The following is a 66,545-nucleotide window of genomic DNA, read 5'->3' as shown; positions in this document are numbered from 1 at the left end:
CAATATTTATAACCGATCTTAGACCAACAAAATGGAAAAACTTCCACCCGACTCGTACCAGAGAGCTTTCGCGCGTAAATATTTTTTTTTTAAGTTTTGCCGCCTATTTTTTTTTGCAAAGCAAGCAAGGGCTCGACTGGACTACTGGTAGTGACAAGTGTCCTTTATCTGCATTTTTTAATAACTTTAATATAAAATATGAAAAAATATTGTTCTAAATTTACATAATTAATAATTTTAAATAGTTGTTATAACAGCTTATAACTAGTTCGTTGACTTTTTTATTTTATTTTTATGTTAGGACGGCGTTTTAATTTTTTTTTTATTTAAATTCTTTAATAAAAATATTTAATCTATATTAATGATGGCTCTTTCACCAGATCACCAGATGAATGCTGATGTACATTGTACACCCTGGGTCGGGTTTGTTAGATAAATAAATAAATAAATTTGCACCTTTTAGCCGTTAATTTTCATGCAATCCATAAATTTTTCTTGGTGTTGTAGTTTGGCTCATTTATTTATTTATTGCTTAAATCTTAACATAACTTTAGGTTTGTTTAATTTATTATAATAATAGATTAGTATTTTATTTATTATCTGTCCATGTAGGTATTATGTAAAACAAGAAGCTTATAGTATGTAAAATAAAAACCCTACAAAGTGTAATTATTTTAACAGATATGCAAATACGTCATAATGTTTCAAAATACATATGGAATTAGAATCAATATTAGAATACTCTTTCCTAAAATCGGAACCAATCAATAAATTTAGATACAAACGCTTCAATCACTACCTTCATTGACTATGTTTTTAAGTAATTGAAAATAGAATAGAACCTAGGGCTTATAATATCAATTGATTTAATACAAATCAATACTTGCGCTATAACTACTATGCCAATTATTATTGAAATCCCAAATCAAAGACGACACTACACCTAAGATCCGCCGCCTAAATCTCATTGCGCATAATTTCGAGCTTGATTGATTAACATAGATGTATTAAACGTGTATTCTAATATCATTTATGTGCTATTAAAAATAAAATAGTAATTGTAAAATAATCATATCGTAGTATATATTATCTATGTCTATTTAGGCAATGTAAAATTATATATATAGATGTTTGCTTTTTTTTAATATCGGCTGTAATACTTATTCTATTTATTTGCATTTTTAATGTTACTACTTAGGTATTATGCTTATAAATTAAACTTACCGTTCACTCGAAGATAACTCCAAACTTTATTTTATGTAAATACTTCATGCTAAGTACTTGTTAATAGTCTTTAAAGATCGATAGTAAGCTCAACATTTCAAAACGCTTAGACACTTAATTAAATAGCACTCAGATTAGATTAATAGACAATACTTAAGAAACATCAACAATAGTATAGAAAAAGGATCAACATTAAAATTTCAACTATATTTACACTAGTCAAAAGCTGAGCGCCTGTTGAATATGTAAACGCAATACGCGATAATGCAAAACTAATTTTTGCTCACATATTATTTTAGGCGCTATAGATTGTGGGGAGGGTTTTTATGAGTGGAAGTTGTATTAACGCGTTAGTCTGTCATGACAGGGTGGGTTCCTTGAGCTCCAGGCTTCAGAGAGGGTTTGTAATGTTCCCCTGTCGCGGGCGACAGTTGGACTGCCGGGCTGGATACCTGTTAGCTGAATCGACCGTCGCGCGCTTGCGTCTCTCGTGACGTACGAAATATGCTGTAGACCTATTGAGATTAGACTTGTTGCATTAAAGCTTCAAATTGCTTTAGCGTGCGCTTGTAAGGATCTGAGTTTCAGTTTTATGGAGCGTTCTGGTGGAAATAAAACAAACATACACAATAAACACGTGTACACTATACCTACAGGCATTCTACACGTTAAAAATAATGTTTTATTGACATTACATTGGAGTAGATAGTTAAGAAAATTAAATCCATACTAATTAATTATAACAACATATTTACCTAGTATTCAATGAAAATGTATTCTAGTATCTTGCAGCTTAAAAATCTAATTGGTATCGATGTTTCAATTGTCAAAAATCAAAATAATAATATTTGCATATTTATTTTACAAGAAATTAAAGATCAAAACGAAACATAATAGGTTTAGAAATATATTCTACTAGCTTTCCGCCTGCGGCTTCGCCCGCGTTTTCAAAAAAAAACCCGCATAGTTCCCGTTCCCGTGGGATTTCCGGGATAAAACCTAGCCTATGTCACTCAGAAATGATGTAGCTTTCCAACAGTGAAAGAATTTTTCAAATCTGCCAAGTAGTTTCGGAGCCTATTCAATTCATACAAACAAACAAACAAACAAAAAATCAAACCTTTCCTCTTTATAATATTTGTATAGATGTATTGGCCTCTTGTATGATAAGGCTCAAAAATTGGTATATAACAAGTCAATAACTGCGTTAAAAACAACCGACTTCAAACTTGCACTTGCAACATTTACAAATACAGACAAAAATGCTCATAAAATAAAAACTACTGGGCCTATCCGAATAAAATTTTTATGGGACCAATTCGACACCATCCCGAATCGAACAAAAAAAGAATCACGTAAATCGGTTCAGAAACCACGGAGTAATCGGTGTACATACATAAAAAAAAAACATACCGGCCGAATTGATAACTTCCTCCTTTTTTTGAAGTCGGTTAAAAAGGAGCGTCTATTAGTTCGTAAGGCTTCTTATTTGAGCGGGACGCAGTTTCAGTGGCAATAAAAGCGGAGCTGTATCTTTCTTTAGTACCTAGCGCTGTAAGGGATTGTTTTCATTATACATTAATTTTTGTTATTGAATAAAGTAACAGCCCGCTTCTTGCACTGCAGAGGCGTTTGAATAAATTATACGTGGAAATTAAACCGCTTTTTTATATTTTCTCTGCTAGAACATAATATACTTCTTGCTATGGTTTTAGAGAAATGTTTTAATAAAAAGTTGTAATAATACAGACAGACGCAGTATGCATAGAGATGCAATACGCTAAATAGTGCTGTGATTTCCCTCTGTACTTTTTGCATTTATTAAAAGTCACGTTGTCAGTCAAGTAGTTATTATAAAAAAGGCGTGCCGAGCACACATGTCAGAAGTGAAACTTCTTTGGCAAGTTTCAAAATACCAAAATAACGTTATTGCCATGACATTGTCTCAACGCGCCTTTAGTTTCACTTAAAAAAATTCATATTTAAAGAAACAACAAAAATTTGGTACCTAATTATTGTAGGTATGGGTAAAAAGTGTATAAGAATAAATGCATTCACAACGTTATAAATAAAATAGAATGTGTCTCAAGTGAATCTGCTTTGTATTACGAAGGAAAAACTATTCCCCAATGAACAACTAGCCAAGCTAAAAAAGCAAGCTTGAATCTATGCAATTTTCTTCTCGATATATTTTTAAAATATAAGTTACTAGCTTTCCGCCCGCAGCTTCGCCCGCGTTTTCAAAGAAAAACCCGTTCCCGTAGGATTTCCGGGATAAAACCTATCCTATGTCCTTTCTCGGGTATCAAAATATCTCTATACCAAATTTCATGCAAATTGGTTCAGTAGTTAAGGCGTGATTGAGTAACAGACAGACAGACAGACAGAGTTACTTTCGCATTTATAATATTAGTATGGATTTCAGGGCTTAATGTTACTCAAACCAAAGTTTTTTTTTTTTTTTTTTTTTTTTTTTTTTTTTTTTTTTTTTTTTTTTTTATATATTTTATAAATAAATAAATAAATATTATAGGACATTATTACACAAATCGACCTAGTCCCACAGTAAGCTCAAAGGCTTGTGTTGTGGGTACTAGGCGACGATAAATATAATATTATAAATACATATATAGAAATAACACCCAGACCCAAGAACAAATAATTGAGTTCATCACACAAATATTTGCCCTGACCGGGGATCGAACCCGGGACCGTCGGCTCAGTAGGCAGTTGCTTTACCACTGCGCCAACCGCGTCGTCAAGTTATATTAAGTATAATCTGTCTGTCTATTCTAATTAGAGAGATTAATTTCCAGAGGCCGAAAAAGCTATGATAATATTATACCTACTAATGAAAAAAATATATTTCTTAACACGTCCACTAAACACTATTAACATTTAGTTCATGATTGTTATCGAATACTGAAAATCAAACAATCCTTGGCAATTTATTTAAGGCCTTTCCACTATACCACAGTCTTCAAATTGAAACTAAAACTCATTCTTTCTTATACAAATTCTAATCTCAATAACCATAAAACGTAATGTATACGCGGCTTAAACCTCCAGGCACAGAATACACGTGAAGATATCACGGAAACCCTGCTACTGAGTACGGCATTGTATCCCCAAGTGTTCATAGAAATATATCACTTATAGCTAAAGAAATAGAGCTTTAAATCCTATCTTATAATTCTCCAGTTGATAGCAGTATCACAGTATTACAATATTGCAGTATGTTAAACTGTATTTTACGAAGCATAAGTGAAGTATGTAGCGTCAGTAATTTCCCTTATTGCGATTCATTTAAGCTCCTTCAACCCTGAAAGGTGAAGTCTTTTATAAGTTTATACTTTTACAATATTATATCAATCAGCAGCTGTTTATCTACGATGCTTCTAAATAAACATTGTTTGAATTAAACCCATTATAAATAGCTATAGTCATATTTCCTATGATGTAGGAATGTAATAAGTACAACAAAACAACAAGAACAAAACAAAATGAGATACGAAAGTCATTTCAAAATTGCGTAGATAAATTATAATCTAATAAACATTTTTGTTTTTTAATTGAAGTGAAACTTCTTTATCGGGGTTGGAAAAAAATTTAGTGTAACATTTTTTCGTTACGCGTGACATGTTTCCGTTACGCGCCATCTTTTTCTTATCCCTACCACGCGTGATTCGACGTATTTCTGTAAAGTTGCATATAGTAAATTATTTTTTTAAAAATAAGGTCATAAACGTGTGTACACTAATTGTACATGCACACATTTTTTTTAAACCAAATCGTTTTTTTAATTTTAATTTTTTAATAAGAGAAGGGATATAATAGATGTTGTCTGATTCTCAGAATTAGGTACCCAATAGAAACACAAAATATCACGAGAATCGGTCCATCCGATTCGGAGGAATCGCAGGAGTATAATATTATGGTAACTAGAATTTTATATTTTAGACATATAATAGAGAAGAGAGAGAAGATAAGAAAGAGAACATAATGCATACAACATAATACTATACGCAGGTCTGAGGTGGTAAATAATAATTTACCAATTTACTACTCACGCTAAAAGGAATGATAAAAAATCGTCATAATATATACCTAATCGATTTAACCAGTATAAACTTTTACGCAGTTATAATGCTAACGCAGCTAACCCCCTTGTATTGATATGCATGGTAAAAATATTCTGAAACGTAACAAATTTTATGAATTATTCATTTACTGTATTAAAATATCAAGTAAAATTTTGAAAGTGGTAAGTAAAGTTAATCAAATGCAATAACGAGAAACGATTTTCATACTGTTAAGGACGCTGTCACAAATCTGCGTTACTCAAATTTAGGTATCTAACGACGTAACTTTGTTCGCGGCAATATCACGCTCACGTAAACATAGCGCATTCCATTTTATAGACCATCTTCATACTTGATATTATTTTTAATTTTTGATATTATGTATTTTTATTGAAATTGATTCCAGAAGATTACTAGGAACTTTAAAAATTCATTTTGTTACTTTTATTAGTAGGTACGATCCTAATAAGTATGTTTGTATATTCAAACAACTTAAAAAAGTGTGACTATTTTACATCATTATTTCATTGAATAATAATCTATGAATTGTATACAATATCAAAGCTTTATAAGAAATGTAGAATTATTATCATACATAATTATGATGTTACCGGCACTGTATTAAATCCGGCATTGTATACAATTCTTAGTAAATGTATGTTATTCCGAAAAATAGTCGGAATGAAATAAATTATAGGTATTCGTCACATAACACATTACCTAGGATACTCTTAAATCTGAACTTTTCCTACGTAGCAAACACATTTGCAAGTGTGGGTAGTTTTTGGGGTAGCTATTAACCAATATGAGGTCAAAACTAAAATCCAAGATGGCGCCGACGAAAATTTTACATCTTTTCGTCATGGGTGTCATTTTCAAGGTTTTGGAGTAGCTCTTAACAAATATGAGGTCAAAACTAAAATCCAAGATGGCGCCGACGAAAATTTGACTTTTTTCGTGATGGGTGTCATTTTCATGGTTTTTGGGGTAGCTATTAACGAATATGAGGTTAAAACCAAAATCCAAGATGGCGCCGACGAAAATTTGACTTTTTTCGTGATGGGTGTCATTTTCATGGTTTTTGGGGTAGCTATTAACGAATATGGGGTTAAAAACAAAATCCAAGATGGCGCCGACGAAAATTTGACATCTTTTCGTCATAGGTGTAATTTAGGTTTAGGTTTAAAGAATCATTTATTCTCATTTAAAGACTTAAAGCTAATTACATGAGAATAACATAACAAAGTAAATAAATAATCTAACAGTCGTCCGGGCACAGCTATTCCAAAGGTAGGTGTTTTATTCCAGAAGTGATTGGTCATTAAGTATGTGATCAGCTAGGCGCTTTTTAAATGTATAAATCGATTCAGCTGTTTTTATATCATTGTTTAGTTTATTATAGAATTTGGCACCTTCAAAAGTAATACATTTCTGTCCATAGCCGGTCCTGACCTTCGGTATGTCTAGATCCTTTGTGTTACGTTTAGAATAAGCTGGTTTATTTTTCGTGAAAGTTAGTGCTGTATGTATGTTCTTGTCTAAAATTTTCTTAATAAGAATACATGTTGTATATTTATATAATTGTTTGATGTTCATCAGTTTTGTGTCTTTATAAATTTTGATTGACGGTGTTAGGTAATGGTAGTGATATAATATTTTAATTATTTTATTCTGAATTATTTGTAACTCTTTTAGTTTGTATTTGGGAGCACTTCCCCATACCTCGATTAAATACATAAGATGTGATTTTACTAAGGAATTATAAATATTTATGCGGACCTGTTTAGGAAGGCATCCTACAACCCTACGAAGTGAGCCAGCAATGGATGAGAGTTTAGATTTAACATGGTCTATTTGAATGTTCCAGGACAAGCCACTATCTATTCTTAAACCAAGATATTTTTCATTACTTTTTTGTTGAAGTGGAATTCCATTCAAAGTAATTGGCACATGAGGTGGAATTTTTTTATTTTTTGCTTTAAAAATAACATAGGATGTTTTTAATACGTTAATAGTTAAGAGGTTGTACTGAAACCATTCAAATAAGTGGTTGAGGTCTTCCTGAGCTTGTGAAATAATATTATTTATACAGGATCCGAAATAAAATAGACATGTATCATCTGCGTATTGGGTAATTTCGCCATGTAGGCCTATGTCATGGATATTATTCACATAAATTAAGAACAACAGTGGTCCTAACACCGATCCCTGTGGTATTCCACAGGTCATTGGTAAGGGATCGCTTTGCGTATTGCCAATTTTGACAAGTTGTGTTCGGTTATTTAGATATGAAATAAACATTTTTAGTGCAATACCAGTGATTCCAATAGCCTCGAGTTTTTTTATTAATAATGAGTGACTAACTGTGTCAAATGCTTTTTTTAAATCAATGAATACTCCTAAAGCAATATTTTTACGATCAAAGTTATGTTTAATATTTGTGACTAAATCTATTGTAGCTGATAATGTATTAGACTGTGGCCGAAATCCGTATTGTTTGTTAGATATAAATTTTATTAAATTCAAATGATCATTTAAGCGGTTATAAATAATTTTCTCGAGAATTTTGGAAATCACTGGTAGTACAGAGATGGGACGATAATTGTTTACTTCCATTTTATCTCCCGATTTGTAGATGGGACTAACCTTAGCTATTTTTAGTGAGTCCGGGAATTCTCCGTTTGATAATAGATTATTAAAACTAATTGTAAGTTTGTCTAAAATTAATTTACTAATGGATTTTATGGCTTTAGTGGTCACACCATCTATACCTGTACTACAATTAGGGTCAAGATTTTTAATTATATTATTTATTTCTTTTTCGTTACACGGTAAAAATGCAGATAATGAGTGGCTATGATGATGTATGATTGGTAGTGTATGAACTGTGTTATTGTGGTATCTGATTGGAATATGTTTTGCAAGGTTAGGACCAACTGTGGAGAAAAACTCATTCACTCATATAATTTTCTTAATAATAAAGAAGTAAACTAAAATAAAATAACAGATTTTCGTCGGCGCCATCTTGGATTTTATTTTTGACCTCATATTGGTTAATAGCTACCCCAAAAACCATGAAAATGACACCCATGACGAAAAGATGTAAAATTTTCGTCGGCGCCATCTTGGATTTTATTTTTGACCTCATATTGGTTAATAGCTACCCCAAAAACCATGAAAATGACACCCATGACGAAAAGATGTCAAATTTTCGTCGGCGCCATCTTGGATTTTAGTTTTGACCTCATATTAGTTAATAGCTACCCCAAAAACCATGAAAATGACACCCATGACGAAAAGATGTTAAATTTTCACCGGCGCCATCTTGGATTTTAGTTCTGACCTCATATTGCGTAATATCCACCCCAAAAACCATGAAAATGACACCCATCACGGAAAGATGTAAAATTTTCGTCGGCGCCATCTTGGATTTTATTTTTGACCTCATATTGGTTAATAGCTACCCCAAAAACCATGAAAATGACACCCATGATGAAAAGATGTAAAATTTTCGTCGGCGCCATCTTGGATTTTATTTTTGACCTCATATTGGTTAATAGCTACCCCAAAAACCATGAAAATGACACCCATGACGAAAAGATGGCAAATTTTCGTCGGCGCCATTTTGGATTTAAGTTTTGTCAAATTGCTTTACCCCACCAATCCGTTCAACAACCCATAAAAAAAGAGGATCTCAGTCAACATAATTTTTAAAACATAATTTTAAATTACAAATAACTGGAATATGAAACTTATACAGTTTACTCTTATAAAGTATCAAATATTTCAAATCACGAAAACGACAGTATACGCACAATAATCTTTTTCTAATTCGTTTTTATTTTTGGGACGAGGAGCGATACACCCGTCCTTCCAAGAGCGCTTCTGAGCGCGGTCTGACGACCCGCGAGAGCAAAATGTATGAAGAAATCGACAAGTATTTTTAATTTAGCTTATAATTGAATTAAAATTTTGATTTAGATACAAAAAAATTATCACAATCTATAAAGGACTATATATCCCTCAATAATTTATAGGTAAGAAGATAGATTAGGCTTTTAATTTTCTTAAAAGTGTACCGGTTTAGACCCCATTTTTTTGCATTTTATGCGATCATTGTGCTGGGAAAATCGTATTTCAGTGACAATTTTGTATGACGTCGTACAATTTTTATAAGATGATCGTAGAACTGAATATATTATCTTTAAATTAAGATATTACTTTGTTCTCACGTGTAAGTGCTTTGAGTTAAAAATGTACCGTAAAATAGCGGTTTTTGTTAAAAAACTGTTATAGCACCCTTAATGAATACGTCTTTCAGTGTGGATTATGCATTTTATGTAATGGAATAATCAGTACAGCGAGTAGTAGTAGGCAGTGTGCAATAAAAGGATAAATACCTAAAGGCTAAATAATGCGTTTTGTATTGTTTGTTTACCTGTCTATTTGCCTGTAACGTTTAAACGCAGCTATCAGCTAGCAGCATATCTTTGAAAGGATCTTTGATTGATCATTTCTCAGGGTTCCTGAACCCAGGGAAATGATCAATGAAATAAGAGTAGAGTAGTGAAGTGAATAGTGAAGTGAGTAGTAGTTACGTATTTTTAAGGTACCTACATACTTTACTTACCTATTGCATTCATTCAAAACTAGTGTTTGATATTATTATCTTCGATACTTAGTATTAAAAAATAACTCAATACGTTTGTCATTCTTAGAATAAATATAAAACTATCAATAATTTAAATTTTTATCTATTTAAGGAAGGTTTTTTATTATATTTACGAGACATATTATAAATAGATAAGCATCATTTAAGTTATTGAAGATAATTTAAAAAATATCGTCAAAGTGGAATTTGAGTGGAATATTGCCCGTTGTCTCGGAGCAATTAACAAGCCTGGAGAAGTAACAATTAATTGAACGTTTCTTATATAGTGGCTCTCTTTTATTCAATACCCTAATTAATGCGATAGAAAGAGACAACACACTGGTATCTGCTTGGCATTCAAATCCACATGTAGCCACTTTTTGTTCTAAAAAGGTAGTGCTTGCCACTTTATCGAATACTAAAATATCGATAAATAAAAAAAATAAGTTATAAAATTGCTTGAAGATAATTTAAGATTCGTTTAATTTTGGATTATGGATAGGTAATTCCAAATTTTAAGATTCGTTTAATTTGGAATTATTCATTTGCGATGCTTATTGACTGCCTTGCATTGTATGGTAGTGGTATTTATAAAAAAATATTATTAGGTATTTCGGTTTAGGTTATTTTTATGGTTTCGTAAAAAGGTACGTATTTTTTCCTGTTTTCATAGATTCATTCATAGAATTATACGGAACCCTTCGTGCGCAAATCTGACTTCCACCTGGTTGATCTTTTTACAACTCAATTGTCGTATCCTACTAATATTATAAAAGTAAAAATATATAAGAATGGACATTTGATACTCTTTCACGTAAAAACTACTGAATGAGTTTTTATGGAACTTTACAATTATATAGTTTAAACATCAGAATAACATATAGGCTTATTTACCGCGGGAAAATAACTCATTCCTCCGTTTAAAATAAATTGCTTCAAATAAAACAAATAAACATTAATTTTTTGTACAACATTTTATTTCGATACTAAATTACCAAATTACAATATTTATTATTTAAAATAGATGCCACCTTAAACTTGTGGCACAGCATCTCTGCAAAGCACTTTACTTTTCTTCCCGTCTGATTCGAAATGATTTGAACAAGGCCGAGAATGTTTTGAAGGCTTCCAATTTTCCCTGTGCTATAGCTTTAACCCAAAACATCTTTTAATTGTTCTCAAGCCAGAAACCTGCAAATAACAATAAAATCCATACTTAAATACCTTTTTTTTTTCCCCTAACCTAAAGCAGTCATTATCAATGAAGTACTTCGTTCCTACTCAAGTATCGATAATTGCACAACACTATGGAAGTAATATTTTGCATTTTCTCTCAAAAATAAGCTAATTATGATTTCATTTCAATGTTCAAGGGTAGATAAAACATAGATGATTTAGAAAATAACTTAAATTCACTGATTTATAATACAATTAGCCAAAAATTGATCAAAATCACTAACCTGTGAAATGACAAATTTCTATCTTCGTCCGATTTCACATTACTACGGCTTTTACAGCCGTAAGCAACACAAGCCATGTTATCTTTAGTCAATTGTATTTTCATCAAATAACAAATTAAACTAAAACACTCGTTTTTCACTTCAAAAAAAATAATTAAAATAACCAAGCGATGATCACCAGACTGGTGATCAAAACAAATTGAAATGGGCCATGTCATTTCAAACTGTCGAACTGACATATATCTGTCCTCTTTTTTCGCATGACATTTTGCCATAAGCTAAAAAGGCCAAACTAGTGCGTTATTGTTCAATTAATTGTTACTTCTCCAGGCTAGTTAATTGCTCCGAGCCCGTTGTAAATGCTCTTCGACTTTAATTGACAGATTTCCTTAGGGCTAATGCCAATTTGACAAATGACATTTGTGACTGCTTGTCAAAAACAGAATATTTTGTCGAAAATCGTCACAATGCATTAAACATTCTAAATAGTAATTAAACTCCCAAATTAATTCCTAATCGTTACAGTCATTTTCTCGTAGTGTCAAAACATATCAATTTTTAAATCTCAGTGCGCGAATCAACCGGCGTTTCGTCCCATGTTTGATAACTATGGCTTCTGGGTCTAAGAATGAAATTGTCAATAGATTGTTGAATGTGAGGGTAGAAGAGGCTGGGGGAGAAGATTTACCCCCTCAAAACATGCTACCTTCAAACCAGCAAGCAAGGCAAAGTGGTAGATCTGAGGAAGAGATGGGGCACGCGAGTGAGCCCACACCTTCATCATCAGCTATAGAAAATTTGCCTATACACAACACCGGAGGGCGTTTACACAATTGGCAGGCGACGAAAACCACAGTAAAGGAACGCTTATCATTTCTATTCAATAATGAAATATTGTCCGACGTACATTTTATCGTGGGCAAGGACGCAAATCAGCAAGTGATACCCGCGCACAAATTCGTGTTATCGGTAGGCAGTGCAGTGTTCGACGCGATGTTCAACGGCGTGCTGGCCACGAAGTCGGATGAGGTGGAACTGCCAGACGTGGAGCCTGCTGCTTTCCTTCATTTACTCAAGTTCCTATATTCAGATGAGGTTCGTATTGGACCGGAGAGCGTCATGACGACGTTGTATACGGCTAAGAAGTATGCGGTTGCAGCTCTTGAGGAGCATTGTGTGGATTTTTTAAAGAGCAACTTAGGTACAGACAATGCATTCCTTCTCTTAACTCAAGCAAGGCTGTTCGATGAGCCGCAGCTGGCTGCTCTGTGCTTGGAAATGATTGATAAAAATACAGCAGATGCGGTTAATGCTGAGGGATTTACGGATATTGATCAGGATACTTTGAATGCTGTTCTGGAAAGGTACTTTTATATGTCAATTTTTTATATGAATATGCTTAGACAAAATATATCTACTTCATTTAATGTACAAATAATTAACAAAAACAATATTTAAAATATAAGATATATTTCATTGAAAAATGTTGAAACATAAAATTTAATGATTGATTTTTCAAGATGTACCTATTATCTATTTTTATAAATTTAATATTATTTGTAATTAAATTAATATTCTGATTTTCATGTTTTTGTATTGCTAATAGTAGAAGCTAAACATTTATTAAAATGTGAAACTACATAATAAATCATTAACAAAGTAACTAAAACATAAATTTTCTATACTCCAGAGATACACTCCGTATTAGAGAAGCGAAAATCTTTGCCGCAGTCCTCCGATGGTCAGAAGCTGAATGCATTCGACGTCAACTGCCCGTCACTCCGAACAACCAAAGAATGGTCCTCGGCAGAGCGTTCCACGCAATACGCTTTCCACTAATGTCGGTAGAAGAATTCGCAATGGGCCCTGCACAGAGTGGTTTACTCGACGACAGAGAGATAGTGCAACTCTTTCTATACTTTACAGTCAATCCGAAACCGAACGTAGGCTTTCTGGATACACCAAGGTGTTGTATGACTGGTAAAGAGCTGACAGTAAATAGGTTTTCCCAAACAGAGTCACGCTGGGGCTATAGTGGAACTACGGATAGAATTAGGTTTACAGTCGATCAGAGGATTTTTGTTGTCGGTTTTGGATTGTACGGCAGTTACTTTGGGCCAAGCGAATATGAAGTGCATTTGCAGGTTGGTTGAAGTTTTTCTATATTAGATTAGAATTTTTGTGTAACGAAACAAATAAACGATTTATGAATCACTATATCACAAAATACAAAAATGTAGCTACTTACTGTTGCTTTAGTATGACAAATATTATCCTCATGTAAACAGGATACAAGATTAACTAGAACTTTGAATTAATTAATATATGAATTATTGTAGTCTTGTATGAACAAGTGTATTTGTAATATTTTGTGTAGTCATTTTTGCAAATTGAAACAAAGCAGAATACAATCCATACTTAATATTATAAATGCGAAAGTAACTCTGTCTGTCTGTCTGTTACTCAATCACACCTTAACTACTGAACCAATTTGCATGTTTGGTATAGAAATATTTTGATACTCGAGAAAGGACATAGGATAGGTTTTATCCCGGAAACGGGTTTTTCTTTGAAAACGGGGGCGAAGCCGCGGGCTGAAAGCTAGTATCCTATAATTTAATAATAATAAAGCTTATTGTAACTAAAAATTATGATAATTGTAAAAATTCTGTTGTTTATGAATATCAGTTTAAAAAGCATTTAATATTACAGATAATACATCTAGCAACAAAGAAAGTTTGTGGTTCGAACACAACAACTTTCTGCTGCGACGGCACAGATGACACCTTTAGAGCAATGTTCAAGGAGCCTGTGGAGATACTGCCCAATACCTCTTATATTGCCAGTGCTAAATTAAAGGTAATTTTATACTGAACTAACTTGTATGTCGATTATAATTTCCTAGTTAGGGGTGCCACATCAAAAACTCAGAATTAAATACATATTATAATCTTAGTTTTGCACGCCTCATAAGCGAAGCGTTGAGGTGGGTACTACTGTCACTTCGCGCAAAACATCTGATTTTTCAAACTTAAAATATCTTTATGTATACATTGCACTTGTAAGATAATACATACACACACATATTAAGAAAAAACACTATTTTTAACGTTCATGATATTTTTGATGTCATTTTTGTTATTTATACTAGTTAAAAAACAGTTTAAAAAAGTTCTGTCTTGGACGTCCGTGTGTCTGTATGTGCGGATCCTTTTTCTTGTTAACACGATAGCGACCGAAATACTTTACTAATCGAGTCTTTTTTTTTTCTCTTACGCTTGAGTATGCTCAGGAATAGAACCCTTTCATTTTTCAGGGTCTGATTCGATGTGGTTTAATTGTTATTAAATAAACAAAAATAAAAAATTTGTGCGTGTACACTAGTACACACGTAAGAAGTGAAACTTCTTTATGACCTTATTTTTCAAAAAATAATTTACTATATGCAACTTTACAGAAATTGGTTAAATAAAATAAAATTAGATAAAGTTTAATAAAAGGCGTTTATTATCATAGACATGAATACAAATTCTACAATTATTTCATTTTAGCTAATTACTACTATGATTATTATGAAATTTCATTAATTGTAATAGAATTATTACTATCATTGATGTCGTTAGTATATATTTGTGTTATTAATGGCTTATGGTAACTGAAATACGAAATATATTGTTTACATTCCACTAAATTTAGTAACCGAGTGAAAACTCCATCAATTGTAGTGCCGGATCTTGTTGTCGACGTTTGAGGATTGTTTTTCATGGATAAATTCAGTTTATCTTTCAAAAATTCAATTAGTTTCAAGGATTTTTCTGATGCAAAATTGATATTAAAATCTCCACTTAATATCATCGGTATTTTATCATTATTGTTACCGAGTAAAGAGGCACCGCCACTTGTGTATGATAACAATGAATGGTGAAGAAAATTAATGATATCGTCCACGATCTGATTAGGAGATATATATATTGCAACAATCAAAATGTTTATCCCATTTTCCATTTTGCATTGAGCCATACATAAATCACCAACTGCTGAAGCTAGTGACCCATGAAAGTCAGGAGACAGAACAGAAAAATCTATCGATGCAGTTACAATGTTAACAACATCATTATAATTTTGAGTATCCCTTTTTTTCCGAGCTCTATACTCTCGCATTCGCTCTGCAGCTGTTTTTGGATTACCAGGGTGGATTGAAGAAAGATCACTCGTTGCTTGAGTTTCATCCACACAGACATGGCTTGTGGTAGCAACTGATGCACTGAGTTGTGAACAATGCCGATGATGGACATCGACTTGAACAGTAACTGCATTTGAAGATTCCTCAGGACTTGTCGATATTTCCATCGTTGAATCTAAAAAAAATTAATTTATCAATTTACAAAAAAATATATACATATATGTAATATACAGTAGAACCTCTATAAGTCAACTTTCTGTATTTGAAAATTGTGTGTATGAAATAAATATATTTTTCATTTTCATTTTCATTTCATTTTCAAGTCGAATACCAAGGGAGACGCCAAAAAATTCGAGTTATAGAGTTTTAATTTTATAAAGGATTTCGACTCGACAAACACGTGTTTACGTGAGTCATAGATTTATTATCGTATACTCCTTAAATGATTTCTAAGAAACAATAGTGTACTTATATTTATTATTGTCGGCAAGTTCTTAAAGTCGGTAACTTATTTTTGTTCGAACAATAGAAACAATAGTGTACTTACATTGTCGGCACGTTCTTAAAGTCGGTAACTTATTTTTGTTCGAACAATAGATGTTTTCTAAGAAACAATAGTGTACTTTCATTGTCGGCACGTTCTTAAAGTCGGTAACTTATTTTTGTTCGAACAATAGAGGTAATATTATGTTTTCTAAGAAACAATAGTGTACTTTCATTGTCGGCACGTTCTTAAAGTCGGTAACTTATTTTTGTTCGAACAATAGAGGTAATAAATTCCTAATGATTAAGTTGTAAAGGTTGTACAATAAAACGTTGCTATGTTCGACATACAGAGCTCAAATTTAATTTTTCGAGTCATAGAGTGAAAATATTTACCAAAATGGCTTGGAGGGACTCGGTGATTATTTCGACAAACAGAGGGTAGAGATTTCAAGTAATGGAGGTTTTGGTGTTTGAAGGGAAGGGAACAAAACATTTTTTCGAGATTTGGAGGTTTTTGACTTATCGAGGTTCGACTCAACGGGGTTCTACCATATAATATAAAATATGTGCGTCATTAATTTCTAACTGTTTCGAGATTTGGTGCAAAATAAAAAATAGTGTGTAAATAAAATTTGTAAAATTAAATGAACAAATGAAAGCAAATTAATTAATTATAGTAAAAAAACCATAAAATAAAATATTCTATATTAAACGTATATATAATATGTGCGTCATTAATTTGTGACTGTTACGAAATTTGGTGCAAAATAAAATAGTGTGTAAATAAAATTTGTAAAATTAAATGAACAAATGAAAGAAAATTAACTAATTAATTATAGTAAAAAAAGCATAAGGGTGCACTCACACACATCAGTCACCGTCACGGCACGTCACCGGACAGGATTAAAAAAAAATATGTATCAATAGTTCTAGTATGACTCTGTTCCCACACGACAGTCACCGGCACGAAATCTATCAGTGACGTCACCGGTCAGGCACGTCAAATAATCTTTCCATACATGTATCATACTTTTATCCCCACTCACCCGGTGCCGTCACGTCTCAGTTCAGTCAGCGTCGTGCTACCGTCAATTGCTACATGTTCTCTAGCGTGACACACGTCTAATCACTGACTAACCTGATGTATGTGTTCAATGATTCAGTCAAACCGGCGACGTGACTGACGGACAACATGACGGTGACTGGTGTTTGTGGATACGTACACGAACCGTCACCGATCAGTCATCGGTGACTTGACGGTGACTGATGTGTGTGAGTGCACCCTAAAATAAAATATTCTATATTAAAACGTATATATATAATATGTGCGTCATTAATTTCTGACTGTTTCGAAATTTGGTGCAAAATAAAATAGTGTGTAAATAAAATTTGTAAAAAATCAATAAAATAAAACAATTGAGTAAAGATCTATAGGCATATTATGTATGTATTTATACAAGATATGTATATATATTTATACAGGGAACTTCTCAACGTGTTATCTATGAAATTATACTTTTACTCAATTGTTTAATTTTATTTACACACTGTTTTATTTTGCATCAAATCTCGAAACAGTCAGAAATTAATGACGCACATAGTACATAATATATACATATTAAGACAGAGGTTAAGCTTAAATAACTTGAAAAATAAATAACATGATCACGCCCACGTGTTGGTGTTTTAAAAAATTCAATCATAAACTGAGAATAACTGTAAATATTTTAGAATTAGAAAAATAAATATGTACCACAATAACATTCAAGTATTAGAAAAAATTTATACATAATTCCACCCACGTGCTAGTGTATCTATACATATTATCTATACATATTATAATAAAATTGAAAAAATTGAAAAATACAATCAAAAAGTGAGGTTAATTTTAAATAACTTAGAAAAATAAATACCATAATTACACCTAAGTATTAGAAAAAGATATGTAATTACTTACTTTTTTTTTAAATTCACTGGAATTAGAATAATTAAAATAAACACTTTGATTGTGCTGATCACTTTAATATAATATTATCACGTCACCATAGAGCGTTGGAAATAAATACGAGTGCAATAGAAAAACGGTCAAGTAAAGTGGTAGGACGTACGTTAAAACGATACGATATCCCTACTCCGCTGGAGAAAGTATACGTCGAATCACGCGTGGTAGGGATAAGAAAAAAAATGTCACGAGTACGGCGTAACGCAAAAATGTAACGCGCGCGGCGTAACGCAAAAAATGTAACGCGCGCGGCGTAACGCAAAAAATGTCTCACAAAATTTTTGTCCACCCCCGATAAAGAAGTTTCACTTCAATAATTAATAAATGTTTATTAAAAAAAAATTATGAGGCGTGCACTTTTGGATTTTCCAAATTATTTTTTATTCTTCTAAAATCTAATTATTAAATTATAATTTGATGGTCTCCTCCACTAAAAAGGGAAGTCCAAAAGATTATATTATAAAAATTCAGATTTTTTGCACGCCTCATAAGCGAAGCGTTGAGGTGGGTACTACTGTCACTTCGCGCAAAACATCTGATTTTTCAAACTTAAAATGTCTTTATGTATCATACATTGCACTTGTAAGATAATACATACACACACATATTAAGAAAAAACACTATTTTTAACGTTCATGATATTTTTGATGTCATTTTTGTTATTTAAACTAGTTAAAAAACAGTTTAAAAAAGTTCTGTCTTGGACGTCCGTGTGTCTGTATGTGCGGATCCTTTTTCTTGTTAACACGATAGCGACCGAAATACTTTACTAATCGAGTCTTTTTTTTTCTCTTACGCTTGAGTATGCTCAGGAATAGAACCCTTTCATTTTTCAGGGTCTGATTCGATGTGGTTTAATTGTTATTAAATAAACAAAAATAATAATTAATAAATATTTAAAAAAAAAATTATGAGGCGTGCACTTTTGGATTTTCCAAATTATTTTTTAATTACATATTCTCGTATAGGAGCTACCAACGTTGACAAGAGAGCATTTTAGTATAGTTGGTTCTTTGATATACTGTTCCTCTTGCTATTGGGGGAGGCAAACGAGCGGACGCACTGCCTGGTGGTAAGCAGGTTGCGTCGCCCATAGACCACAACATTAAGGGATTTGGAAGGAATTAGGGAGAAAGGGCGAGGATGGGAGGGATTAAGGATAGGGGAGGAGAGGATGGGTAGGGGATAGGAAGGGATGTGGGGATAGGAAGGGGTGTGGTCCTAATATAATATAAGTAATAAAGTTATTACTTACCTTTTAAGCGGAATCATGTTGATGTAATTTCACTTATTTCGATGACATTTTAATGATTTTGAAATAAAAAATTGCGTATGGCACCTATTTAACAACGAAAAAAACGTCTTGCAATAACAAATTTATGTCTGATGGATCTATCTAAAGGCAAAAGATTAAAAATTACGCGTTAATAAATGACTTTAAATTAAGGATATTTTCCTGTGCGCACTAATAAACGCAACCACTACAGCCAGCCAGACAGCGCGGACTCTAACCGAAATAGCAAGAGAAACAGTATATCAAAAACCCAACTATACTAAAATGACTTTTTTTGATACTATATGACGATGACTATATGATTTTTTTGATACTATATACTAAAATGACGTTAATAGCTCCCGTACCATTCAGAACTACTCTGTTCAAAGTAAGATGAACAATAAGAATGAAATTAAGATGAAATTCTATAAAAAATTCATGTTTTGATTACATGACATAAATTAATGTCATCATCATCACATAAATTACTAAATTTGATTTGAATTATTTTTATTATTCCAGGGCACAGACTCATACTACGGCACGAAGGGGCTTCGCCGTGTAACCGTCGACTGCAACAATGGCGAAAAGGTCGCTTTCCAGTTCTCATACGCGGCCGGAAATAACAACGGCACTTCTGTCGAGGACGGTCAAATACCCGCCATTATATTCTACATTTAACACATAATCGGTTTCGCGGAACTTATTCTGTGTGGACGGCTCGAGTTTTGTTCGTGAGGTTGGCAACACTGAGAGCGAAAGGTCGAAACGTCAATGTCATTATAACAATGACGTATGGTTTGACAGTTTGAAAATGGCGGGATTCTGTGGTAGGTAAATTTTATGAAAAAGATTATGCAGAACGCAGTCTAAAGTCTTGGATTTCATTTACTTTTCTAATTTAACTGAAGTACTTGTATTCATGAATTGATTCGTTCGCATTTTGACATTGGCATATTCGTTAGATGAGGTGGAGGTAATTAAAAAAAGTTTAAAATAAAGCAATAGACTTGCCTTAATTTGCAACTGAATAAATTAGAAAAAGATGCATTATGTCTAAAGAAATAAAAAATCTATTGTGTCTCATGTTTAAATTTAATAAACTTCCAATATTAGTCATACTTATGTCAGATATTTGTTTTTATGGTGTTGTGGTAACTTTGGAATTAAAGTAGAATTTGGTGACCTTGATTTTGGAAATAATGCATAGGTATTATGAGGGATTTTGAAAAATTTGCTTATAGGCATATATATCACTATTCAATGGTTAAATATTGTGGTTATAGTAAAATAGAGAATAAAGCGTAGGATTTCGAATTAAATAGGTTATAGAAAATGTGATGTTTTGAACTACCTTATATAATATTGTTCCTATACGACTACATCTATGATAGTAAATTTATTCCTGGAATTGTAGACATTTAACGAATATTAAACGCTATTTATTCATTATAATTTACAGCAAGCATGGAATAAATCGCGTTTAAAATCCGTCAATAAGTCTTTGTTTCCGAAATTAAATCGCGTAAAATCAAATATTTCTTCTCAATTAGAAGTAGAAAATTTTATCTAAGTATTATAATGTATACAAATATCTATATTCAATATATAAAAATGAATCGCAAAATGTGTTGGTAAGCGCATAACTCGAGAACGGCTGAACCGATTTCGATAATTATTTTTTTATTATATTCCTTGAAGTACGAGGATGGTTCTTATGTAGAGAAAACGTAAACATGTACCACGGGCGAAGCCGGGGCGGACCGCTAGTATTCAATAAATAATAATCAAGTACCCATATCTATTATAAAATATTGGGTAGTATTTAAACGAGTGACTGTAAATTAAAGTTTTAGTTATCAAAAATAATTAATTGGGGTAACAGAATTACTAAGTGAGCGATTGACTGCGAGCGATGAAAAATTAATAGATCAGCAACTAACAAACATTAATTTGCGTTACATAAAATACAAAATGAGCAGCTTCATAATATTTGAGCGACCTAATATTAATTGTTTGAGTGACAAAATTACGTCTTGTATTATATTCATTATTTGGCATATGATTTATTTATACTGAGTGGCAATTTTTATCTTAATCGAGGCATTTCGAATAGAAAAATCACTTTGAAAAATACTATAATGGACAGAGTAGGTACTATCAGTTCAATTTGTTTTTGAAAGTTTTATCAAATAACTATTTGAATAATTTATTCTAGTGTTTTTAGACGCTCTAGATGAGGGTAATTTAGTCGCTCACTTAGTAATCTATTCGCTCAACTAGTAATGTAATCACACAGTTAGAATTCTAATATATCAAATGGATTAATCACAATCCTCCTATAATACGCTCAATCTGTATTTTATTATCAACTAATATTCGTTGCTTGTTTAGTTTATTTGTCGATTACTCAAATTCATACCGCTCAAGTTATTAAATCAGTATCTCATAATCAGTCGCTCACTTTATTTTCAGTCGCTCGTTTTATTATTCCCCTAAAATATTTAACCAACTTCCAAAAAAATATGATAGTTTACTAAGTTTCCAATTGGTAGCACATGTATCTTGTGTGTATTCTTTGTATTGTTCGTGTTTCCTTATCCATAATAATTTTAAATAAACAATTAGAGCTATCAGCTTATGCATATATTTTCTCCTTGATTGTGGTCTGTATGATTTCTTGTACATTAATTTACTTCGAGAGAATTTGATTTGCCACTCTTATCTACTGTGTTAAAAAGAAATTTTCATATCAGTTCTGTGTCAATAAGGTAGGATAGGGTCTAAATTATAAATGTATCGATGTTTTGATCAGATTTGATTATCAATATTGCAAACTTTTTGTGTGGAATCACTTATTCATTACTTATTGACATGTTATCACTAATAGCTGGTGTCACCGATGCCTCATATTTTACGCTTCGCTTATCTGTCAGTTAAAATTACAAAACATGTATGAAAATTAATGTTAAGGCCGGTTGCAGAGCTTCACCGACCGTCAGTGCGTACCATCGGTCCAGACGACACGCATCAACAATATGTATGACTATGACACTAAATAAGCATGACAATACGCGTGCGTATGGTCGGTCTAGCTATGAACGGTTTTATGATTTTCCATACATATGACAAGCGCGACTGACGTACGCACTGATGGTCGGTCAAGCTCTGCAACCAGCCTAAAAACTGTCAAATAGGCTATCAGAGATATTATCAACAAGCGCTAAAACAAGCCCTAATTGTGTTAACTTCAACGACTTTTCCGCCCGCGGCTTCGCCCGCACAGAAAAAAAAAATAACGCTATCCATTTATGTAAACAGAATGAAAAACGGTGCAGTAGTTTTGAGTTCATTGCGAGCAAATTGACGCGGCGTACGACTTTTTATTAAATGTTGTGATACGAAATGTCACAACTATTTCTAATCCAATAAATTATTTCTATCTCTTTCTCTCATCATGCTATCTCAACGTCACGAACAAAACGCTTAGGTATTTCTCGTATTAGACCTAACTGTGATAGAAATTTAAATTGTGTGTGAATTTATTTTTTTAGCTCAATTGTATAATATCTATACCGCCAAATGGTTTTCTTGTATAGTCTGTGACAAACTTTATGCACGAAAAGTCTAATAATTTGGTTCTTGTTAATATATTTTTTTAAACATAATGCTGGTATCATGGACGTATAAAAAAAGACGGACGGTATATCGCCTAAACATTGAGTGAAGCCTAGTAATGGCGGCGAAACATCCATGTGTGTGTGCCATGTTGCCATGGCAACAGCTGTCCTGATGACAATGGCGGCTGTATTTTTTTTCTATAAATTTTGCCGTAATAATTTTGTCATTAAAACATAAAAGAAATAACTTGCTTCCCTGTGGAATGTAATCCCTTGTTTTGTTATTTAAAATTGTACTGTTGCGACACCATTTAGGGAGCGTCCATAAATTACGTGAGGTGTTTTTGTCCATTTTTTGACCCTCCCTCCCCCTTTGGTGAGATATCATGAGATTTTATTGAACCCCCTCCCCCATCCCCCCATCTCACGTGAGATTTTTCAAAATGTGGGTTTCTTATGTTTATATTTTGTCATTGTAAAAAGAAAAAAATTTCTTCGTGCTTTTGTTTACGACTACTTAAAAATTTCAAACTCAAACTCAAACATTTATTTATTCAATTAGACTTCTTCTAGAAGCACTTTTGAAACGTCATTAAGTACATATTTTTAACATTTACCACCGATTCGGAAAGCAGTATCTACGGAGAAGAATCGGCAAGAAACTCCATAGTTTCTCTTTTATTAAATAGTAATTAATATTGCTGAAAGTTATACTAAGGGCCGATTTTTCAATGCGATAAAACTTATCCGTCCATTAAAGTATTACACGATAATATTAAAATGTCACGTAAACTGTCAAATACGAGTATGTTTTTAAAATGGTAGTTTTATACATTATTCCACAAATAAGTTTTATCCAAGCAATGAAAAATCGGCCCTTAGTGTTATAACAAGGTAACAATAGAATATTTAAATCTTAACCGTAACATTAAAATCTTAAGCATGTTATTTGGATTAAATGGACCAAAAGAGTATAAATTGTTTTGTTTCAATTTAAAAAAAATTGCGTGCTATTTGCAATTTTATTTTAAATATTTTTTGTGAAACAGTGACGCAGTTAATTAGTCGGTAGTTCACGACGTAATGGCGGCCGACTAGCTTACTATGGTGAGAGTGTGTGCGTGTTTATTGTCTTTACACGATCGCTAGCTTACTATTCACGTTGTTTGTTCGTAATACGGCGTCCGTCTTTTTTTATACGTCCATGGCTGGTATTATATGAGTTGATGTTGATGTTTTGGTAAAAGGATTTTTAATTATTTAATTTATTCGAATATTGTTGGTGCTCAGAAAAAAATATGTTAGCTAAGGGTTCATTTTTTAAGAAAATTACTTCCTGTTATTATTGTGCATTTAATACATTAAAGTAAGTAATGTAGTGGCGAAACTATTGATGTATTGAATGCGCTATAGTTAACGTGAATACTCGGTTTTATTTTTAAACTAAAGTCTCTATTAAATTTGTCACAGACTACAATAAAGGCTTTGTAAAACAGATATTCCTTCAAACCAACTCAATCTCATTCTGTTTGGCAGAGCCTAAAATACTAACGAATATCTACTAATGTATTGTTATTAAATTGTAATATAGTACTGTAAATATGTTCCTCCTCTAGTTGAAAGAGAATTATATCAACATTGTCTTTCAGTAAACATATTTTTGTAAATTTAAATGTACCTAATCAATTTACTCTGTCGATACTTAATTTTGAGTTTATAGAACTATCGTCAAACAAAAACACAAAATTAAGTGTCGTTCGAGTTTTATAAATGTGTCTAATTATTTTATAGGGTCGTATTAGCGTTGTGTGCTTAGATATTTACCCTTTTTAGACCCTACTCTAATTATGGAATAACCACGTTTTGCATAGTTAGCGCCAAATACTTTGGATGGCACAAGTTTGATACGAATGAAAGCAGGGTTGTTAAAATATATCGTTGTCGCGTATTCTGTGATGCGTTACCATAGCAACGCAAAAGTGCGCCGCCATCTTGAATCTAATTTTGGCGCCAATTATCTAAATTACCCACATTTACGCATAATAAAATGTAATCTTGTCACAAAACGCTAATAAGAAGACCTATTTTTTAAATATTTAGGGTGGCAAGCTGTGGTCACGATAACTAGAAGTGAATATGAAATACCACCATTTCCGTGATAAAAAATTTCAAAATAAAAATATATTCGATGAATAATCGTAATGTTAAACGTTTATTTCTCTAGTCACTTTCAATTATTGGTTGTTATGATAATAAAATGTTAAATTTCAAATACCTTTATACTTATATCTAATTCCTAATGTAAGGAGGCGTATCATAGCTGTTGTTTGAAGATCCTTGTAAAATGTATTTTTAGCCATTTTTTTTCTTCAAGGACATTTAATGCAATAAATTAAAATATCGGTAATATATAAAAATAGTCAAGATCGTACTTATCTATAACTATCGTGAAATATACCCAATGAAATATACCCATAATAATATAATCAGACATTATTAAATTAGCTATTTGTATTTTATTTCCTTTTTGGTATCGTTCTGATTTTGACCTGGGGCCGTATTAGGAACTCTTAGGCCGTATACGGACGCTTCAAGCAGTTGAGACCGACGGCTTGAAGCCGCGACCGCGCGGTGACCTATGGACATTCATTCACTGCCGTACACGGCCTGCTCGAGCAGTCGCGACCGCTTCAAGCCGTCAACTGCGCGGTTTGTAGCGACAGCTCGAGCAGTCCGTGTGCGTCGCTCCGCTCAGCCGTTAACTGCTCGAGCCGCCCGTGTACGGCCGCTCTTATTTCCACTACTCTTACTTCCATATTATGATCGCTATATGGCTGGTTATTTCGATAATAATATGAATTTGCCAGTCAGTTCAATTCACGGCGTAAACTGTCTGGAAATAAGAGGTAAATACGGCCCCAGGTGTAAGTAAAGGCCGGTCCACACGATTTCATCTTTGTGCTTATATGTATGTATAAACGCTTTAATATTATATGTATATGCGTAGGAATTAATATATTTGCCACTGAAGTGATTTTCTTAACTAAAAATATATACTTTACTGTAATTTATTCTTTAAAAAGATAATCCTACTTATATTATAAATTTGAAAGAACTTATGTAGGTTTGAACGAATTTTGGTGATACTAAGCAATAATTTAGCGCTTGTGTACCAGAATAACACATAAGTTATAGAAACTCTAGCAATTGCCCGGGGGTTGACCGTTAGTCAAGTTATAAAGCATTATTTTTTTAATGCTCAGTGTAGGTAGTTATATATTTTTAGTGTGCAATATAATTTATTTATTAAAAATCAATTAAGGTTCGTAACTTTTCTTAAATAACAAGCTTTTATGTTCTATATCGATATTTTAATAACCTCGTTTTCTTCCTAAATTTTCTTTTTCTATTCTTTCTAAATTATTATATTATGTCGTATTATAGTACTTATGTGGATCGGCTATAAATCTAGCTATGATTAGCCTACTTAAGGATGTGAATCCCACGAAAATAAGACTAATCAAAGAATAAGGCCGTTGTACATGGCCGAACTTTAAATAAGCATAAACATCTATTTTAAATCTATATTTTGTAAATTTGAGATGTTTAGATCCAAATAAAATAAAAAATATTGATGATGTTTCATTTCATAGCCTATAATGAAACTCCCAAATGCAGTGCATTTTGTCTATAAATATGTAATACAAGAGTTACAGAAACATGTTATATTTCCTATTATTAATTAAATAAACTTAGATATAAGAAATAATGTACATAATATTACAATTCAGCTTACACACAAGTACCTATCTTAAATCATGCCATTAAGGTTAATTTTGTTTTAAACGTAAAACAAAGTTATATATTTTGATTTGAAAGAAACTCGTTAGTTTCTTTCAAATTAAAATTTACAAACACATATTTGAAATGGATTTTGAATCAAGCTGTTTTTAATCATTAAAGAAATTCGGGTAGATATAGAATAAATATGCTTATGTGTCCGGTGCAGTCGCACTTATTATCACGAGATACACTTAAAAACAACAATCTATTACAAAATCGTTTTATTAATTAAAAAAAACAACATAAAATCAAGAAAAAACATATATTTCATAATAAAATACAATTATAATTCATGCGGAACCCATACTCTTCTGCCACTCGGCGTGTCTCTGATCTAAATTCTTTGACACCGGTTTGGTTCTCTCTATAGCTGATAAAATATCTGATAAACGGAGCTTATCCTTTCTGCTGGTTCTTGCACCTGAAAACAATATATTTTCAGAAATTAATGACTCATAAGTCATTATTTATCTAGTCTAGATAGTAAATAACGTACATACTAGGTAAATAACTGTAAAAAATATTGTTAAGTTTTCCAAATCAATAAATTAGGCACTTTACCGATTTCATTTATCTTTTTTTATGTTTATGACTGCAGGTGCAGTGCCAGAACATTACAACAAATAGCGAATATCAATACAACACTTTTATGTTATGTGAATGTGAGATTTTTTATTGTTTCTACCTAATAAACTCTTATACTACTCGTCACAAGTAAAATGCTCCATAATTTCAGAAGAGAACATTTAAATATGCTCCATCTCTGCAAGACACAAAGCAGTCTTGTAAGCAGCTGTTGTGAACAATATGTTGATTTAAAATTTGTACTCAAGAGATCTTTTCTGTTAATACGGGGCTTTACTCTACTTCCAACAAAATCTTCAACGTACTCCCGCCACTGAGCATCTTCCTCACACCCGCCATGAGCGCCTCCTTGCACACCAACTTCACGTCACTCCCCGAGTACCCGTCCGTCATGGCGGCTAACTTGTTACAATCAACCGATTGTTCCAACTCGATGTTCCGCGTGAAGTGAGCTGCGAATAGTTCTGATCGTGTTTTGGCGTCTGGTAGTGGGATGTGGATGCGTTTTTCCAGGCGCCGCAGCATGGCTGAGTCTATCTCCCTGAAAGGATTAGGTTTTGTAACGATCAATATTTGTAACAAAAATATAGGTCACATTGAAATAATATGTTCAGTAAATAAGTAAAATTTAATTCCAAAACTTGGCACCTACTTTTAAAATTATTAAAAAGGAGAAAGATGAATTTGAAATGAGAAGAACTCCATTAATTTATAGCTATGTGTATTGCCTCAAGCTATGCATAGTTGTCAACTCTACTGGACTGATAATAATTATCTTCCTGCATAGTATCAAGAAAAAGAATAAGCCTTCGATTATAAGTCTATTAGAGCGTATACGCACTATGCGGGTAACCGCATTGCGGGTAGCCGTCCGGCTGACCGCAAGCACAATTATGTACGTAATATTCATTTCTATGCGCACTGCGATGCGGCTACCGCAGACCGCACAGTGCGCATAGAAATGAATATTACGTACATAATCGTGCTTGCGGTCAGCCGGACGGCTACCCGCAATGCGGCTACCCGCATAGTGCGTATACGCTCTTAGAAACGAAGAAACTAGGCACCTATATCTAGATTGGTATAAAAAGTTTACTCACCACGGCATATTTGAATTAGCCAATAGGAACACAATTCCATCCCTCACGTTAATCCCATCCAACTCAGTCAGAAGCTGTGACTTCAACCGCCTCGAAGCTTCATGTTCCCCCGCAGAAGATCTCTCTGACGCTAATGTTTCCACTTCATCTATGAAGATGATGGACGGAGAGTAGTAGGAGGCCATGTCGAAGAGGACCTGAGAATTAATCGGGATTTTTATTCAATAATTAATAATTTATCTGCCTCATTGGGTTTTGTAAGAATTTTGATTATTGGCATACGTGATATTAATCTTAGATAGCACATTACCTACTTAATATTTATTTACCACGTAACCTATAAGCATAATATATTTTTCTCCAGGATTATCATTAGACGTGTACTTATAGTATACTTTCTACTAGTAGGTACCCTTATAATATGGCCATAGGGCCATTGGCCATGTACGAGCTTCCACATAAAATCTAAACGAGGCAATTTTGAAGAAATAATATATCTGGCTGGCATTATAATTTAGGCTCATTCACTTGTAAGTTATTGCGGTACACGTTGACAAAGGTTTCATACTCATAAAGCCACGAAAAAAATGCAGGGCATAATATATAGTTTATACTAAAATACATTGTTCCTTAAGCATGATATTTTATGCCTGCCTGTTTATATAAGACTTTAATACAAAAAATAATTTAAAATCCTAATGACTTGAATTACGTCACCAACTGTTCAAAATTTACCTAAGTATATATTAATTATTTGACATGAAGAATAATAAATTCCGATTTCAATATTTTAGATAAAAAATTATGAAGAACAAAGATACAAGTCCAATAGATTACTTTGGCAAAGGAAAATGTTCATTCAATTCTAGATTTCTGATTAAAATGTGATGAATTCAGCTTTGAATCTTGAATCTTATTTGATAACTTATCAAGTCGCGTCAATATCTATCTCAGTTCAATAGAAATTTCATCTAACGTTTGCTCTACTTATGATCAGCTAGTTTATCAAAATCGACAGAGTTAATTGAACGATTTGAAATTATTGATACAATCATTATAAAAAATCATTTTCAATTGAATTGAATTCGCTATACCTACTATCTGCAATAGCATATTATAATGCGATCCAACAACGAATAGAATCTATTCAGCGCCATGTTGTTATAACATCATAGCTGTTAATTCAAATGAAGGTTTCACTCAAACTCATGTATCGATGATTTTATTTGAAAAATGCGATAACATAAAAATCTCATTGAAAATAACCGATTATTCTATTTTACCTGTCTTCAAATACAAACTTTATCGCTCGACTCAAATTAAAAATTCAAATTAACAGCTATGACGTCACAAAATGGCGCTCAATCCATCCTATTCCCAGTTAACTTACCTTTACAATCTTTTCCGACTCCCCCCTCCACTTGTTAACAACAGTACTACAGGTGACATTGAAGAATGTACACCCGCTTTCAGCCGCTACAGCTCGGGCGAGCATAGTTTTGCCTGTTCCTGGAGGACCGTGGAGAAGTACCCCGCGCCACGGCTCGAGAAGGCCGGTAAACATGTGGGGGTACCTTTGAATATTTGCTAAGTATATATTTAAAGGTGTGTGTGTGTAAAGTGTGATAGCAGATAGATGTATGGTTTTTGTCAAGTGGCATGCAGCTTAAAATATGAAATCGATTCATCATCATCATCGTCGTTAGTCCATAGATGCCCACTGCTTCCACGGGCCTCTTTTGAAATCGAGTAATTTATAAAATTTCTGTCACATTGATTAATGATAGAGTTATTTGTATCTATGTTCGGAAAATAAACAAATGACAAACAATTTTAACAAAAAAAATATATTTTGAATATCGTGTTTAAATCTATGGAAAATAATAAAGTATATGTACTAAATTGAATTGAATTGTTGAATAAAAATTAACAATCTTAAATGATAAAATAATTAAAAGACAGCATCTAAAAGTTATGATACAAACCTAACAGGGTAAACCACTGACTCCATAAGTATACTCTTCGCGTTCGTCAGTCCCTTGACATCATCCCAGCTCACGTCTGAAGGCCTTATGATGTCCTGGTACAATATCTCCACCAACTGCTTCTTATCACTCGATAGAGTTGCCAGGAATCCATTGAGGGGCTTTCTTTCTATGGCTGGTATTTTGCTTTCAATGTTTTCTGAATCCTGAAAGCAAATACATAATTTTACTTGTAGGGAACATCTCTACTTTTATAGCGTACAATAATGTTGCCCTCGGCGCTTGTTTGAGACTATAAACGTATTCTGTGCTGCTACACGATATAATATCATGTATTTTAATTGAACAACTATGTACATAGCGTAACGTTTGAAACCAATGATAATGTATCAACGTTGATGCCCAAAAGATAGCATTTTAAATACACTATGATTTTAAATTTGAGTGTGAATCTTATGTTGCATTTCAGTAAACACAAAATATAACCAACCTGTAACAACTGAGTGACAGTGAAACTGGCCGGCAAATCGTTACACACAGGTTCTACCACCTCGGGCTTCGGTTCCGCGTGTTGGGGCTTCGCCCTGCGCGTCTGCGGCCGCTTCACCGGCCCCTCCTCCACCTTGCGGCAGAATTGGGGCTGCTTGTTGAACCGCATGAGGTAATAGCTGCAGTAATCCTGGAAACAGAATGATTAATATTATATTATGTACTTGAATAGATCTTGTATAGGAAAATACTTAAAGCTGTATTATAGAACATCAACAACCAATAAGCAGGAGCATCAATGAAAACATATTGAAAGTTAGCCGGGAGAAATCGTCTTACGGAAATAATAGTAAACACTAAGTCCATGATTAAAAGTTGATATGACGTCCAATTATACCTTTAATGATTATATGTAAAAATAGCTTTAATAGAAGGCTAGGCGGAGACAAAAAAAAATTATCTTTATTATTTTTTCTTAGCTATCTCTATAGCGAGGTAAAAAAAACATAATTTGGTATGGCGAAGATTTCCATAATATTATTAGAATATCGTGCAAAAATACATTAAGAGCATTGCAGCACTTAAACCTTGGCTTACAGTGGTCTTAAAACTGCCATTTTAAAAACATTTGGCAAGAGTTCCATTTCCAAAAACTTTTTAGTAATCTGTGGTCTTGACTATCGCACACATACCTATTGACGTCACCGTTTAGGTAGATAAAGATAATAAATATGAATGAATAAGAAAAATAAAAATAAACCTTTTCGATGATATAATACATTAGAAAGTCTGTTTTATTGAACCACTGAGTTCAAACGACGTTTCAAATTGTGTGGATCATTTAAAAAAGGCTTCATGAATGGGAACAAAACTTTCATATTTAAGAAAGCTATTACAGTTATTTCAAGTGCTCGAACTTCGTTATAATTTCACGACATTAGCAAAAATATTCTCAGTTTTACTCAAACGTATCCCAATTTAAAGAAATACGCATATCTATTGAAATATTAAATATTATCTACGTAATAACGGGCGTCTGGGAGTCGAGTTAACGATAGCGTGGCAGCTTTCCAATTGCAACTATCATAACATTTGAGCGTTAAACAAATATGAATTATAAATAAGCTTTTCATCTCTAATGTTATCGTACGAATGGAAGAAATAAAAACGCAAAGGTAATGGCGAATTTTAGTTTGCTTTGCGAACAACGTAAACAACTTGGTACTTTTAAAAAGATTAAATACTTTGTAAAATAAAAAAATACATAATCATAATTTTCTGTTTTGCGAATTCTCTCGTCGAATTATTTCAGAAAGCAAAGTTACAAGCGACGCGGACGTGTTTTGCGTTCGATTCTCGATGACAATTCTACCAAAATTGAATCCGAAACATAAGTTTGAAACTACGCGATATTATTCAACGATATTATATTCAGGAAAATCGCCTGCAAAGTTAGAATTCTAAGAAACATTGTAAAGATCCGTATTGACAAACAAGATTTGCAAAAACCGTTCGGAACGTCTGTTCGGGAGTGCAATAAACAAAGACAGATATATGTTGTAAATATACCCAGCAGTAATTTCATGATAATAATATTATTTGTCAATTTATAAATTTTAACAAAAAATAAATGCAGTTAGTGAAATGAATTTCCTACTTTGCTTTTGATGCAAATGCAAAGCACATCCATCAAGCAAATTCCCATTGAGCGAACTTCGATCGACCTAAATAAATATGCAATACTTTTTCAAATTCATATTATAGGTATTTATTCTTATACCTTATTTCTAATACCCTTGTCAAATAATCGACACAAGGCTTTACATTAATGCATGTTGGGATGCGGCGGCCATTTTGCGAATGTAAAGGCATCCAAACCATGAAGAAAATATGTGATGTTGCGGGCTCGGTGACCTTGACCGAGCCAGACTCGCAACTACAACGTTCCTAAGGTGTTTCTCATACAGGGAGTTTCAGTAGGTACGTTAATGATTCAGGAATTTTACAAAGGAAGGAGACTTTTCTGTTGAATACATGCAAGGGAAATTAACTAATATGTACTGCATTGTATTAACAAGAACTTTGAGGATTGTCTCCTGTTTTTAAGTACCTACCTAGATTCTTCTCAATATTCTTCTCTAGGTAGACAATAGTCAGGACACTTTCTATTATAAGCTATGTCGACTGTTTGTTTTTTTTTCTATTCTACAATGCTAGTTTTTATAAGCGGTTAGAAATTATAAAAAAATTGTTATTGAACTATGTAACCGAGAAACATACAGCAGTGATATACCTAACAACGTTATTAGCTTTATTTATTTAGGTGAGTACTCATGGAGTTAAGCATGTATATTAATATAAAAAACAATATTTATGAATCAAACCCTTAAACAAATTCACTGGAACTATTCTTAGAGACTCAAAGTGCAGACCTCTGTGTCGGTCGGTAGGATATTTCATTGAATATTTACCATTTGACCTTGGGGGCGAGAAGGTGAGAGTTTTTATATTACACTAGTCACCCGGGTTCAAACGGAATAAAAACATTTATGATATGTAATCCTGATTATATTTAGACTAAACAGATACACAAAAACTTTTGTTTCAATGTTCATTTTTTTGTTGTTTTTAACCTTTTTTGGTTCTAATTATAATTGTTTTCTAAATAAACCGAAAGGCCAAAAATTAAGATACGTTTAAAGTTTCAGGAATTATAAGAATTATTTTTTTTTAATTGTTACACCCACCTTTCGTAATTTCATCCGAATTTTATTTATAAAAGATTATTTATACTATCGTGAATTTTTCATATTTTGAATGAACTAATTATGCTTTTAAAAATTTAAAATTTACCAAGCGTTCGTTGCATCCTGCCCTAATTTGACCCAGAAGCAGCAGACATTTTGGAGACATCTGGATTGGCACGGTTCGCTGCCGTTAAAAAATACGTGAAATATTGCACAAGTTTTCAATTTCGCTAAATTGAACCAAGGTAACATAATAAATGTAGACGTGTACCTACATTGATACAGAAATTATTTTATAACAGATTTTTAGGGTAAAGATGTTTAGTAAATAGCTCAGTAAATAGACTTCGTATAGCCTTGGAAAAGCGTGTTATTGGTTAGTTTAAATTATAATCAGGGTTTTCCAATTTCAATCAAAGAGGCCCTAGAAAATAGATACAAAAAAGGCGTGTGTTTCTAATTGTATAGATGAATTAGAAAACTACTGCTCAAATAATTAATTATTCTAAAAATCGTACACCTTAAAAAATTCACCCAACTATTGTTAAATTATAGTAGGTAGGTAGGGTAACCTACGCTATGCAAAACAAATGCCATAAATATTTAACTCGATTAGAAATTTACTATGTACTTTAGAATTACGAAATTAGCAACACAAAGTTTGTCACATAAATATCTGATTACATAAAGATACATTGTTAAATCACACAACAGTTCCGTTATAAATAATCACTTGAAACAAAACCGTCCTAATGTGCTATTTTATAAGGTTTATAATTCATTAAATTTTTAACCTTCGAGTTGAAATTTATGGCTTGGAAACTACGACCCATTGGCTCCCGTAGTTTATTGCTCTCAGTGATTCCTGCAAAATAGGTCATCGGTGATAAATATTGAGCCAATTAATGGATATAGAGAACTTAATAATAGTACATTCATTTACCAACTTAATTTAGACAAATTTACATATTTTTATACAGCATTTACGAATTTTTAAACGATGATTCTAATAAAATTGAAAGATACACTAAAATTAAACGCACTGTTTTTATTTTAAAGCAAAGAAAGTAAAATAGTACGAACTGTATAAAAGTATACGCGAGAAAACGATTATATAAATAATTAAAAATATAGAACCCTTTGATAGCATAAACGGCAATTTAATAAATCGAACTCTTCAATTACGTTTAAGATATTTCATAAAATATTCACGATTATTAAAAAAAATACGTAGTTTAAAAATTAATAAAACTCATCCCTCATCACAGTCGGTAAATCGCAGCCTTTCAATGACGACATAATAGCGCTCGTCTAAAACACAGCAAAGTATTTCCCTTTGTCTCGCAAACCATTAATAAACGTCCTTTTTAAAACGAGCACACAAAGCTGTCAGCACATGCAGGAACAATTAATTTTTATCTCGAAGTAGAAAGTGGAAGCGAAAGCGTTAATTCGCAGTTCGTAATAGTTGATTGAAAAGTTTGTGACGAAACTCTTCTGTTTTGCGAAAAAGTTGCGACGCGTGTTAGAGTTTGGACAGATGCTTTCACATTAATTTCGCTTATCGATTTTCCTTTTGTAAAACATAAAAAAAGATGGGTTGCACTCCGGGAGTGCCGGCAGAAGTGAAAACTTGATTATTATTTTATACCCATTACAGAAAAAGTGCTCAACGCCGCTAAAGAAGTTTTCACTTCAAAAAATTGTTTGTTTGAAGTGTGGTAGTATATTACGATTTACGAGCTAAAATTTTGATAATAAGTTGACAATAAAAATATTTTCATAGTTCACATGGTTACAAATATTTTTTATGTTTGTATAAACTACTAGCGGTCCGCCCCGGCTTCGCCCGTGGTACATATTTACGTTTTCTCTACATAAAAACCATCCTCGTACTTCAAGGAATATAATAAAAAAAGAATTATCGAAATCGGTTCAGCCGTTCTCGAGTTATGCGCTTACCAACACATTTTGCGATTCATTTTTATATATAAGATCTATCATAGTTGTCATATAGGTAAGAAGCGAGATACTTTTCCAATTATGAGTTCCTGAAAACTGATACCAGAACTTTCAGGTACTTATAATTGTAAAAGTTTCAGGTACTTATATAATTAATTTCAAATATACTTTTGTATACAGTTTGTTTAATTTTTTATTACTATTGAGTGTTGACCTGCATTTTTTTTTTTCAAATTAACCCACGCGAAGCTGGGACAAGCGCTAGTCCTACTAATATTATAAATGCGAAAGTTTGTGAGGATGTGTATGTGTGTGTTTGTTACTCTTTCACGCGAATACTACTGAACCAATTACAATGAAATTAAGCACACATATAGAGGGTAACTTGGATTAACACCTAGGATATAGGTTTTATCCCGGAAATCCCACGGGAACGGGAACATTGCGGCTTTTCCTTTGAAAACGCGGGCGAAGCCGCGGGTCGAAAGCTAGTAAATTAATAAAGACAAACGTAATACCTGTAAAATAATATCCAAGTCGATATTATCGCAGAGCTCATACTCATTGGTGAGAGCGGCTTCGGAGACCAAGGTCTCCGCGGAACGCATCAGACCCTCTTGTTTTAGGAAGCCCAGAATGAGGTAGCGCAGGATTCTTTTGCGCGCACGGAATATTGCTTCCTTCTGTATTATAATGTATTGATAAATTATTTATTATGCTATGAATTTATGAATAACAAGCTGATATTAGAGAACGAAATATTGTTATATATTTACTGAATGAGTAAGAATTTGTAATCTTTGAAGTTTTTTTTTATCTTTTAAGAGTAGCTAGAGCTACCGTTCCTGGTTCCTGTTCCTGGTTTATTAAAAGTGACATTAAGCAACTTTGTTTTATTATAAGTATGGTAATCATGAGACAGAAAAATAATTATTGCCTGTTATAGAACTACATTATCCTAGAAGGAACTATGTTTTGTTTGCATTTATCCCGGTTCCACTCGGGTGAAGTGGAGTGCGGGTCGGGTGCGGGATAGCATTAATTAGAAATTTATGAATAAAAGTAAAATAAAATATCAAATACCGTTTCAAATTTCCGCATCTGGCTCATCGGGCGATTAATTCCAGACATTTTCACTTTTATGTTTTGGAAATATAAATAAGAAATTGTCAGTTGCCAAGGGTTGTTTTTGGTTGCTAGGTTACGCACCACAGCTAAAGTTATATGTAAGAAATAACAAGTAGGTAAGTATACATTTTATACTATGGTTACCTTGATGGTTACCATACCATTGTTAGGCGCGGGTCAAACACAAGCGGCGCGGGCGCGGGCGTGCCATAAGCGCACCTCTTGAATCTGTTTTGCACCACGTCCTTCTTATACATTTTGTATGAAAGAATTTTGGAAAGGCGACGAGGCGGCACGCCACGGTTGCGCCGCGGGCGTACCGCAGGCGTACCGCAGGCGCGCTTCCCCCATCGCATCCAAATAGAGGTCAATTCACGGTCATACACAATCAAAAACAAATCGGGTGGTAGTAGACCGGGAGATACTGACACAAAATTTCGAGTTACAATTACAATTTTTACAAAAAAAAAATTTGCAGATTTTCGGCGGTATGGCGACCATTTGGAATCGTCCGAAAAGTATGGCATGGCGATTTTCGTAAATGGCTGCACGACGATGGTTACCTGTGCAAAAGTTAGCCTGGTACAAATGGTTGAATTGTTTTTTTTAAATCAACACATTCGCGTCGGTATGGCGGGCTGTAAGTCACACCGGAAAAGTATGGCATGACACTACCGCCTACTTCTTTTTTATGGGCTATCGGTAAATTCTAAAATTTTTGTGTTACAAATCGTTTGACTTCGCTATTTTTCCGACGAGTTCGACTAACGCCCACGCGACTAAGCCGCCGGTACCAGCGTTCACACCATCGTTTTTCTTTTTGTCATTGCGTACTAAGACCCCTGTAGAACCGCCATCCTGTTACAAATGACTCGAAATTTTGTGTCAGTATCTCCCGGTCTATAGGAGACGGTAGCCTGTCAGTCAAAAATGTGTTCTCTCTGTGTGGAATTATATAGAGCTGCTATTACATACCCTTCTTCGTTTTGTTTTTAAAGGTGAATTGAATTAATCGATGAAATGATTTACACAGGTGATGGCAGTAGGGAAAGTGAAAATGAAGAAGAGCATAATGAAAGTTCCCATGTATTTACAATGTCAGAAATAAAGATAATCCTGATTTTGATTGTGTTTTTTATTTATTTGTAATTGTAATAATATTGTGGAATGATCAGTACTGTAAATACTTTTGAACTGAGATTTTAATGATAAGATTTATATGGTTTAAATGTAAACCTGTGTTTGAAAACCATATTTTATCTATACTAATATTATAAAGAGGAAAGGTTTGTATGTATGTATGTATGGTTTTCACGCATAAACTAGGTACTGGACCGATTTTGATGAAATTTGGCACAGATAATCTTTAGACCCTGAGAAAGAACATAGGCTACCTTTTATTGCGAAATATGTACCACGGGCGAAGCCGGGGCGGACCGCTAGTACAATATAAATTTTGTGTTATTTTAACCTTCTTTTCTTCCATCATTACACCAGTACTACTTTAAAATTACTTTAAAAGTACTATAAAATTTTCCAAGTAAATTCCAACATTTCCAACAAAGATATATTTGCAATCGTGGGGTTATCCTCGCTATTTACTTACAAGGAATTATCAAAACAAAATCGTTACTTTCAAATTAACGTTACTTTCAAATCTCTTTTAGCACAAAAAACATAATTTTACTAAATTATGCATGAAGAAAATGCATTTAACCACTCTATATAAATATCATTTTCGGACGCCTACAGCGCGCCCGATGCGCGCCGGCAGCGCGCCCGAGGCGCGCCGGCAGCGCGCCCGAGGCGCGCCGGCAGCGCGCCCGCGGCGCGCCGGCTGGCGCGCCCGCGGTGCGCCCGATGCGCGCCGCGCCGCTTGTATATGTCCCGCGCCTTAGCGTTTAGCTACTAATATGTATTCTGTGCCATTGTTTTAAAATTACGATTACGATCATTAGCATGTAATTAGTTACGGTTACAACTGACTTTTTATTGTTACATATTAATTATCATTACATGGTATAAAGTCGCTTCCCGTGTCTTGTATGTATGTATGTTTTGATCTTTTAAACTACCAACGGATATTGATGTAGTTTTTTTAAGGTTTTTTAATAGAGTATTTCTTGAGGAAGATTTTAGTGTATAATTTGTTAAGTTTTAGACAAAGCGGGCTGCTGCGGGCGGAAATTTTGTTGCTAACTAAATAAAACTTTCCCCAAGAGCTTTTTGTGTAAAAAAATAGTAGTCTTCATTGTAAACCGATTTAGTTACATAAAATCTATACTTAATATTATAAAGCTGAAGAGTTTGTTTGTTTGAACGCGCTAATCTCGGGAACTACTGGTCCAATTTGAAAAATTATTTCGGTGTTAGATAGCAGCCCCTTTATCGAGGAAGGCTATATATCATCACACTAAGACCAACAGTAGCGGAGCAATGCGGGTGAAACCGCGCGGAGCGCGAGCTAGTAAAAAATAAAGTCCGTTCTACAGATTTTTCAGAGCGACCTTATTAGCTACAAACCATTTCTTCCAGTCAACCAACAACTTTGCCCTGTCAGATAACGAAGAATGATTCTAAAAACACACATAACAGAAACCTCTTTGGTAAACACGAATTCGTTCCATATGTTTTAGCGTAATGACTGCGGAAGCTCTGCGGTGTCTCTAGAGACGTTGAGATCATGACCTAGCTGCATCAGATGGCTTTGTTTGTGAATAAACACCTTTTAAAGTATGGTTAAATTTTCTATAAGGGGGGAATTTGTCTGTGAATAAAAATCAAGAAGGATGTATAGTTATTTATAATGGATAAAATAATTGAATGGGTATAATGTATATTATACATTAGATAAATTAATATGTTATATTATTATAGCTTTAATCTGCTTTGCTATTTACAAGCAAAAAAAAACACTCATATAAAAGGTAAGTCCATAGTCCAAGGTTTTATACTACATACATAGTATAAAACAAAGTCGCTTTCTCTGTCCCTATGTCCCTATGTATGCGTAAATCTATAAAATTATGTAACGGATTTTGATGCGGTTTTCTTTAATAGATAGAGTGATTCAAGAGAAAGATTTTAGTAAGTATATAATTTATTAGGTTTTAGACAAATCGGGCGAAGCCGCGGGCGGAAAACTAGTTTCTTATAAAGAATAGTAGTAGCCCACAATTCTCATAAAACATAATTCTAGTCTATAAAAAAACTATGTTTTATGAGAAATGTGTGTGTATAAAAATACTTCCTTCCTTTGATATAATCTACTTTTTTCCACGGTGAAAAGTCTCATTCCCATGGGATTTTCCGTTGACTATGCAGACGAAGCCGAGAGGGAAAAGCTAGTGTAAGAATAATTTATGAATGTCTGTTACCACTTTATTCAAAATACACTTTCAAGATAATTTGACTGTCTGATAGATTATATCCTTAGGAATGATATATTATTTTGTCAGCTATTTCGCGATGAAAAGTAAATTTGAATGTTTTCGTTTCTTGGAGCTTCAAATTTAAATATAGTACCTTATAAAGTACTTTGATTTATAATTGGATTTCCTCGAACGAGAAAGTATTGCAGTAAATTTATTACAAATTATAAATAATTCTCGGCAAACGAAAACAGTACCGGGGTTTTACCTGTATAGTTCCAGATTCCATGGAATTTCATCGAAATCGGTTCAGCAGTTGATATTATATAAGAGATAGTATGAATTGTTTCAAAGTGTTTAATTATTTAACACAAAAGTCCTTCATAAATCGTAGTTCGTAGCACCGTAGTGCCGTAGCGCCGCGGCCGTAGCAACACAAAGGCCACGTGTTCTACGAGAACGGGCAAGTATAGATTATAATTTATAACTTACTAATTTAATTATTCATGAAGGCATTGTTTTATACACACTATTACAGAAACAATATCAATAAATATTTATATTGAAATATAGTTCTTATTTTAGAAATTATTAAATTGGTGGCCCGATACTGGTTACCAAAAATAACAATATAATATGATCAAAGTTTAACCCAAGCGATAATTAAAACAAAATAATAAGTACTATTTATATCTGTTATCTAATACTGAAAAGTAACATACTCAGCTATTTACGTCTCTCTCTGTTGAAAAGAGTTAAATTTGCATTTTTCATAACATTACATATGAAATGCATGTCACATCGTTTATATTATGCTGAAAAGAGTAAAAATACTTCAAGATTCATGCACATTGTTACAGTGCAGAGTCCAAGAAAAATGATACACTCTTTAACAAGTTTGTTTGCAGTGGAAACAGCAACCTAGCTATAGCACATAGTGAGCGACGTAGTTTAGAGAGAAATTATTGTACAAAATGTGTATGTTTATGTACATGTTATTTATTTATTTATTATACTTTATTGCATTAAAAATACATAAATACACATAACAAAGACAATACTACAGAAACAGCAAAGGGCGGCCTTATCGCTAGGTAGCGATATCTACCAGGCAACCCAACAATCAGAGGAAATTTAACAATATGATGTGGGTGAGCAAAAATAAGGCAATACTAACACATTGAAAAATGTTCAAAATAAACATATACAAAGCTGTTGTGTATGTTATATTGGCGATTTACGTAAGAGGATTGCATGTTTAAGAAGAAATAAAAATAATTATGAATAATTCGTGAAGATTCTTCAGTTTAGTGTGTTTATTGTTATCATGTAGAGTGTATTTAATAATGTTTATTAAGTAAACATTAAAAAACAAACTTAATAAACTTTATACCGAATACGATCCTTGAAACTTATGTATAATAAAATTTAACCAAAAAGAACAACCTTTACACTAAGTAAATTAGTAAATTGCAACTTTGTAACATATAATTTTAAAGAATTTTTCTGTCATGTCTTTATTTATAGTCCCATAGGGTTATGTGTATGATGTACTTAAATTTATTAAAATTTAAAATGTTTGTTATTTGTATATTTAAAATATAAAATATACAGGTTTGTGCAGTAAAAATTAAAATGATTAAAAGGAAATAGGATTGAACCAATATAGAGCTTGAGTAATTAAAGTAAACCCAGCTTATGAATAAAAATATATAAAATACATACTTGTAATTATTTTTATGGCGCGTCCTGGGTCTTACTTGACACGCAAGCTGTATATTATTATAAGAATCGTGCTTGTTACGATTAATTAAAGTAAAGGTTATAAAAACATTGCAATGGTGTAATTAGCTTTAAAAATTAACGTTTAAATCACTACGATAACGTAGCACATAAGATTGTAATGAAAACTCTATATTATTGTCAAAAACTTAGGTAAGACTTAGGTGCATTGTTAATTTTTATGTTACACGCCCCTGCTTCACTAATTTTTAATTTTATTGATATTATCTGTACAACAGATTAGAAAAACATTGTTTTTATCAAAAGAAAATTATAAAATCATTACTGAGTGAACTAGATAGACTATATTTATTATTGTCACAAAGCTGCTCGGGCGAAGGCAGGGTAAATGGCTAGTGAATATGTCTGTGAATACTTTTATTAATGTTGTACCTGCCTCACACTAGATATCGTATTTCCTTACATTTCATGGAGATATAAGAGCTTAACGGAATTTACCCACGGGATAAACCAACTTAGCCTGTGTAACTTATGCTTAGATTATTTGTAAAGTAGAGTCAAAGTCTGTGCTTAGTATATCATATTATTTATTTTAACGTTAAATCCTGAATGGTAGAGTTAAAATGATGGTAGAGTCATATTTTTGTTAGTTACACGTTTTAACAAAAATAAATCTTTATTCTTAACCAATAAATGAATAGACATAAGCATATAATAATATTTTAAGTTCATTTATTTATTTAATATAAAAAATAAAGTTTCCCCTTTTTATGGAAATCTTAATATGACGTATGACTAATGACTTGAGATGACTCGTCAATATACGAATTTAAATTAATTGAAAATTCAGATATAGCACCGTAAATGCCTTTTTTTTATAAAACTTACAACTTATCAAGCTCTTTGTTAGAAATCAACGACTCTACATTATTTATCGTGTGACTCTACATCAGTGAATGTTTGTGTTTCCCTGGTTTTTATGAGACAAAAATAATAAAATATATTAAATACAATGTTTCCACTAAAAACGTTCCTTTTTACGTATTCTGAATTTCAAACAAAATATGTAAATCCGAAAACGTGTAAACGCAATGCCGCATTCGGGGGGTGGGGGGCGCGTGGCCAGTCAGTGTGCTGCGGCCCGTCGCACGGAGCAGACATGCCGCGCGTTGTCGCTCTCGCAATCCTCCTTACACTCGTCACGATCGCGGGTGAGTTCGCTCTTTATTTTTTAACACTTCGCTAATAGGGCAGTTTGCTAACTATTTTTAATTGGAAAAAAAAGTTTGCGAGTTATTCGTTGTTACAGTATCGAGTTTATGAAAGTTTTTGTTATACTTAATTAATTGTATTTAAAGCTTATCTGTGTATTTAATATTTTAAGTTGTGACCGGTTGAATTAAGCTTTCTTTTGTAGTTTACAATCTTTATAAGATCAAAGTCATGATAGAGCAAATAGGTAGGTACTTTCATTCTTTTCCCTGGTTGCTATGGTTGTAGTTCACTACTTATTTCAAAATACTAATAACCAGACTGTTTATCATATATTAAAATAAACTAGGTCCTATCATTTATGAGGACATTTGATAGCATTGAATTATTACCCATTTGAATGCTCCAAAACACACATGTCTTCAAGAAACCTAGAGCTTTCAATTTTACGACAATTTCATAGCAGGCGTTCATCATAAAACAATTTATCGAACATAAAACTTATTTCCAAGGTAATATAACTCAATTTCAATTATCCCTCACCATGTAGGACAAAGTCATAGTGAGTACTGCAAAGTGATCATTTATCAGCAAAGTGACAGGAGCTGTAACAAGGTAGGTAGTAAGTAGGTATTTAATTTAAAAGCTCTAGTACTCAAGAAATGAAGGACTGCCCGATGCTGTACGTGCTTTGAATTACGGATACAAAGGATTGTATTGTACTACTAGAACTGAATCGTTTAGTTGAGCAATTATATTCTAGACTAGCTGTTGCCCGCAGCTTCGCCTGCGTGGAAAAGATAAATTTTCATCGTACAAACTTTCATCCCCTATTTTACCCCTTTAGGGGATGAATTTTATAAAATCGTGTCTTAGGGGACACCTACGTCCTAACATCTACCTGCATGACAAATTTCAGCCCGATACGTCCAGTGGTTTGGGCTGTGCGTTGATAGATCACTATATCAGTCACCTTTGAGTTTTATATATATATAGATAACTTGCTGTATAGTTGACTAATTCTATTTTAGATTGTATGTAGTTTGTTGTGCTTGCCTAGGCTATGAAAATGTGGAAAGAGAAGAATGTAAAATAATTAAGAGCACGATTATACGATTTGTTTTAAATGTAAGTACTTACAAAACTACCATAAACTAAATCTTAATAACAAATGTTGTATTTTACAGAACATGATTTTTGCTTATTGCAGACGTGATTTAACTGATATAAGAACTTTGAATAAAATTTAATTAAGTTTTTATCAGATTATCACGAGAGGAAAACTGCGGATGGACAGCCCTCATTATTAAATAATACAGGAATAAAAACTTCATTAGCAACTAGAACCCTCGTCAGAGCAAATTGAATCTTATCTAATATCACCTTACTTTCTACTTTAGAGTAGCGAAAGATATTCCTCATAATTTATGAAACGCCATAAATAATTAATTACGCTGCAACTTTTCCTGAATCTAACGTAATTATAACTAGCTCAGCCTGACTCTACATTTTATTTATAGTAGGGAAATCTTGCGACTCTACCCATGTAGAGTCCATACTCTACCCAGTTATTTATTTATTTGTCTTTGGGAAACAAACATAATGCATTATCCAGAAAATAATGCATTATGTTGTGTATCTAATATTCAAAGTGTGGTGTAGTTTTCAAGTGATGACCAACCAACAACCAACACATGATAAATAACAAAATTATATATGATAAAAGGATTTACCTTTTCAATTAGAAACGATAATTGAGTCATTACATCCAACGTAGGCGGTAGTAGTTTGAATGTTGTGGGACTCAATTTATATACATAATGTCTACAAAATTTAGCTCTACATAAAATATGGATAGTGTGTAAAACTCTAAATATTTCTTTTATTCGAATAAAAAAAAATTTATTGCATGTCACACGAAGTTACGTCATCACCATAATAAACACTTTATTTTGCAATCTGTAGAACCAAAGATTCGAATACTTAATGAATAATGATGAACACTAAACGGTCATGTTTTCATTGAGTTACTATGTACTAGTACGTAGTAGGTACATAGTCAATACTCAATGCATGTATTAAGTTTAAGTGTGAACAAAGAAAGTGGAGATTCATGTTTACATTTATTTATACTTAGATAAGTATATTTAGCAAATGAAACTGGAATGATCAGGCGCGCAGAATAGCACATTTAACATGGCTATTTAAGAAAAACTCATTAAGACAATTGTAAAGGCAGTGAGTCCAGCATCAAACAAAGTTGAAGATCTGCAGCCTTAACAAGCTCACGTCTCCACTTGAAAGCGGTCCAACTCACGAATGCACTAACTTTTGTCTCTATTTTTGTTCTGTACATATATAGGTATATTATACTGGCTGTTCCCCGCGGTTTCACTCGCATTGCTCCGCTCCTGTTCGTCTTACCGTGATGATAATATATACCTTCCTCGATAAATGGGCTATCTAACACCGAATTTTTCAAATCGGACCAGTAGTTCCTGAGATTAGCGCGTTCAAACAAACAAACAAACTCTTTAGCTTTATAATATTAGTAAGTATCTAAGATGTTTGTATATTATCCTTCCTAATGTCTAATGTATGGATTAGTATGAATTTCCATGTTACCTTATCTACCTTGTGGTGTGGTTTCGTATCTATGACGCGGATCGATTTTCTTTTAAAAAGCCAGAAAGACTCTTTCAATACATAGACTTAGTGTATTTTGCTTAGTATTTTGTTACCTGCCAAGGAGGTTTACTTCTTTCTGTTTATGTTCATAAATTGAGGTTCATACTAGTTACTAAGTTGGTTATGTGCAAATGAATCATATAGTTAACTAATAGCCTGCTGTAGAGCTTTAAATTTTATAAAAAGTCAACCTCATCAAATGCAAAATTTGACAATAGATTCCATTAGCAAGAAGGATGGACAATGCTAATCATTTCTTTGAATTCCAAATATATAGGAAATTGTATTAATTATATCGTTAAAAATGCAGGATACATGCAGAAATGAATACAAACCACCACGCTGGATAAATGCGGGTTTGGCAGATGTCACGTTCCGAGAACTTTTTGGTTTAACGACAAAGATGCTCATGTTTTTTTTTTTTCACAGAATTTGCAGTTGTGCTGTTGACAGTGTTCAGTTGAATTAAAACTTTTAATTTAGATGTAATCTGAGAGCATTGCATTCATATACATTGCCTCGTTGGCGTAGTGATTATAGTCCTTTCCACCTAAGATGATTTCTGTGACACATGGATTTTTGACACGTGTAGAGATGTCTTTACTGAAATCATATCAATTGTTTTCGATAATCGATAATATTTTATATGGAAATGAAATCGATTTGAATAAAGTACCAAAATTAGTTTTTTCGGCATTTCGCCAACAATTAAGTAAGGAAACTTAGCAAACAACAGCAACAAAAAGTCAACAATAACAATTAGTAACAATAACAGAATACCACGTAAAGTATAATTATAAAAATGCAACTTGTATGCACTCATACAGACGATTGACTCGATTGACAAACGATCACAAGATGGGCGCCGATTATATAATTTTCCAACTCTATGATTTTTCAACGATCCATTTCATGTACACAAATTGCGTAGGTATTATATTTTTGTGTTATTTTATTTTATTTTTCATTATATTAAACTAAACAATACTGTTTTCGATTTATAAGTTTAAGATGTTTTATTTTTATATTTTTGGCAATAATTCCGCCATAAAATAAAAATATTATGCACTAAAATTATTTTGGCGTTTTAAACATAAAATACGTAATTCGGAACACGATGAAGTGTCACAGGAATCATCATAGGTGAAAAGGACTATAGCATATTTGACAAAATATTGTAATCACAAATGAAACTGCCCAAGTCAGTCCCCTCCACGGATGTTTATTTCAGCTTCACAGCTTACACTATGATTACCTTAATCTAATAATATTTACTATACGCTAATTAGGAGTTTTACACTTATTTATACATTTTACAATTACTAACTAGTGTTGTGTGTCTGTGTGTGTTATGATGGTAATCTTTTTCATAAGATTATGCAAATGAAGAAATAGAGAATCTACTTGCCTTAAGGTTCTTGCGCTCTATAATAATATATCTCCTTGGCAATATAGGCTTGTCTAAATTAAGATAGGTCGTCGCAAAGAGTACTATTATAGTATTGATTGTATAGGTAAACCAGAATCTGATGGCAAATAGGGAAATCAAAATTTTGAGTGTGCAACCCTAGGGAAAATGGACTGAACGATCTTGATACTGCTTACTATTATTTTGACCTCAATATCATTAGTCACATTACATAAGTGGATAAAACTGTACTTAATAATGAGATATCCACGAAATATTATGTAGGCACTTATAACATATTATACATATTATTTTTATATAGGTAATACATATTATTTATTTATACCTATATTTGTAAATATCATTATGCCATGTGAAAATATGGATTTTAATGATAATTATCTGGATTAAAAATGTTTTATAAAATAAAACGAAAATAAAATAAAATCATGTTTATTTTCGTTTTTCGTATTAACACATTATAAAATTGACTTGGACTGCTTGGACTTGACATATAGCCGTATTGTAAGCGCCTGTAATAAGTTTCCATAAAATTATATTTTAATCAACAAACAATAGTATAGTTAAGTACCTACTTATAACATTTTTTATTTAAAGTATCAAAACGGGTAAGTCCAATTTAGCAATAAAATCTTTCACGCGCTTTAAAACTGAAAATTGTGATGTGTTTGATCCTTCTTCATCGAATGTTTTTCTATAGACATTGTAAACAACACCTATTGCTTGTGATCGCAGCGGTTTTATCGATATTTCGAAGATTTTGAAGACAAAATCCTAAAAATTAATCATCAACACAAATAATTTGACAACCAATTTGATAGTTGTCAAATAAAGTTGCCACATGAAAATCTTTTATTTTTGAAATATAAATATGCCATCAGATTCTGGTAGACCTATATCATGTCGCATTCATTATATTGTTTTATTATAGTACCGTAGAACCCAATTGTGCATACATAATAAGTTAATTTAATAAAGTCACTCGATTGAATTACATTAAACAGTTCAACACTTTTGTAATTAATTCAACGATAGGTTTGAATAAATTATTTATAATGCAGGTTTAATCCGTTCAATTTCAGATTTTATTATATTACTTTCGTTAATTGATTTGCTCTCTCTCTTTTCTGGTTGATTTCATTTGTTTTAATTGACGAGCAGAGAACTTGAAATTTAAATGACAAATTTAATCGTATTCCTCTCTTTTGTCTATCCCTTTGTTGGTTTTTGATTGCGCTCTAATTATAAAATTTGTTATAGACTGAAAATTCTTTTTATAGAATACTAGCTTTCCGCCCGCGGCTTCGCCCGCACAGTCAAAGAAAAACCCGCATAGTTCCCGTTCCCGTGGGATTTCCGGGATTGCGTCATTTTCCCGGGATAAAAAGTAGCCTATGTCCTTTCTCGGGTATCAAAATATCTCGATACCAAATTTCATGAAAATTGGTTCAGTAGTTTAGGCGTGATTGAGTAACAGACAGACAGACAGAGTTACTTTCGCATTTATAATATTAGTATGGATTTATTTTAGCAATATATTTAGTAATTTACGTAATTTATGTATCTTGTTGCTTACTAAACCTATCTCGTGGAGGCTACAATCATTTCTCAACTTAAAATAGTAGAGCTATTTTTTTATATTTTACAAACAATCAAATCTCTTTATAATTAGTGTTGCTAGAACCTTCTGATTCATCGAAATTTGGTAGTTAAATTTTAAATCGTTTAAAAAATTGCACAAGAAAAGTACTAAAAACTGAAATGACTCATTTTAAAACTCAGTTGCCCATTTACAAATAAATTTTAATTACGTAGGCATGCTTAATGCGCTTTTAGTAGGCAATTTTCATACTCAACTTTTTCTACTTATATTTAAAATTTAAACGACTCTAATTTCCTTTAGTAGTTTCTTAACTTGTTAAAATTTATATTTACATATTTTAATTCCTTTATAGAGTCACAGAAAACATTAAAGAACAGAAACCTTTAATAATTTTTCGTAAATATTATTAGCTAAGGACTTAATTAGTTTTAGTGTTAGTGTTTTAGACTAACACTAAAACTACTTAAATCCTTCAAGTTCTACGATACAATCCATAGTATAAAACAAAGTTGCATTCTCTGTCCCTATGTCTCTATGTTCCTTAGTATGCTTAAATCTTTTAAACGACGCAACGGATTTTGATGTGGTTGTTTTTAATAGATAGAGTGATTCAAGAGGAAGATTTTAGTATATAAATTTTAGGTTTTAGACAAAGTTTGTTTGTCTTTCTTGGACTTGGACGAAACAATTATATAATATCATTTTTATGTCTTGTGATAGTTATAATTCTAAGAAAATCTCCTTTACATGAGAAATTCTAGGCGAGCAAACCGCGGACAATAACGTTGTGGTGTAAAAACATCAAAATCATGATAAAGTCGTTCCGCAGATCAAAGACAAGCATGTCAAACTTTGAACAATGATCGTGAAAGCGTAATGCAGGTGGAACTGCGATTATGTTTGAGGTACGTTTGCGAATGGCTTGATCAAACTGAGTGCATTTTATAATGGGTTATCTTTTGATGGAATGGATTTGTACTGGATTTGCGCCCAGGCTCCGCCCGTGGTGAAAATGTTGGATTAATTTTGATTTATACAAATTTTGTGTGAAAATGATAAACATATAAAAAATAATTACAGAATTAGGTATAGTTCAGAAGTGAATCGACGTAATTATTGTACATACATTCTTACCTAATTTTTTTTTATTTATGGGTGCAGTTTAATTATTTCTATCAACTTTTTTGTATTATTAGATACCTAACTAAAATTCATTTAAGTATGTGAATTTATCAATAGAGCTTTTAGAATATCGAATCCATACTAATATTATAAATGCGAAAGTAACTCTGTCTGTCTGTCTGTTACTCAATCACGCCTAAACTACTGAACCAATTTGCATGAAATTTGGTATGGAGATATTTTGATACCCGAGAAAGGACATAGGCTACTTTTTATAGCGAGATATGTACCACGGGCGAAGCCGGGGCGGACCGCTAGTTAAAATATAAGTAAATGTAATAAATGACGCGGTGTACAAATTACGTAGAGCGCTCTACGGTTTATGCAAAAGCTGCCGATTGGAATAGAATACATAAATATCTTTATTTCGTGATAAAAATATATTGTTTTAAAATTTGTTTTATTTATTTATTTAAACGTTGCGCTTCCAGTATAACAGCATAGTATTGAAATGCATTTTACGGATTATAAAAAAAAACTTCTATTTCTTATCTAAAACTAGATTTCCCCCCGCGGCTCGCCCGCGTTTTCAAAGGAAAACCCGCATAGTTCCCGTTCCCTTGGGATTTCCGGGATAAAACCTATGTGTTATTCAAGTTACCCTCTATATGTGTGCTAAATTTCATTGTAATCGGTTCAGCAGAATTTGCGTGAAAGAGTAACAAACACACGTCCTCACAAACTTTCACAGTTATAATATTAGTAGGATAAATGTGAAAGTATGTGTTCTTCTTTTACTCTACAATGGTTAGAGAAGTATGGAATCAATTGCCTGGAATCAAAAGCCTGTGAATACGATATTTTAACAGTGTTTTGGTTCAATATATGGAATATTATCTGGTATTATGCTACGCAGAATTGACTTACCTATAAATAATATAGATAATGTAATTTATGATGATAAGAATAGGTACATGATAAAACACACCACACATACAAAATGAAGGAAATTGCCAATATTGATGGTAGGACAAGATAGTAAATAGTTTGGACGAAACGTTAGGTCAGTAACATCGGAAATTAGACGACCGGCCTTACTTTTACTTACCCTATAACTTATAAGTGAAGCTTAATAAGCTTCGTCTGGAAAAAGAGTGGTATAAAAATGTCTCTTCTGAATTTTAGCGGCCTATTTTTATTTAGACTAGTCTGGTATTTGTATACAACGTTCAATTATTAGGGTATGTTATAACAAAATCTTAATCTTAATACTATTATAAATGCGAAAGTTTGTAAGGATGTATGGATGTATGGATGTTTGTTACTCTTTCACGTAAAAACTACTGAACCGATTACAATGAAATTTAGCACACATATAGAGGGTAACTTGGATTTACACATAGGATAGGTTTTATCCCGGAAATCCCACGGGAACGGGAACTATGCGGGTTTTTCTTTGAAAACGCGGGCGAAGCCGCGGGCGGAAATCTAGTGTAAAATATAAATGGAGCATTAAAGTAAAGCTTCAACAAAAAGTTCAAAAAGTTTGTCATCCAGACACAATTTTTACGTTGATCAATGTGAAGATACCTAAATGTCCTAAACTCACATAGAAGGCGTGTGTAACTATTACTAAAACTCATGGTGATAAAAAGAAAAGGCGCTTTAAATAAAATTGTGGTAACAACGTCAAAAGTCACACTATAAATACTATATTATCACTAGTTGTGCCCTGCGGTTTAACCCGCAGTGCTCCGCTCCTGTTGGTATTAGCTTGATGATATATAGCCTATAGCTTACTCGATAAATGGACTATCTAACACTGAAAGAATTTTTCAAATCCGTACCAGTAGTTCCTGAGATTAGCGCGTTCAAACAAACAATCAGCTTTATAATATTAGTACCTATAGATTTATCCTGCAATATGTACTGACAATTCTCTCATATCGAGGCAATCGTCGCCAACATAAATGCAAATTAGCATCATAAGATCGAAATCTACCTACTAATGCTATCTCGGATTTGCTTACACGTACTGTAAGCAAATTATGGTAATTAGCTGCGTTACAAGCCCGGTCATGCAACGACCATTCATTGATTTTAGTTGGGCTTTACAATGACATGAGATCACGCTATGTTGAAATTCGTGGAAACAGGTCGTTCGTTTAGGTAATAAATGAATTCTTAAAACTATAACTAGATTCTTAAATAAATACTATAGAACTATAAAAGTACAAAAGGAATGTAGAGCGAAGGGATTCGTAAGAATATTTAAGTACATAGTTACCTACTTTTGTGCCGTGTTTCGTAGAAGGATTTGATAGGTTGTAATAATATAAAATGCAATGGAGTTGTAACAAGATTCGGTAGAATATGTATAGGAGATCGGTGAATGTAAGAAAATAAAGAAATGTACATTTCTGTTTGCGATGCGGGTAGGTAGCTTAGTAAATACTAAGCTAGGAAAGACTCGATGCGGTTAAGGAAAATCGCAATTAAATCCATCTTCAATCAAGTTTCTAGTCTTCCTTAAGATTTTACAAAAGTGTACTTATATCTTATATATAAAAATGAATCGCAAAATGTGTTGGTAAGCGCATAACTCGAGAACGGCTGAACCGATTTCGATAATTCTTTTTTTATTATATTCCTTGAAGTACGAGGATGGTTCTTATGTAGAGAAAACGTAAATATTATGTACCACGGGCGAAGCCGGGGCGGACCGCTAGTTTTAAATAGAAATATTGATCCAAGAAAATATGAATCAGGTTATTTTTCAATAAAATATAATTTGAGTGACCAATAACCATCAAAAATTCAAGCCCAACTAAAATAGGTACAACTTTTCAGTCTACGAAAAAGCCTGCCTATATAGACTTGAAAGCTTTTACCAGTGGTTTTAAATATAAAATTTATTGATTCCTATACTTGAGTAGGTATATAACAGGTTGATTGAAATTTAGCGACCTACCAATCAGCCGTCGAGGTCTGCGGTCGAAACGAAGATTGGTTTTAACGTCGCCCATTAATTGCCTCCTGATTTAATACTGAAAATTGAATGTAAAAAGCACCTACTGAATAATTCGTTTTTGAAATATGCAGGATGAATTTTAATAGGCGTTATCAACTTCGAATAAAAACATAGACAAAAAACATTTATTATTGTTAATCTTACATATAAAAAGCAAAATTTTAGCATTTCATTTACTATTTAAAAAAATATGTTAAATGAAGTCTATACCCTACGTTTTTCTAGTTGTATCGTTTGCTTGTATTTTATCTGATTTATGAAATAACCTTAAATTTATTAAAGAGAAAATCGGGCGGGAATCTTTATATTTTTTATTTTCCCGCTATTTTTGTCGCCAGCACAGATAGAAATAAATTATATAAGGCTTGCCATTCACCACATATAATTCAGCATATTTTATAATTTTCATACTTATAACTAACAATTATTACTTAGTTTTTTATTAAAAGGAAACTTATAAAACACTCTCATTAGCGCCAAAAATAACCATGTCACAGCGTAATTAAAATTTCGGCGCCAAAATTTGCTACATCGTTGTCACTTGTCACAAGTTATACGAACTCCTTGGTGTAGAATTTAAATTAATTCCTTACATTACATCAACATTACGTTCCATACCATCCTTGTAAATACTCATGTGGAAGAATTTATTTTCTCATTTAAAATAGAAGAGTGAGTCAATATGACTTAGAACAAAGTGACAGTTTTGAACTGTGGTTTTGAATAAGCAATTTCATCTTAACTTTGCTTTTTTCCGTTTATACAAGAATGACACTTTTCTTTTCTTGTTATTTTTCTATACTTTCAACTCAAAAATACTCAACCGGTTTCAAAGCAAAAGCTCGTCAAAGCCGAGTAAAAAAGCTTTTTTTAGATATCTCATGTCAATCCAGGCAAAACCGAAACAAGATTAAAGCAGCAGGTAATGAATTATAATGTACTAGGTACCAAATAATCTTAAACGTATAAAAGACGTCAAATAAACGACGAAAATTATATTTGCTATATACCTTAAATAAAAAAACAATAGAAACACGTCATTTATATGATAAATGATAGCTTATTCCCAGATCAAAGTGTCTCACGACAATGTTGCCAAGTGCTTAAGGTATATGAGTTAGCACTAAATATTAATATATTTTATACGTCGAGAAATAAACGAACATTTTCACGTGGAAAACATTTTCATTTATTTTTCGTTTTTCTAAATTTTATATGTTTTGAATGATTTAGACACATGTTTCATTTTTAATATGTATTAAATAATATATACAATATAGAGAATTTTCTCTACGTTTTAAAAATAAATAATCCATACATTGTGTTTTGTCACCCTTTTTTCAACGTCGCTATTCTTTATTAATTAGGGCTCTTTGCTGATAAGGACATAAAATATAGGATAACCTTTGCATGCTTTTGCATAATGCATTTTATTATCATTTATTACTATAGGTTGTGAGGCTTTCGAAGTTACTAACACCACATCGTTGATTTGAATGAAAATATTTGAAGATCCATCAGTCTATATTTTCGAAAAATATTTTTGAAGTGAAAACTTCTTTAGCGGCTTTGAGCACTTTTTCTGTAATGGGTATAAAATCTTAAACTCGCGTCAGGACACGTGCCCTGATCGAAACTTCTGCCGGCACTCCCGGAGTGCAACCCGTCTTTTTTATTTAGATAAGTTTTTGATGAACTCACAGAGTATAAAAGCGATAGACACAGAATATAGAAGCTCTAAAGGATAAGACCGCCATTTGTACTTAGTTTAAGCTATCTTTAAGTGTTTGTGTTTCTTCTTTTTTATTCTCTTTAAGTGCAATAAAGGATTGATAAATAAATAATAAATAAATAAATATATCTAGTTCACAAAGTACCTAATTAATAATGCATTACAACAAAATATAAAATATTTAAAAATAAACACACAATTAACTACCCCAACCAAAAATAAACTTTGCTCTTATTTTCAAATGTTTATAAATAAAATAGCAACACAAAGCAACTTCCTCATGGTTAGCCAAACTTTAATTTAGGGGTGAGAATTCCGCATTGCGACTACATAAAACTTGACACTGCATTTACTAAAAGCCTTTATGATTGTCAATGTTCAAACAATGCAGTATTTATTTGTTTTAGATTGGCATTGGTTTTGTAAGCGAGCGTTGTCGGAATTTTAAATCCATACTATAATATTATAAATGCGAAAGTAACTCTGTCTGTCTGTTACTCAATCACGCCTTAACTACTGAACCAATTTGCATGAAATTTGGTATAGAGATATTTTGATACCCGAGAAAGGACATAGGCTACTTTTTATCCCGGGAAATAGGATAGGTTTTATCCCGGAAATCCCACGGGACGGGACCTATGCGGGTTTTTCTTAGACTGCGCGGGCGAAGCTGCGGGTGGAAAGCTAGTGTTTAATAACTTTAATAGGTTTTTCTAGTAGTGAAAAATGAAGTAACTGAAGGATGAATTTGCACAGTAATGTTTTTTGTTGAAATGTTTATTACGAAGTCGGGTTATAACATCGCTGATACTTGATAAAATTACAATAAAGGGTTTTTAATATTACAACAATAATGAGTTTATTTTTATTAATTTAATCAATGCAAACAAAAATAAAAGTACTAATTAGTTAGTATATAATATTATTTATATACCTTGCTTTTTACTACGATCGCCACCCTAATCAATACTTTTACTTAACTACCGAATATACCTACATCATAAAATTAAAAAAAAATATATCGTTTCGTAGAGCACTGAATTTCATTTTATAAAAAGTTCCATTTCCAAGGAGTTAAGCGAATAATCGAAAATTTTGTATATTTATAGATTATTTACGCAAATACATTTTTATTTTTCTCTCTCGCGTTTAGTTTCTAACTCCATGTCAAAGAGGTTGCAAGTTCTCACCTATATGTAAAATAAAAGACGAGCGAAGACACCGTGACATACTTTTGTATAGAAACCCCTGCCGTGATTTTAATGACTTTTTGAAGGAGTCTTTAGACTCCCGAATATACGGAAGACATGTTTTACAATAATTTTTAACCAACTTCAAAGGCTATTATACTTTCGTCGTCGTTCGTGTAGATATTATTGGAATTATTACACCATACTTCAAGATAATTTATCTAATATCCATATACCTATAACCATTGAACCGATTTTGGTTAAACTTGCACTTTTTGTGGGAGATGTATTTAGCAACAAATAAAATTATAATCAGCCTTACCACTGATTCGAAAACAGCATACTGTATAGTGTATGGTCGTATAGCATACTGTTTTCGAATCAGTGGTAAGTACATATACTTACATAAGTTTAGGTAGGTTCATTTGCTTTTAATTTCTTAATGGATGGATACTAATTATACTTCAACAGCTGTTGTAAAAAACATCACAGCAAAGTAAGAGAAATTAAATTTCATGTTAAAAAAACAAAGTATTTTTCAAGCTTAGAAAAAAGGCCAGTGCTAGCATTCGTTAAAAGTTTCAGAGTTCATAATTTTTTATTTCTAGAAAAACGTTACTCGTGAGACGAGGCTCTAATACAGATATAAGTCTAGTACAGTCTAGTCTCTAGTCTAAAAATACGCTACTATTTATAATTCATAATTCTTTATTTGCTACAAAGATGACATGTTACGTAATTAGCTGTTTAAACATCTTTCACTACGACGTAGAGCAAATATTTAGTTTAATTTCATGAGATGGCTATTGCAGATTAATGCAAATTATTAAATTACAAATATCTATAAATACAATAATAGTTACTCATGCTAATCCAAATTATGGCTATCTTAATCTAATACATATTATAAAGGCGAAAGTTTGTAAGGATGTATGGATGTATGGATGTATGGATGTTTGTTACTCTTTCACTTAAAAACTACTGAACCGATTACAATGAAATTTAGCACACATATAGAGGGTAACTTGGATTAACACATAGGATAGTTTTTATCCCGGAAATCCCACGGGAACGGGAACTATGCGGGTTTTCCTTTGCAAACGCGGGCGAAGCCGCGGGCGGAAATCTAGTACTAATAATATAAAGGCGAAAGTTTGTATGGATGTATGGATGTATGGATGTTTGTTACTCTTTCACGTAAAAACTACTCAACCGATTACAATGAAATTTAGCACACATATAGAGGGTAACTTGGATTAACACATAGGATAGGTTTTATCCCGGAAATCCCACGGGAACGGGAACTATGCGGGTTTTCCTTTGAAAATGCGGGCGAAGCCGCGGGTGGAAATCTAGTATGTTATAAAAATTGTTAAAAATATATGTTAGCTAAGTATTTAATTTATCATTATTATTCAATACTTGAAAATTAATACCCCCTCACGAGAAGTTCTAGTTGCGAAACTTATGAAATTGCCCTTGAGAGAGTGCCATATTTAATTGAGTGTAATGTGATATTGCTCAAGCTAGTAGGCATTGAACCTACCTTATATTTTATCAAATAATACGCAGTTTATTATACGTACTACGAACATCTAAATTATGAAACTCATAACCTTCTTTGCTTCACCATAGATACAACCCTACCAAATTAAGTTCCCTCAACACAATCCCATACATTACGCACAGCCACATTTCTTTCAATACAAAAATCACGTATCTACGCAATAAATACTATTACATTATCTGTGGTAATATCATTCTATTTTCTCTCCAAACACGTGTCCCACAGAAATAGCCAGTGTCCCTCATAAAATGATCTTTACTGTCCCCAGGGGACATGGGGCATAAATCTAACCAACTGCGGACCAAATATTAACGAGAAGATTTTTAACAAGATTTCTCTGCCAAGTTTTTAAATTTATTACACAGTTTACAAATAAGACCAGTCAACTGAATAATAAAATGGATTATGGATTATTTTGTGGCGTAAGTATAATTTTTAAATTTGTTGTTTTTTGATGGTTTCTTATACAATATAATACGTTGTATTATCATTATTTAATTTATTAACACCTAATTATAAAATGTTGCAATTCGTTCAAGATCCGCGATTTTGAGACACCAGCTTCGGATATTTTATTGCGTCCAATACCGTACCTTATATATAAATTAGATTAAAATCTCGATTTATTTCCTCATTTTTTTTGGATTTTCAAAAAATACTTACTATCTATTATCTACCTATACCTATTTCTTCTCCTTCATAAAAAAGTATCTGATATCGCTACTATATCTCTCTACAATGATGTCTCAAATACCAACGTAGTAAAATCTAGGTATTAAGTATTAACCCTATCGAGAACTTTGACATAAATTTTTAATTAATAAAGCTATGACTTAGTTTATTTAGTCTGTTAATAATTTGTTAAACCTCGCGTCTTCGATCAAGACACACAAATACTTGTTTAATTTGCTTATTATTGATTAAATGTTGGTTCATATATTTTAGGTATTAACTACCTACTTTAATTGAATTTTAATCTTCAGCAGAAACTAATTACACTAACTACCAAATACCAATCACAACAATTGCTCGTCAATAGCCTTCGCTCATTGCAATTTACAGTGTCATATTGTTAATCTTCACGTAATTGGATTGGCTCATACTCATGCTCATACTCCACTTAACTGGCAAGTGCTGACAGCGAGTCACATTTACCCGCGTAAACCGACAAATTAGCAGATGATTTATAGGGTTGAAAATACAGATTACCTATAGGTATGTAAAATACTACGGTGGTCTGCTTCAATTATCATATATCGTAAATCGCAATATTATTATGACGGTAAGGTCTTCAGCCATCATAATTTACTAGTGTCACAGATTGAATTTGATATTTTTGGTTTTATGGCATTCAAATGCTTTATAAATATAAATTTACAAAGAATATAAAAAATTCGATCACGAGGCGGGACTCGAACCCGCATCCTTTCACGCCCATCCGGAGCGGATTCGTGATTGATTTTTTTCTATTCTTTATAAATTTATAGTGTCACAGATATCAGCTGATGATGAGGATGATGCTGAATAGTCGTGATTAAATTGTAATAATATTTTGATTAAAGCTACGAAAAATATCAATTGAACTTGTGAAACGGTTTCTTTATGTACTATAAAATGGAGTTCCAAGGAGCTACGATAAAAAGGACTAGGTACTTATACAGTCTCCTTGAGATTCAAGAAGTCCCTTTGACCGTTTTACGTTCATACTAAAAAGCGTCTTGATACTCTGTATTGCGACAAGAAATTAAATCATTGGATTTTAATACAGATAGTTTGCTAGATGAATAAATAATTATTGTAGAAGTAAAAAATGTCCAAGCTAAATTTTCTACCAAAATGCAGAACGGTATGGAAATTTATTGGGTTTAAAATCTTAAATATTTGACTATAATGGTCAAAGGTTTTGTGTTTTTGTCTTGGCTATCAAAATTAGAGTACACTTCAAAGGCACTTTATATCGTCAAATTATACAATAATTACGTACACCCGGTTATAAAGGCAGTTACTTCAGACAAGGAATGACAACTAAATATTGCGTCTCGTAGAGGGTTGGACATTTCATAAGATCCTAAATAACCACACAAAGACTTGTTTTAAATATTTTTTAAATTTTTATAATAGGTACGGAAAATCAATGAAACTTCTTGAAAACCTGGCATTGATTTCTACACATAAATATTTTGTGATAAAGTTTTCTTTTGAATAAAAAGTATACCCTAGAAGAACTAATTTAGATACAAAATTAACTATGAGGAATTGAGACAGTTACTATTGCATTCGTTATTATGCACAGTCTTAGGAAGAAGTTAAAGCTTTGATCTTTAATTCTACCTTTTAGTTCTATTATCATGGTCCTTACATTCTTTTACATAACCTTGTTAGTGACGCGTTAATATTCATTTAAAGATATAGGTACGGACGTCACTTAAGACGGTCAATGAGCACTAAATGCTTCTGGTCCGGGAGCCAGCAGCAGATTTTATGACCAAGTTCCTCTCAAGCGGTAATTAGTAAAATGCATCAAAGTATAGTATTATGAAGCCTCGTGAACGTCAGCTGGAGCTCGGTTGGGGGGAAGAGCGGTTGTAGCCTCCCGTATCAGCTGACGGTTTTTCCACCAAGATACAGCCAGCTGACATATATATTTATCCACAGTTACATATAAGCTATCATCAGGTAAATTTTTGTTTGAGAGGAAATAACGGAAAATAAATTTTTCTTTAAATTTAACTTTCATGTTCGAGACACCAGCTGACGTATAATATTAATAACCATGTTGTAACCAGCTGACTATTTTTTTTCGTTGAGATATTGGGTTAGCTACAATTTGACAAATTTTTAGCTGAGAGGAAATGAATGAATGAATGTATTTTTTTTCCTATGTGCGTGGGAGGCTACAACCGCTCACCCCCCCAACCGAGCGCCAGCTGACGTTCACGAGGCTTTATAATACTATACTCTCATGCGTCTGACGAATTATCTCTTGAGAGGAAATAGTTAACCAAATTTGCACCTGGCTCCCTAACCATTCCCATACATAACAAGATAACGTATGCATTTTCCATATAGGTTAATATTATGTGCCTCATTAGACTAATAGGTTCTTTTGTGATGAGCAAGATTCAAATGCTGGATCGTGATTGTTTATAAATATGTCGTATATTTTGTAAGACATAAGTAGGTACTATGGAGTTCGGTAGATACTATAAACTTTAACCGTAGCTTCGCAATTGTTCGTCCAGTTTACATTTTCTTAATATTCGCGTTCATTTTCCATTCATTTTATATAGACAGCTAGGTATTAAAAATCTACACATAGGTAGGTAGTTACTTATAAAATTACAAAGATATACACTACATAAATATATTTATACTAATATCACCTAATATTATAAAGCTGAAAAGATTGTTTGTTTGTTTAAACGCGCTAATCTCGGAAACTACTGGTCCGATTTGATAAATTCTTTCAGTGTTAGATAGCCCATTTATCGAGTAAGGCTAAATACTATAATATATATCTAGGTATATCATCACGCTAAGACCAACGCAAGTGGAGCACTGCGAGTATAACCGCAGGGCACAGCTAGTGAAATATATCTTAAAATTATACAAAAGTTATACATAATATACTTTAAGATACATCATGAGAAGAAATACTTATCACAGATATCATACAGTTGAAAATTGAAATAGGTACAGATAGTAAGAACTGATTTTCTATCACGCAAAGGTCACCTCAGACGAAACGTGATAGCTGACTTGGATGATGTTTCCTATTTCTAGGATTTAAAAATTATAATTTACTAGCTTTCCGCCCGTGGCTTTGCCCGCTTCGTCTAAAACCTAATAAAGTATATTCTAAAACATGCCGAGAGAACTTTATATATTTAAAAAACCATTCATCTAAAACCGGTTTCGTAATTTTAAAGATCTAAGCATACAGACACACAGTCGCGGATAATGACTTTGTTTTATATGTACTAAGTAGATATAAAACAAAGTATTGATAATTAAACAAATTTTCACAAAGAATCCCATACCACATCATGTTCTGTCTATACAGTTTAGATATGCCATTTCTATTTCCAGTCGGAATAGGAGTAATTAACGGTAAATAATAAAAATGTTTTATTGGGGGGATACCATTATGTCTAACGCAGTATTAACTCCAGTGTGGCCTGTGGGATGTGATGCTGCTCGATGACCTATATAATTTCTGTCATTTATTTATTGAAGAAGTGTAAGTTACTGAGACCAAAAATATACAAAAAATGATATGTCATAATTACTATTATGATGTAGACATTTTCGATAACATTTAATTTTTTAAGGTAATAATCTCGGAATCGTGCAAATGAAATGTAAAAAAATACCACTTTCTATAACACACACGTCATGACAGATTCACGAAAACAGAAGAACCAATTCAAAAAAAAAAAAAAAAAATTCTATATCTAATTTCTAATTTCAGAATGCGTAGAAGAAGACTGCGTGGACTGGGAGGGGAAGACCGTCCCCCACGGGCTGCTGTACGTCCCCGGGCCGGGGGTGTGCTCCATCTGCGTGTGCTACCACTCGGAGCCCATGTGGTGCAAGGCGATTTACTGCGACCCACCTTATGTATGTACTTTATGATAGACTAGCTGTTGCCCGCAGCTTCGCCTGATAATGATAAATTTTATAGTACAAACTTTCATCGCCTATTTTAACCCTTGGGAGTAGAATTGATCAAAACCCTTTCTTTGTGGAAGCCTACGTCCTAACATCTACCTGCATGCTGAATTTCAAATCATATGAATGCAATAAAACTTAATATCAGATAGATAGGCTAGTTTAGTTTTGGTGGAATCGCTGAATATTGGAAGTTTGTTCGATAAAGATACACGGTCATGATAAATACCTAATAGGGTAAGGTTGTTCAAGTCGTACCACGGCGTTAGTCGTACCCCACCAATATCTCGTCTGATACCATTGAATTGGGCCATCTAGTGTTGTTAACGTGAACTATTTAGTCGCGCGAGCAAGCGTAAACAAGTGGTCAGGCGGTCGGCTTCGCGCAGCGAAAATAATTCAAAAAATAAGTTTTTTATCACTTTTCATGTAAAATTAACGACTCATTCATAAGCTTTTTACGGCAGGAATGTTATCTTTATATTTTGTCTTTGTTAACAACGATTTTTAATTCTTATCTGTCAATCGTTTGGGCATACTCAAACAGGAGAAAATTTTTAGGTTGTGTTAGTAATTTTATTTTTCAACCTCAAAGATAAGTATGCTTAAGTCGTACCTGTTAAAAATTCTTTACTCGTACTTCTATTTAGGTCTAAGATTTTGTTATTCACTAAAATAATTACCAAATAATATGCTTAAGTTAATCTCAGACTGAATTATTTGTAATTTTAACTTACTTAAAATTGATCTCTTATTATTAAGAATTTTTCTATAAAGTTTATTATATCTTCACTAAAGTATATTTTCTAAGTACGACTTAGGCTGTATGTGGTACGAATTAGGCAACTAGGCGCCTTAATCGTACCGAAGGTATGTTTTTGAAAAACGTTAAAATATATATTTTAATATTAACATTGTAAGTTTCTGTGATTTTTTAATAATAGACAACTAAATAAAGATTCAGTAAATGTGGATTATTTTGTATTATTTCAATTGTCGTGAATATTATAGCATAATTTCCTTAGGGGGTACGACTTGAGCAACCTTACCCTACATGTACTTACATGGGATATATTTTTAAAAATAACGGTAAAATTAAATAAACTTGTGAATTCAATGCTTATAAAAGGATGTAATTTCTTGTTCTTTTCTGAAATAACCGATAACATTAATCCTCTTTTATCATAAGAAAGCTGCCTATGCTTATTAACATAACGTACTCATTTTTTACTCTATTTAATTAAAAAATAACATTTTCCAGTTCTGCAATAACTTCCGAGTGGGCGAGCGGTGCTGTGAATTCGAGTGTCTCGACCCTCCCGGGGAGGACACCAGGTACCAGGAACGACAGCGGCTACGAGCCCTCATCCTCTCTGGGAATTCATCCGCAACTCACTTCACACCAATGAGGATCAGCACGAGCATCAGCTTACTAGCTGTGGCTGTGTACCGACTCGTTTGAACATTAAATGGATACAAGTCTTAGCCCGGTTTACAGTTTAACACTAGGACCTTGTGTCTAGGTGTTAATCACTGTTTTGAAGTAAAAAGGAAATCAAATTCGCGAAAACGAGATCGTCAGCTAAAAATTGAAGTCTGTCTCAATTGACTGTCGAATTGAAGAAAATGATACGTTCAATTTTTTATGTCATTTTTTTAACAAACAGGCGATAGTTTTAAACTTATCCAGAATATAATTTTAGTCAAATGCGTTTTTCAATTTATCAAAAAAATCGTAAGGACTTCAGTACCACTTATCCCTGCCACATTATTTCCCTCCAAGATGAATTCATAAATTATTATAAAATCGTATAAAAGTAGTGAAAAGAACAACTGTGTTAAACCAATACAATGCAATATGACAAAATTTGCATTACAAAGGTAATTAATTATACGACATCTTTTTGCGGTGGCAACACATTTTCGCGGGAAATTGCAATTACAGAGTAACTAAAAGAAATCATATAATATAGACTATAGAGGTTAATTAATAAGGTACACAGTTTTACTCGCAATATTTTATGTGATGCCTCAGCAATGTGTGCCTTTTCAATATTTACTAATAAATAATCTACATTTCAATCCCTTCCCATTATCAACGTAGGAACTTTAGCTCATATCATTATTGTAGTTCTAAACTAAAATTCTATAAACTTCAAAACAACTAACTACTTACTAAAAATTAAAATATAGGGTAGACTGGGTACGGTTGAAACAATTTCACTTATAACAACCATAACTTTGCTTTTTATAACCCGAGCGATGAAAAATATATGTTAAATAAAAGAGCATGTATCTGTCTAATAATAGGCACTGTGGTTTTAGTTCCAGGTGTATTATTTTAAATAGTAGATCAAATTAAAAAAATGAATCCGATTTGTTTCAACCGTCCCCATACCAGGGGCGGTTGAAACAGTGATTGGGGTCAGTTGAAAAATATGCGAATAATACAAAATATAGTATTAAAATATGTTTTATTGATTGTTTATTTTAAATCAAACAATAATTAAGTAACTCTTTTACAATAAGGTCTGCTCTCTAAATATGGTGACATAAAAACAAGACAGAAGAACGTACTCCTCATCTTGTGATGATATCTCCTCTTGTACATTTTTATTTTTTGCTTTTATGGTGTTTCTTTTACATTTTCCTCCATCAAATATCTTCCTTTTTCCTCTATCCAATCGTTTCTTCACTTGCTTAGCTCTTGTTCGTTTTAATATTAATTCTTGCTCTTTTTTATCTCTTCCTTATCTGGTGTGTCAGTGGAAATAGTAGACTTCCTGATTTTTCGCCCTCTATTATTATACCTTATATTGTTATATCCTCTATTATATCCCATTTTTTTATTTTCTTGCTCGCCAGAGTCATCTCGCATTCGAATTTACCTTAGAAGCGAATAATTGTGCTTCTCTGCCACTTTTCGCAATGATTCTCCGGTTTTCACCTCCTCATATGCATCTTTGTACTTCGATAAGTCTATTTCTCTTCCCGACATCTCTCTTACACGTACTATTGGCATCTAAAAAAACAAAAAATAATTAAAACAATGTTTCAACCGTACCCAAAAAAAATGTTTCAACCGTCCCCAACTCCTACTTTAGGTAAAATACAGTTATAGTAATTGTAACAACAAAGGTACACAAAAACTAGTCACAATGTCATATTCCACAAGATTCACTTCAAACAAAAACGCACACTTAATAATGTCACTTAAATAGAAACGCTAATAATTGGAAAAATCTCCAAGCAAAAATACTTACTTTTGGTCATAAAAACACAATAGGGTCTTATAAAATCAGCTGAAGCGCGCGGAGATCGACGCAAAATTGTGGTTCGTGTTTAGAACAGTTGTACGCTTCTTTTTCCCCTTGGACCCCTAACCCCCCCACCAACGGTTTGCGAGATATTCGTGTTGTTTCAACCGTCCTTTGTTTCAATCGTACCCAGTCTACCCTACGCCAAATATTTGACTCGCTAATTCCCTATTCACATTTTAGAACAGCTAAAATCTTTACTTCTAACTTCGGTGCACCTTATATGCAGATAATAATTAGTATAAATAATTATAAATAAATAATTTTGGACCAATTTTATGTAACATTGTAGCTCAATATGGGCTAACTTCCACTAAGAACGAGTTTCGCACAATGACAAAGTAAAGTCAAATAAATACGAAAAAAGGGCGGGAAAATACTACAATGTTTAAAAGGAAAGTGTTTACGAAACCAATAAATTACTTACATAACATTAATATCCCCAAATTTTTCACTTACCTGCCCTCAGTACCTGCCTAATAATTTGTAGAAAAAAATTGTCCCTAATACTTCAAAAAAAAAGGTTGTGTGGTTTTATGAAACCACGGTAAAAGTGAAACTGTTCGAACGGTTCCGAACACTGCTTTGTGTAGCGCATGTCTATGTATACCTACTCGGCAGCCGACCGTCACGCGACATGCGCTACACAGACCAAAAAGTTTGACACGATGTAATAAAAGTTTCACTTTAATAAATAACTAAAATAATAAGAAATAGGTCTAAGTGGGGGTCTGCCTCGCAAAGGATGTAAGGCATCTGCTAACTAAAAATTCCTAAGATAAATTCAGTGACCCCAGTCCCCATCTTTCCCTTATTCCGTCAAAATTAGAAAGAGGTACTTAAGATACTTTAATTCGTAGGTACATAAAGCACGTACGGTGCAGGTCTTAATGATCTAAGACGGTGGTAGATAGATGTAATATGAAATGAGATGGAAATCTCTAAAGATAATATATTGTAAGTGGATGTTGGTCCTTTTTTGATGAAGGTCTTGATTCAGGAACGTGATATAATTATGATAGTTATGAAAAAATTCTAATGAACGG

At 32.8% G+C, this 66,545-nt stretch overlaps 3 protein-coding genes and 1 long non-coding RNA gene across 4 annotated transcripts; 2 read left to right on the top strand and 2 right to left on the bottom strand.

Moving 5' to 3' along the window:
* Positions 1-11,843: 11,843 nt before the first annotated feature.
* Positions 11,844-20,977, top strand: LOC149479724 (BTB/POZ domain-containing protein 2-like). Its single transcript, XM_089707510.1, has 4 exons — positions 11,844-12,781; positions 13,108-13,561; positions 14,130-14,276; positions 19,887-20,977. Exons 1-4 carry the CDS (start codon positions 12,027-12,029, stop codon positions 20,043-20,045), a joined length of 1,515 nt encoding a protein of 504 aa, XP_089563636.1. The 5' UTR covers positions 11,844-12,026; the 3' UTR covers positions 20,046-20,977.
* A 6,140-nt stretch (positions 20,978-27,117) lies between these two features.
* On the bottom strand, positions 27,118-36,826 carry LOC149479723 (katanin p60 ATPase-containing subunit A-like 2). Its single transcript, XM_089707634.1, has 8 exons — positions 36,779-36,826; positions 36,214-36,378; positions 30,988-31,176; positions 30,498-30,703; positions 29,903-30,086; positions 28,513-28,709; positions 27,718-27,953; positions 27,118-27,248 (listed from the first exon to the last, which is right to left on the bottom strand). Exons 1-8 carry the CDS (start codon positions 36,824-36,826, stop codon positions 27,118-27,120), a joined length of 1,356 nt encoding a protein of 451 aa, XP_089563760.1.
* A 6,253-nt stretch (positions 36,827-43,079) lies between these two features.
* LOC149479722 (integral membrane protein DGCR2/IDD-like) lies at positions 43,080-64,366 on the top strand. The gene is made up of 3 exons (XM_089707519.1): positions 43,080-43,148; positions 61,983-62,131; positions 63,444-64,366. The coding sequence occupies exons 1-3, from the start codon at positions 43,097-43,099 to the stop codon at positions 63,642-63,644; spliced, it is 402 nt and encodes a 133-aa protein (XP_089563645.1). The 5' UTR covers positions 43,080-43,096; the 3' UTR covers positions 63,645-64,366.
* LOC149479721 (uncharacterized) lies at positions 64,297-66,296 on the bottom strand. The gene is made up of 3 exons (XR_016317163.1): positions 66,186-66,296; positions 65,629-66,008; positions 64,297-64,357 (listed from the first exon to the last, which is right to left on the bottom strand). It is a non-coding gene; the product is annotated as an uncharacterized LOC149479721 (long non-coding RNA).
* Between the last annotated feature and the right edge of the window lie 249 nt (positions 66,297-66,545).

The sequence above is a fragment of the Colias philodice genome, chromosome 19, assembly GCF_061535455.1.
Source record: "Colias philodice isolate Cphi_HAF_F1 chromosome 19, ilColPhil1 Martin Lab GWU primary, whole genome shotgun sequence".
Taxonomy (NCBI): domain Eukaryota; kingdom Metazoa; phylum Arthropoda; class Insecta; order Lepidoptera; family Pieridae; genus Colias; species Colias philodice.
This window is presented reverse-complemented; position numbering and strand designations above follow the sequence as displayed.

Excerpts from the sequence above, each read along its gene's own strand:
- LOC149479724 (XM_089707510.1), top strand. The coding sequence starts at position 12,027 with ATGGCTTCTGGGTCTAAGAATGAAATTGTCAATAGATTGTTGAATGTG. Across the intron at positions 12,782-13,107 it reads TTGAATGCTGTTCTGGAAAG|AGATACACTCCGTATTAGAG; the intron begins GTACTTTTATAT and ends TCTATACTCCAG. Across the intron at positions 13,562-14,129 it reads AATATGAAGTGCATTTGCAG|ATAATACATCTAGCAACAAA; the intron begins GTTGGTTGAAGT and ends TTAATATTACAG.
- LOC149479723 (XM_089707634.1), bottom strand. The coding sequence starts at position 36,826 with ATGTCTGGAATTAATCGCCCGATGAGCCAGATGCGGAAATTTGAAACG. Across the intron at positions 31,177-36,213 it reads ACTTGGATATTATTTTACAG|GATTACTGCAGCTATTACCT; the intron begins GTATTACGTTTG and ends TTCTGTTTCCAG. Across the intron at positions 30,704-30,987 it reads CTGTCACTCAGTTGTTACAG|GATTCAGAAAACATTGAAAG; the intron begins GTTGGTTATATT and ends ATTTGCTTTCAG.
- LOC149479722 (XM_089707519.1), top strand. The coding sequence starts at position 43,097 with ATGCCGCGCGTTGTCGCTCTCGCAATCCTCCTTACACTCGTCACGATC. Across the intron at positions 43,149-61,982 it reads TACACTCGTCACGATCGCGG|AATGCGTAGAAGAAGACTGC; the intron begins GTGAGTTCGCTC and ends TTCTAATTTCAG. Across the intron at positions 62,132-63,443 it reads TTTACTGCGACCCACCTTAT|TTCTGCAATAACTTCCGAGT; the intron begins GTATGTACTTTA and ends AACATTTTCCAG.